Source organism: Zea mays, chromosome 6 (assembly GCF_902167145.1).
Source record: "Zea mays cultivar B73 chromosome 6, Zm-B73-REFERENCE-NAM-5.0, whole genome shotgun sequence".
NCBI lineage: Eukaryota > Viridiplantae > Streptophyta > Magnoliopsida > Poales > Poaceae > Zea > Zea mays.
Window position 1 is genome coordinate 36,059,994 of NC_050101.1, and position 72,089 is coordinate 36,132,082.

At 46.7% G+C, this 72,089-nt stretch overlaps 1 protein-coding gene and 2 long non-coding RNA genes across 3 annotated transcripts; all 3 read right to left on the reverse strand.

Annotated features, from left to right (window-relative positions):
• Nucleotides 1-2,471: 2,471 nt before the first annotated feature.
• Nucleotides 2,472-2,981, reverse strand: LOC109940648 (uncharacterized). The gene is made up of 3 exons (XR_002263287.3): nucleotides 2,795-2,981; nucleotides 2,632-2,704; nucleotides 2,472-2,534 (listed from the first exon to the last, which is right to left on the reverse strand). It is a non-coding gene; the product is annotated as an uncharacterized lncRNA (long non-coding RNA).
• Nucleotides 2,982-4,725: 1,744 nt separating this feature from the next.
• LOC109940642 (uncharacterized) lies at nucleotides 4,726-5,334 on the reverse strand. The gene is made up of 3 exons (XR_002263275.2): nucleotides 5,247-5,334; nucleotides 4,988-5,142; nucleotides 4,726-4,885 (listed from the first exon to the last, which is right to left on the reverse strand). It is a non-coding gene; the product is annotated as an uncharacterized lncRNA (long non-coding RNA).
• Nucleotides 5,335-6,423: 1,089 nt separating this feature from the next.
• LOC103630956 (PAN domain-containing protein At5g03700) lies at nucleotides 6,424-38,047 on the reverse strand. The gene is made up of 3 exons (XM_020539897.1): nucleotides 37,700-38,047; nucleotides 15,797-15,996; nucleotides 6,424-7,355 (listed from the first exon to the last, which is right to left on the reverse strand). Exons 1-3 carry the CDS (start codon nucleotides 38,045-38,047, stop codon nucleotides 6,479-6,481), a joined length of 1,425 nt encoding a protein of 474 aa, XP_020395486.1. The 3' UTR covers nucleotides 6,424-6,478.
• Between the last annotated feature and the right edge of the window lie 34,042 nt (nucleotides 38,048-72,089).

The following is a 72,089-nucleotide window of genomic DNA, read 5'->3' on the forward strand; positions in this document are numbered from 1 at the left end:
GATTAAAACGCAATCTAATCTGGACCGTCTGAGATTGATCGGGCGGCCTTGAGATCACGATACCCCTTCGCCGTTTGATTTTGTAAAAGAGCCCTTCGGCTTTCACGGAATAAACCCGCCGTCCCTCGGGCACTGTTCCCCGTGTCTCGGGTTTCTTGCGCTGAACCCCCTGCGGTTTTCTGTTATTGAGGCCCAGTCCAGAACTCGTTTAAATTGAATAAATAAAATAGAAAATGGATTTTTAATATGAAAATAATTGCTAGAACTTAGATAATTCATAGAAAATTCATTTTAGCTCCAAATTGAACCATTCCAGTTTCTAAAATTTTGTAATAATATTCTTCATCATTTTGTGCCTCTGTTTTGGCATGAAAGGCTCATTTAAATTTATCTAATACTTAATCTTGTATTAAACACATAAAACATTAGAAAATCCATAACTTAAAATCTATAACTCCAAAATTAATGATTCCAGTTCCTATGATCTCATTTTAGTGTCTAGTTTATTACTGTGTATTTTATTTACATGTTTGGTGTAATGTTAATTCTTGCTATACAATGTTTGTTTGAATTGCTACGACTAGCAGTGAGGATACGTATCACCTGAGGATCATCCTGGTACCTGGATTCTCAAGGCCCAGGCAAGTTGTGCCCTTGATCACTTCTTTTTACCTACTCATGTTCTAATTAATCATAATGATCTGCATAGGTTAATTTTGATGGGACCCAATAGGTTACCCTAGTTTGTCTATCTTTATACCTTGTTTACCACTGAACTTTCTGGGTAGTACTTGCTAGTGCTATATGTGGTTTTGGGTATGGAGATACACTATCCATGGTTACATTTTTGTTATCAGTTGTTATTTATTGTTCATGTTGAGATCATTATGTTAATTGGAACATGGAGAACCACCCGGGAAAACAGTGCTACCACAGGGGTTTAATGGGACGCCCTTGGCTGATTAATTAGGAAAGCTAGTGGAAGACTACCTTACCCGAAAGGGGCAAGGGCAGTAGGGGAGAGGTCAGTGCGGGGAGGCCCTCGGGAGGATTTTGCTGCGATGGCGGTCCTGCAAGGGATTCCTGTACTGGATCTTCCTATAAACTGTAGCGGGTTTTCGGAAGCTAGTGGAACTTTGTAAAGGCCTCGTAGTGGATCCCTAGCCATTCACCTCGGAAGTGTCTAAGGGCCTTGCAAACCCTGGCGACATGGGATACACGACTTGTGGGTAAAGATGCGCAACCTCTGCAGAGTGTAAAACTGGTATACTAGCCGTGCTCACGGTCATGAGCGGCTCGGACACTCACATGATTAAGTTATGGAACTAAACTCAATTTGTCATATGCATTGCATTGCAGGTGATGTGGTTACTTTTGTTCTACTATTTAATTGGGTTGGTATTTACTTATACTTAGTAACTGCTAATAAAATTTTGACCAACTTTAAAAGCAATGCTCAGCTCTAACCATCTTCTTTGGTAAGCCTTACACTTCACGTGAGCTCCCACCTTTGGCGGGTTCATACACATTATTCCCCACAACTTGTTGAGCGATGAACGTATGTGAGCTCACTCTTGCTGTCTCACATACACCACAGGTCAAGACCAGGTACTGCAGGATGATGCTCATGGAGGATGCTGTGATGAGTTCGTGAGAGGTCTAGGTCATCGTCTCCCAGTCAACTTTGGGGTTGCTGGACCGTTGTCTCCTTATAATGTAATTATTTATTTTGTATAGAACTCCTGTTGTATATAAAGATGTGACATTCGATCCTGTGCCACTATACATCATATGTATGAGACTTGGTCCCAGCATACCTGGTGTTTATGTTAACCCCGGGTTTTGGACCCCTAAAATCCGGGTGTTACAGCGGGGAGCGCAGCGGCGCAGCCAGGCCAAATTTTTTTTTGGTTATGTGACTGTTTGGATTAATTATTAGAAGAGTTAAGGCCTTTGACCTTAAGATCTTTGATAATCCAATAACTTTTAAATTAAATATTATTCAAGACAAATGATGCAAACCGTTCGAATCAATAGGAGCTAAATTTTATTAGATCTCTACGTAACCAAAAACGGTTTAGATAATTCTGTGCAAAATCAGATTCCAAAAAAATTCAAGAAACCGAACGCAGACTAAATACTATTAACTTTTATGTTTAACTAGGTGAGTGCCCGTACGTTGCAACGGAACCGTATAATAACATGATAACAATATATATTATAGGTATACTCCCGTGCGTTGCGACGGAAGTAAAACATTTGTATGAAACATTGATACGGAACGACAAACATCACTATAATATGCAAAATCCGTGTGGAAAACATTATCAATGTCACACAAATTATTTCTAAAAAGTTAATTTAGAATTTTTAATTATAGACAAATGTGTCGACAACCGTACACTAATCAGCTAATCCTTTTTAGCGACATCGATAAGTCTCTGTTGTATATTTGCAGGGATAGCATATCAGCACGAATTATCCTCATAACTTAACAGATCAATCACAAAGTTCTTTCGAAGAGTCTTTGCATCCTACAGACAAAGACATAAGAGAACAAAACATATTATCTTGTAGAACGAGATAGCTGGAATGTAAGTTTTAAACATAAAACGAACGTACTACACTCACCCCAACAAATTTCAGTCGTCTGTCATTCCCCCACATGGCCATAGCTTGTAGAACGAGGTAGCTGGTATTAAACCTATAGAATAATATTTGGGCAACTATGTTTTATACAATGATTATCAGAAAAAAAATTTAAACTGCTGAAAAGGTGGTACGAAGAAAATACCCTCTTAAGTCAATTGGAACACCAGTCTGAATTGTATGTTCCCACTTAAAGATATCCTCCGCCCATCAAGAACGTTTCTTGCTGTAAGCAATCTTATATTTTTTTGAGGCCATGATAATCGCTTCCGCGAACCTCTTGTATGGCATGTGTTTACACCAATCTTGAGTCGGTGTAAAGTCGATAAAAGTCACATGCTTTTTAACATGATCTATTACAAAAAGGGCGTGACATCCATTGAATTTCCATGGCATAAGAACCTGCAAAATATCAGTCATTAGGATCCTACAACAGAAGTGTCCTTTATAAATACATTCGAAATGAACACATACTTACATATCTACAACCCGTGATACAATAATTCATTGATGGCCAACAACCGAGTGTTTTGGCTAACTCTTCTGTTGTAGGATCCTGATGGTACTTTGGAAGTTTACCATAACCAATCATTCTCTGGACAGTATATATACATGTCCACATGAGGATTAGATGTAAATACTATATATTAATACATTAATAATTAGAAACAAACTTACCCAAAAACGCATGTCCATATAATGCTTTTTATTATTTATGATTTCTTCTTTCGGCCTACGTGACTCTTTATTGGCAAGCAGCCGAACAGCCATATCAAAACATCTTAGAATCATATCTTGATTTATCGTTAATATATTTTGCAAGTCTTTGACAGATATTTCTATCTTAAAAGGATTGAAACTTCGCACCCATGTTCTCCTGTAATGTAGCATGACGAAAGTCTATATCAAGTATCTAAGTAGTTGATATACATAAAATAAATAAATCAATGAGCACTTACTCTAGTGTCGTATCGTCTTCTATTGCCATGATATAATCACATAAAACATCTATTGAATCGGCTTTGGTCACTGGCATGTCCTTTGTGGAAAGACCAACCATTAAAAAGTCATTTGTGCACCCATCGGTAGAGACTTTTATAGGAGCTCTTTTATCCCAATCATCAACAAACCACCTTTGCAAGTCTGCTTGAGTAATAGGGCCTTCCTCATCTTCATGCACTACTTCGCTATCATCAAGCATGTGGAGTAGTTTCCTCTTATTAGAATATGTTGGGTTTTCTAATATCTCAACATCTAATGGGCTTCCAGAGTCAACTTCTTTTTCATTTTTGTATAACAGACACCCCCTTCTCTTATTCAGGTCTGAAAATAGTAATATAGCAGCCATTTTTTTTCCTAAAGTGTGACATGTCATCCTACAAATAAGAAACAATTATTTATCATTATATATGTAACACTGACTGTAGATGTCCATATATGTCGTAGTAGTAATAATATACCTGGGTAAAACTGTCAGACAGTTCATCCCCTGTCCAGTATTCGATATAGTTCAAAAGAAAGAGTCCACATGAAGAGCTACAATATACATTAATATCAACATAAAGTTTAGTATGAATGAAGAAATTGGTAAAGAAGATTTTAGGAAGTACCTATCTGTCTGCTTTGCATATCCCATGTCTATTTCTCTGAGCAGCCAAGAAGTAACTTGGAGGTCTGGCCACTTGTGGTCTTTTAACTCCTTACGTTGAGATATCATATCTATTTGTCTTTGCAGTCCTTTAATCTTTATATATTGTAAAACAAAATTAAATATTGGGATAAGTTAATATTGAATTCATAATTGTTTAGTTTGTGCATACTCACAGAGTCAGTGAGGTCTTTGTGGTCTTGTGAAGTACCAAGTGAATCGAGCACTTGTATCTCCATATTTCTTGCATGGATCACAACAAGATAGCAGTGCGTCTCTCGGATGTTTATCGGAATAAACACCTACAAAACAGTTATAAATACTTGCATAAGAATAAAATACATATATACACTAATTGTTCAGATTGCAAACTCATATGTACCATGTCATGGTCTAAGTAAAGTAAAACCCTTCGTTCAACGCTACATATTTGTGTCATGTCTTTATTTGGATATAGCTCTTCTGTTTTAATTTCAACATCACCATCTCGCTTCAGGAAATTGAACTGGAAAGCATTTTCTATGTGAACGCGACCTCTAGATCGGCACTTTAGATGCTTTTGAGCTTTTATCAAATTTATGTAACAGTCTATAACCTGCAAGTGTGTAAGTTGTGGTTAAAAATATCAGGATGAGTAAAAAAACTTATACATAACAACGTTGCCAAATATAAAAACTAAGCATGGATTACCTCGTCACCTAAATATGCGTTCGGCTGAAATAAACACTCCATCCACTTCCTTTCAACAAAGGCATCATCAATAAGCACGACTTCTACCCTTGGTTCACAAGGGATTTCCTTAATAAAATCGATGAGAGCAAGATCACCTTGCGTGCAAATATAGTCTAGGAGCAACCAGTCATGAGATAAAACTAAAATTAGTTATAGTTTAGGAGCAACCAGTCATTAAAAACAAATTGATCCATACAGACTATGAAAGTTATAATACCTTCTCGAACTATTGCGGTTGCCACCGAATTTTTTGGCTTGTTATGAGACAAGCCTACAAATAGAGATTCCATTCTCGCGGGACAAAACCTACATTCATAAGGTATAATAATATAGGTCAGTGCCCGTGCTTCGCCATGCATTACAAATTGTTAGATGCATAAAAATTAATATTGCTAATTTCGCAAATGATCCAAAACTCAACAATACTTTAAGACAGTTACAATCTGTTATTTCATAGTGTAGAACTGAAACGAGTGCAGAATCACTTGTTTTTTGTCATACGGAGTTACGGACCATTTTCACGTATAGTGGAAAATAACAGCACGGCGGGACGCCACACGCCTGCCAGTGCGCGGACGAGGAGTCCATTCCTTGCTCGCGATGATGTGGGCTGAAATTTGTGGTGCTGGGCCGCGTGCTGCGTGCTTCACTGCTTCACATCCCATGCCATCCACAACAACGTATAGAACAAAAAAATAGAATAAAATTGAAGAAAGAAAAGGCAAAATAAAATTTAAAAGTAATTCTCGTTATGGGCCTAGAATATGCAGTTAAAATGGTCTAGAATAAAATTGAAGAAAGTAATTCTCGTTATGGAACCGTTGCCTGGAATGAATCATGGAACGATTCACGACAGATTGTTTACAAAATTTACATAACACTCCGTTTGGATGTTGAAATTGGAGGATATGGAATTGAATTGGGTTTGATTCCAAATCAGCTATGAGATTGAAATGAGATACAATTACAATTCTAATATTTTGATCAGATTTTGGATTCTTGGATAGAAGATCATCTAAATCAAATCTATTTTGCATTTATCTAGAACTCTCAGAATTGCGCCAGCGTAAGAAGCTATTTTTCATCCAATAGATCAATATGCAACGGAAGTTTAGTCTGTCATCGATTCTTTCGGTGCCTTACTTTTACGCTAGTTTGAGAGCCACAAAATTGGAGAAAATTAGATAGACTAAAATAATCTCTTCATTCAATTTTCAATAAGGATGAGATTTTGGCCTCTCCAATTCTCCAGATTTTTGGACTCCCGAACTAAGGATCTGAGATACCTGGATGGCTGGATTCATTTTCTTCTCCAGACTCTGCAATTCATCAAGGAGAGGAGGCCTGGGCCTCTGATCAATCTCACGTTGTGCGATTAGCGAATGACTCATCCAACTCCACTCCAGTGCACTTGACCTTCAACTTCAACCAACACTCTCATGGTTGGGTTCATGCTTTGAACGAATTGTTAGAGCTGGCCATGGACTTGAGGTCCCTGTATGGCCCCGGAACCAGCTCCTGCTCCATCCCCGCTCGTTTCCTCTTCCTCCTCTCCCACATCCTGTAGCCCCAGTACGCTCCGGCCGCAGCCAGGCCTGCCAGGACCAGCAACAGCGCCACCGTCTCGGCATTAACGCCCGGCGACATGCCTCGCCGCGCCGAGTTCGCTATCGCCGCCTTCCTGATCTTGAAGTAGCCAAGCATCCGGTCGTTGGCCTGGTACACCAGCGTCTCCATGGGGAAGTCGATGAGGTAGTAGTAGCCGCTCGCGCCGTTGTATAGCGCCCCCCGGCAGGTGCAGTTGCCCGCGCACGCCAGCTCGCACCCGTCCGCCGTCGTGTTCGTCCGGAACGGCAGCTCCTCCTTGTACGCCACGGACACCCGCGTCCGCCGCACCACGTTGAAACCCAGCTGCCGCGACCCGTTGCTGCTGCCGGTACTGCAGAGCTCAGCGGTGTCCTCGCCGTGGCACGGCAGGACGGGGCTCGTGCTATTACTATCGAGGCACTGGCACTGGGCGTTCCTGGGGACGTATAGGCCGTACGCGCCGCACGACGTCGACAGCTCGCACCGCTCCGCGATGGCCTTGTAATCCGACGTCCACGCACTGGAGTCGCCGGTGGTCCAGTAGTACGCGCGGAGGTTGCCGTCGTCGTCCAGCGTCATCTGCCAGAAGACGCCGGTGAGGTTCAGGGCGAACGTGTCGAACGAGAGCACGTCCACCCTCTGGTCGCCGCCGTCGTCGAGGTAGAGGCCGAAGAACCCGAGGGCGTCGAGGCGGCCGTAGACCGGCGGCGCCGTGGCGTTCTCTAGGTGCGCCTCGGACCTTCCATGATGGCGGGGCGTCGGGGGCGCAAAGAGTGTGTCACACCCGGATTTCAGGGGCACCAAGACCCGGGCGTAAACATAATCACCAGGTGTGCTGGGACCAAGTCTCACACATATGATGAATCATGGCACAGGATCGAATGTCACATCTTTACTATATAATAGGAGTTCTATACAAAATAAATAATTACATTATAAGGAGACAACGGTCCAGCAACCCAAAGTTGACTGGGAGACGACGGCCTAGATCTCTCTCACGAACTCATCGCAGCATCCTCCATGCGCCTCATCCTGCGGTACCTGTTCTTGACCTGTGGGGGGTGTGAGACAGCAAGAGTGAGCTCACATACGTTCATCGCTCAACAAGTTGTGGGGAAAAATGTGCATGAACTCGCCAAAGGTGGGAGCTCACGTGAAGTGTAAGGCTTACCAAAGAGAATGGTTAGAGCTGAGCATTGCTTTTAAAGTTGGTCAAAATTTTATTAGCAATTACTAATTATAAGTAAATATCAAACCCAATTAAGTAGCAGAACAAAAGTAACAACATCACCTGCGATGCAATGCATATGACAAATTGAATTTAGTTCCATAATTTAATCATGTGAGTGTCCGAGCTGCTCATGACCGTGAGCACGGCTAGTATACCAGTTTTACACTTTGCAGAGGTTGCACATCTTTACCCACAAGTCATGTTACCCATCTGCCAAGGGATCGCGACTTCCCATACACCTCTACCGAGGAGGCGAGGCAGGGTAACACTACGAGGCCTTTACAAAGTTCCACTAGCTTCAGAAAACCCGCTACAGTTTATAGGAAGCTCCAATGCAGGAATCCCTTGCAGGACCGCCATCGCAGCAAAATCCTCCCGAGGGCCTCCCTACACTGACCACTCCCCTACTGCCCTTGCCCCTTTCGGGTAAGATAGTCTTCCACTAGCTTTCCTAATTAATCGGCCAAGGGCGTCCCATTAAACCCTTGTGGTAGCACTGTTTTCCCGGGTGGTTCTCCATGTTCCAATTAACATAATGATCTTATCATGAACGATAAATAACAACGGATAACAAAAGTATAATCATGAGTAATGTATCTTCATACCCAAAACCACATAAAGCACTAGCAAGTACTACCCAAAAAGTTCAGTGGTAACAAGGTATTAAGATAATCAAACTAGGGTAACCTATTGGGTCCCATCAAAATTAACCTATGCAGATCATTATGATTAATCAGAACATGGCTGGGTAAAAAGAAGTGATCAAGGGCACAACTTGCCTTCAATGAGCTCCTGCTCAGCTATCTCTACTTGCTCAACCTCAGATTCCACAGTGGCTTGCTCGTCTACTCGCATCAACACAATACATACATGGTATAGCAAAAATTAACATTACACCAAGCATGTAAATAAAATACACAGTAATAATCTAGACATTAAAATGAGATCACAGGAACTGGAATCATTAAATTTGGAGGTATGGATTTTAAGTTATGGATTTTCTAAGGTTTTATGCATTTAATATAGGATTAAGTGGAAAATAAATTTAAATGTGTATTTCATGTAAAAACAGTGGTACTATTTAATAGAGAATACTATTACAAAATTATAGGAACTGGAATGGTCCAATTTGGATCGAGTATGAATTTCCTACAATTAAAACAAGTTTCTGTAATTAAATTTGTACTAAAAATCTATTTTTAAATTAGTTTCTCTATTTTATCTGATCTCGGGACTGGGCCTCAAATCCTAGGAAGTGCAGGGGTTAGCTGGGAAAATATCCTAGACTCAGTGCGCAGCACAGGATGGACGGCGGGTTATTTTCTTGAAAACGCAGGGGCTCTTTAAGAAAAGTGCACGACGAAGGGGTATCCTGGATTGCCAGCCATCCGATCAATAATCGAGGGCTCGGATTAAATCGTGGGTGGTCATGAAGTCGTCATCCCCCGACCCAATCCTAGCCGCCCGATCCTAAATCCACGGATGAGATTTTAAGTGGGCGAGATTGACTAGGGACCGCTCGATCCAAACCCACGGCCCGGATCCATTCCTCGAAGCGGTACGTAGTCGTCTAATCCTGGCCGTTAGTTACGCGATCGACGAACAGGGGTCATCTTCTTTCTCACGCACTGAAACCCAGCGGTGCAACCCACCGTGCGGCGGCAAGACCGCCGGAGCTGAGAATCCAATCACCCAGCCAGCCATCTTCTAATTCGTTCGCTCCTTGCCTAATTAGTGACATTACGAGCCCATTTCCCCCACCAATTCCTGCTCACAACAAGCCCAGAGTACCGCCCACGGCGCACCGCGGCAACACCATGGCCGGACAGTGGACTCAGGGGCTCAGCTGCACCATCCTACGATTCGCTATTGCATAGCCTATAGGAAGGGAGGACGAATACGGTGGGGACTTACCAATGGCCGGCCGAGGTCAGACGACGCTCGTCCACGGAGAAGGCGGAAGCGAGGAACAGGCTGTGCTCCGACGAGTAATTCCGATGGAGCAGGCGACAATTTCCAAGCGAAGAGGCCACGACTACTTTTCCTAGGGTCTAGAGGAGTTCTTGGGTACGATTCCGAGGCCTTGGACAATGGTTAGCCAAGTTTTCCCCGGCGGCGGCAACGGCGGGTTTCTTTTCCCTCTCTCTGCTATGGCGGTGGCGCGGTATGGTGGGGGGTTTGCGGGTGGACGAGAGAGGCAAGGAGGTGCAGCTCAAATACCCACAAACGCGGCCCCGAAGCAGTTTCCTCCCCGGTCCATCCGCGCGAGGATCTCGGCGGCGCCTTCTTCGCGGTTCGGTTGAGCTCGCCCGCGAGCCTCGCGTTTTGTTGAGGATGAAGCCAGCTGACAAAACAGACCCACCTGTCGGTGTCCGCTGCTGAGACGCGCGCGCGAGGAGACTGGGTAACTGGCCAGTGGGACCCGGTTGTCAGCAGGTGGGACAGCAGGAATGGTACTGGGCCGCGCGCGCGTTCGTGGAAAGAGGGGAGTGGGCCGAAATAAGATAAACCGGCCCAGGCGCAGCAGTACCTCTTTCTCTTTTTTTTCTTTTATGTTTTATTTTCTGTTTTTCTTATTCATACACATTTTGAATTCCAATTTGAATTTGAATCAAATTATGGGCTCCACCCATGAGTCAGGTGTTACATTAAAATAATGGCATAGGAATAATATTTTATTTATTTATTTTATATTATTTTTACTCACATAAAATTTTCCTCCTTTCCTTTTCTAGGGTTTCTTTTAGATTGTTCATTCTACTTTGGACTTTTTACTATATTTCTTATCACAAAATGCACACACAAAAACAATATCCAGCATGATGCATCATTTTAATGGCATATATTCTTTTATTAATTATTTGCTTTTGAATATGGTATTCACATGAGATGATGCATAACGGTTAAACCCACATAAGGAGAAATTATTTCTCTATTGGTATTATTTCTAGCAATTTACAAGGTGGGTGTTACAAATCCTACCCCCCTTAAAAATAATCTCGTCCTCGAGATTTGTAAGGAAAGGGTGTATACTCATATTGTCTCAACACATATGCACAAACAAAATCTCAGCATGATGCATACTTTATTAGCAACACATGGGGTCAAATGGACCTTCTTATTCTTCCTAAAATGGTTTCATACCATTTACTAACTAAAGTAACATTTAGATCTTACAAATAGTAGTTATTTATATATGTTTATGTAGCTTGGTGGAGCTGGTGGTGGAGGTTGTGGCAAGGGTATAATAAGGAAAGACTTCATCCTAAACTATGGATCTTGATTCCGCTGGCGATTCAACTTGATCTTTGAAGTCTTGAGTTGATGCTTATCCTTCTTTGACATGGTTGGTCTTCTTTGGCCTTTATTTCTTGGAGTTGTCATCCGAGTTAAGGACATATGGCTAGGACATATGTGAGTAGGATGGATTGTATGGTGTAGGTAGGTTAGAATCTCTTGCTAGGTTAAAATTGTAGGGTTATGCAACTATTGGATGGTTAAGGTAGTTGCATATGGCCAAGTCGATCTGTCATTCTTAATTTAGTGCAGGGTGAACTAAGTTAAGACCCGTTCTATAGGAGTAAAGTCTAATCTATTTCATCAGTATTATCTAACATGTTTGATAAGTCACTTTAGATTAGATCAGATCTAGGTTAGATTGGTGTGACTAGTTTGACTAGATAAGATCTTATTTATTTTAGGCTAGATCATGGTTGTTACACTAGCGTGGGATAAATATGCTTATTGGGGTAAGATGAATCCATAAGGATAAGGTAGAATCTTTTGAGGTCAGATAGATCTATTAGGATAAGATAAATCTTTTCAAGATAAGATGAGAATCTATTTTTTTTAGGATAAGATGGATCTATGAGTGTAGGATAGACTTTTTCAAGATAAGATGGATTTTGCTAGGCTAGATTCTTTGATGAGGGATAACCTAGTTCATTTAGATATTTTTATAACCGTTTTTTTCTATATGTATATGCAGATGTGATTGTGGACATTACTCCACAACTAATCACACTCAATCAAAGATCCAAATCAAACAAGTATCATAAGAACAAACATTCAAGCATACAAATACCTATAAAAATAGTTTTGTTTTTGTTCCTAAGAGTAGGTCTCCTATTCCTAAAGTCACTCTAGGCACAGGATTTCAAAGTGTGAAATCCACATTTGTCTTTAGAATGAAAAGGTAAGAATAATCAGAGTAAAGCGGAAATAGATGAGAAAAGATTAAGAAAAGTTTAGAAAAGAATCAGAGTAGCAAGGGTAAGTAAAGAATGGTTGTCCAGTTCTATCTAGGTTTCGTCCTACAGTCAACATTTCCTCTGATACCACTTCTGTCACACCCGGATTTCAGGGGCACCAAGACCCAGGCGTAAACATAATCACCAGGTGTGCTGGGACCAAGTCTCACACATATGATGAATCATGGCACAGGATCGAATGTCACATCTTTACTATATAATAGGAGTTCTATACAAAATAAATAATTACATTATAAGGAGACAACGGTCCAGCAACCCAAAGTTGACTGGGAGACGACGGCCTAGATCTCTCTCACGAACTCATCGCAGCATCCTCCATGCGCCTCATCCTGCGGTACCTGTTCTTGACCTGTGGGGGGTGTGAGACAGCAAGAGTGAGCTCACATACGTTCATCGCTCAACAAGTTGTGGGGAAAAATGTGCATGAACTCGCCAAAGATGGGAGCTCACGTGAAGTGTAAGGCTTACCAAAGAGAATGGTTAGAGCTGAGCATTGCTTTTAAAGTTGGTCAAAATTTTATTAGCAATTACTAATTATAAGTAAATACCAAACCCAATTAAGTAGCAGAACAAAAGTAACAACATCACCTGCGATGCAATGCATATGACAAATTGAATTTAGTTCCATAATTTAATCATGTGAGTGTCCGAGCTGCTCATGACCGTGAGCACGGCTAGTATACCAGTTTTACACTCTGCAGAGGTTGCGCATCTTTACCCACAAGTCATGTTACCCATCTGCCAAGGGATCGCGACTTCCCATACACCTCTACCGAGGAGGCGAGGCAGGGTAACACTACGAGGCCTTTACAAAGTTCCACTAGCTTCAGAAAACCCGCTACAGTTTATAGGAAGCTCCAATGCAGGAATCCCTTGCAGGACCGCCATCGCAGCAAAATCCTCCCGAGGGCCTCCCTACACTGACCACTTCCCTACTGCCCTTGCCCCTTTCGGGTAAGATAGTCTTCCACTAGCTTTCCTAATTAATCGGCCAAGGGCGTCCCATTAAACCCTTGTGGTAGCACTGTTTTCCCGGGTGGTTCTCCATGTTCCAATTAACATAATGATCTTATCATGAACGATAAATAACAACGGATAACAAAAGTATAATCATGAGTAATGTATCTTCATACCCAAAACCACATAAAGCACTAGCAAGTACTACCCAAAAAGTTCAGTGGTAACAAGGTATTAAGATAATCAAACTAGGGTAACCTATTGGGTCCCATCAAAATTAACCTATGCAGATCATTATGATTAATCAGAACATGGCTGGGTAAAAAGAAGTGATCAAGGGCACAACTTGCCTTCAATGAGCTCCTGCTCAGCTATCTCTACTTGCTCAACCTCAGATTCCACAGTGGCTTGCTCGTCTACTCGCATCAACACAATACATACATGGTATAGCAAAAATTAACATTACACCAAGCATGTAAATAAAATACACAGTAATAATCTAGACATTAAAATGAGATCACAGGAACTGGAATCATTAAATTTGGAGGTATGGATTTTAAGTTATGGATTTTCTAAGGTTTTATGCATTTAATATAGGATTAAGTGGAAAATAAATTTAAATGTGTATTTCATGTAAAAACAGTGGTACTATTTAATAGAGAATACTATTACAAAATTATAGGAACTGGAATGGTCCAATTTGGATCAAGTATGAATTTCCTACAATTAAAACAAGTTTCTGTAATTAAATTTGTACTAAAAATCTATTTTTAAATTAGTTTCTCTATTTTATCTGATCTCGGGACTGGGCCTCAAATCCTAGGAAGTGCATGGGTTAGCTGGGAAAATATCCTAGACTCAGTGCGCAGCACAGGATGGACGGCGGGTTATTTTCTTGAAAACGCAGGGGCTCTTTAAGAAAAGTGCACGACGAAGGGGTATCCTGGATTGCCAGCCATCCGATCAACAATCGAGGGCTCGGATTAAATCGTGGGTGGTCATGAAGTCGTCATCCCCCGACCCAATCCTAGACGCCCGATCCTAAATCCACGGGTGAGATTTTAAGTGGGCGAGATTGACTAGGGACCGCTCGATCCAAACCCACGGCCCGGATCCATTCCTCGAAGCAGTACGTAGTCGTCTAATCCTGGCCGTTAGTTACGCGATCGACGAACAGGGGTCATCTTCTTTCTCACGCACTGAAACCCGGCGGCGCAACCCACCGTGCGGCGGCAAGACCGCCGGAGCTGAGAATCCAATCACCCAGCCAGCCATCTTCTAATTCGTTCGCTCCTTGCCTAATTAGTGACATTACGAGCCCGTTTCCCCCACCAATTCCTGCTCACAACAAGCCCAGAGTACCGCCCACGGCGCACCGCGGCAACACCATGGCCGGACAGTGGACTCAGGGGCTCAGCTGCACCATCCTACGATTCGCTAGTGCATAGCCTATAGGAAGGGAGGACGAATACGGTGGGGACTTACCAATGGCCGGCCGAGGTCAGACGACGCTCGTCCACGGAGAAGGCGGAAGCGAGGAACCGGCTATGCTCCGACGAGTAATTCCGATGGAGCAGGCGACAATTTCCAAGCGAAGAGGCCACGACTACTTTTCCTAGGGTCTAGAGGAGTTCTTGGGTACGATTCCGAGGCCTTGGACAATGGTTAGCCAAGTTTTCCCCGGCGGCGGCAACGGCGGGTTTCTTTTCCCTCTCTCTGCTACGGCGGTGGCGCGGTATGGTGGGGGGTTTGCGGGTGGACGAGAGAGGCAAGGAGGTGCAGTTCAAATACCCACAAACGCGGCCCCGAAGCAGTTTCCTCCCCGGTCCATCCGCGCGAGGATCTCGGCGGCGCCTTCTTTGCGGTTCGGTTGAGCTCGCCCGCGAGCCTCGCGTTCTGTTGAGGATGAAGCCAGCTGACAAAACAGGCCCACCTGTCGGTGTCCGCTGCTGAGACGCGCGCGCGAGGAGACTGGGTAACTGGCCAGTGGGACCCGGTTGTCAGCAGGTGGGACAGCGGGAATGGTACTGAGCCGCGCGCGCGTTCGCGGAAAGAGGGGAGTGGGCCGAAATAAGATAAACCGGCCCAGGCGCAGCAGTACCTCTTTCTCTTTTTTCTTTTATGTTTTATTTTCTGTTTTTCTGATTCATACACATTTTGAATTCCAATTTGAATTTGAATCAAATTATGGGCTCCACCCATGAGTTAGGTGTTACATTAAAATAATGGCATAGGAATAATATTTTATTTATTTATTTTATATTATTTTTACTCACATAAAATTTTCCTCCTTTCCTTTTCTAGGGTTTCTTTTAGATTGTTCATTCTACTTTGGACTTTTTACTATATTTCTTATCACAAAATGCACACACAAAAACAATATCCAGCATGATGCATCATTTTAATGGCATATATTCTTTTATTAATTATTTGCTTTTGAATATGGTATTCACATGAGATGATGCATAACGGTTAAACCCACATAAGGAGAAATTATTTCTCTATTGGTATTATTTCTAGCAATTTACAAGGTGGGTGTTACAGAGTGGGGGCGGGTCTGGCGAGGTCGGACCTTCCATCTCCACATGCGGACCTTTCCTTGGAGCAGCCGTGCGAGGATGGCGATGCGCGGGGTCGGACCTTCCATGATGGCGGCCGAGAGAGGAGAGCAGGGTCGGGGATGTGCTTGCGGGGTCGGACCTTCCATCTCCACACGCGGACCTTCCTTCATTGGAGCAGCCACGCGGGGATGGTGATGGCGGGGCGTCGGGGGCGCAGAGAGCGAGGACGGGGATGCTCTGGAGGGGTCGGACCTTCCATGTCGACATGCGGACCTTCCTTCCTTGGAGTAGCCGCGCGGGGATGGCGATGCGCGGGGCGTCGGGGGCGCAGAGAGCGGGGGCGCGAGAGAGAGCGGGCGACTACAGGCAGAACCGTGCACCAAAATATGTGTACGTCTACACTATCGTCTTATAGAGTAGTAGAGATTTTGTTGGATAGCGTGCACGGTACAGATTTTGGAAATTTCTCGGTTCCCAAATGCTGCTGTTGAGCATAGCGGAGGGTCCGACCTTATTATAGGTCGGTCCGTGGCAACACGAACGATCCGCGTGTGCGTAGAATCAGTTAGAATTCAAATTTCTAGTGGGATTTGTTAGCAAAAACTGTGGGATTAACTTGGAAACTGACTTGAAACGGGTATAGACCTCCACCCTTTATATAAATGAAGGGTTACAACCGATTAAAACCCCCTACAATCAATTCAATAAAATTTACTTATCATTTTTACCTTACATATTTAGTCCTAGTTTAGCCTTCTTCTACCTCTAATATTCACCTCTCTTCGGCTCTACGTCAACTAGAGGTGTCTTTAGTGGTCTGCCGACGCCAAGACACACCTTAGGATCTCTTCTCCTCGAGAGGCGAGATCTATGTCTGCTACAAAGAAGACGACCCTCTGCGCCATTGCGAACTGTCCGAGCCCTGGCACGGACCGCCCAGACGTATCCAGAGAAGGAGCCACTGTTGCATCTAGGTCGCGGATCGTCCGGCCCTGTGCTGCGGACCGTCCGCACCTCCGCAAAGAACATCGTCAGCGGTCCATCTCCGGTTTTTGGCGCCCAGATCGACGTCAACACACTTTTTGGCGACTCCGCTGGGGACCAGGTGTCTAGATCTACTAAAATCAGGCCCTCAAATGGTCGGTTCTAAAGATCACATCGACATCTACCCATACAATATGCTTAGGCCCGGCTGTCAAAAACCTGTCGGCCGATGAGCAACAGTTATATGAAGACTTGATGAGTCAAGTGTGGGAGGACGCACGTTGCCAAATCGCTAAGAGACAAAGAAATTCTTATCATACTTAATGGTGGATCGCCACTAGAAGATTGCCAAACATCGAGAGATCGAGATTGCATCCCTCCTACCTTCACTTCAAATCCCAAATGTAAGTAAATCTGACGACGTCCAATCTATTAAGAAAAAACAAGATGAAATGAAACAATAGATTAAGGGTTAGAAGAAACAGTTAGAAAATTAATATGCATATTTAAGAAATCTGTTGATCCTAGATTTCCGTCATACGAAACTAGCAATAGGATATTTGTGTCTAATACATCGATAGAAATGGGGATTCGTAGCCCCAATCATTGTATGATATGCCAATGAATTCATATCCAGGGCAAATTCCACCACAGTTGTCCTTGCTTGACAGATCGACGACTCTATATATGACTGGATCGTCCGCATCTAATCGCAAACCATCCGGACCCACGTGAGTGTAGGATTACGGGGAGGCTACGCTAGCGCAAAACAAAAATTTTCATCCCCATAATACCAAGAACTACTGCGGTTATAGGTCATGGAATTACCACTAGACGCGCAGAGCAGCGGAAGACGTCTCGATGTAGACGAACGCGTCGAGCAGTGCCGTGCAGTCGCCGGCGTCCTTCACGTCCTCGCACGGTTCGTCCAAGTGCTCCAGATGCAGCACCTTCGAGGTATCCACACGTACAGGGAGGAAGCGCCGCGTACCGAACTGCTAGGTTCACGACGGCGGCTTGGCGAGGGCGAGAGGTGGGCGGCGGCTGTTAGTTCGCAGGTGGCGAATTAGGTTATATGTTAACCGCGCCCTCGCCCCTCAATATATAGGCGTTATGGTGGGCTTCTGACGCCGAGGCCCATCATTAACCCTAAAGCCCAGTCTAATTTCGGATCTAATCTGAATTAGGCTTCCTTCCCCTTAAGTGTGTGACCCTATAGGTTCACGTACAAATAGACATAGGCCGAGTACTCTTACTTGGCCCAATAATTGACAGCAACCTCTAGCAAGACATGTCAACTCCTATGTGTACGTAAAGATCATATCAGACGAACCATTGCGACATTACGTACATGCTGTTCCCTTTGTCTCACGATATTTGGTCTGGCTCTAAGCTGACCTCTCTTTCTCGATACTGTGAATTGGAATCCTTTCAATGGTTAACTCTTAACCCTAGCACGGCCATGCATTTCTTGATCCAATCACTCGAGGGGCCCAGAGATATCTCTCTCACAAAGAGAGGGACAAATTCCATCTTGACTGACCATGCCTCATAGCATGCTTCCTGACAAACCCAAAACTACCTTTATAACTACCCAGTTACAGGATAGCGTTTGATAGTCCCTAAGTAAGTCAATTCACATCTTGAGAACATGCGACAATCTCAGGTCTAAGGATACAGTATTCATGTTGCAAGAAGAGAACTATATTACAATATCTCACGTTGGGTCGGTCCAGCCTCATGTCATACATGCGCCCACATTATTAGTTTAACATCTCCATGTTCATGACTTGTGAAATGTAGTCATCAACTAATACATGTGCTAGTCATCGACTCTGACTAGGGACATCATTTAGAATAACCATATAAGTAAAGAATCTCACAAACAATTCACATAATTGCTAATCAATACAAGGTGCCTTCCATGGATATTCAATTAAGCAATATATATATCATGGATACAAAGAAATATGCTCATCTCTATGATTATCTCTAGGGCATATTTCTAACAGTCTCCCACTTGCACTAGAGTTAATCTAGAAGATATCTAATACCCATAGATCTCACGTGTGCCTCATGCTTAGGTTGTGGAAGAGGTTTTGTCAAAGGATCAGCAACATTCAAATCCGTATGTATTTTGCATATCTTTATCTCACCCCGCCTAATGAATTCCCGTATGAGGTGAAACTTCCACAGTACGTGTTTGTTTTTCTGGTGGTTCCTTGGCTCCTTAGCTTGCGCAATAGCCCCATTGTTGTCACAGTAGAGGTTCAATGGGCTAGATGCATTAGGAAACACACCAAGCTCGATGAGGAACTTCCTTATCCAAACACCTTCCTTCGCAGATTCAGAAGCTGCAATGTACTCGGCTTCTGTTGTAGAATCAGTCACAGTCTCCTGTTTGGAACTCTTCCAACTAACAGCACCACCATTTATTGTGAACACAAAACCTGATTGCGATTTTAACTCGTCTAGGTCAGTTTGGAAGCTAGCATCGGTGTAACCAGTTACAACGAGCTCCTCCTTACCCCCATATACCAGGAACATATCTTTAGTCCTTCTTAAGTACTTAAGAATGCCTTTTACCGCTGTCCAGTGATCCTCACCTGGATCAGCCTGGTATCTACTCGTAGCACTTATAGCGTATGAAACATCTGGGCGTGTACTTATCATGGCATACATGATTGATCCAATCGCTGAGGCGTATGGTACCTTACTCATGCGCTCTCGCTCATTAGCCGTCGCAGGACATTGCATCTGGCTAAGGTGTTTACCATGTGACATAGGTATGAAACCTTTCTTGGACTGTTCCATGTTGAACCGTTTCAAAACCTTATCAATGTACGTATCTTGACTTAATCCTATAAGCCTCTTCGACCTATCTCTATAGATCCTTATGCCCAAAATATATGCTGCTTCCCCTAAGTCCTTCATAGAAAAACTCTTTTTCAGTGAAGCCTTGACGGACTCCAGCATAGGAATGTCATTCCCAATCAATAATATGTCATCCACATACAAGATCAGAAATACAACAGCGCTCCCACTTTCCTTCTTGTAAACACAAGCTTCTTCTTCATTCTGATGAAAACCAAGCCCTTTGATCACTTCATCAAAACGAATGTTCCAACTCCGAGATGCTTGCTTCAACCCATAAATGGATTTCTAAAGTTTGCATATCTTTCCAGCATTGATCGGATCGACAAAACCCTCGGGCTGTATCATATACACGTCCTCATCTAGGTTTCCATTAAGGAAAGCTGTTTTGACATCCATCTGCCAAATCTCATAATCGAAATATGCGGCAATAGCTAGAATGATCCGAATAGATTTAAGCATCGCTACTGGCGAGAATGTCTCGTCATAGTCAACTCCTTGAACTTGTCGAAAACCCTTTGCAACAAGTCGAGCCTTATAGATGTGAACATTTCCATCCATGTCTTTCTTCTTCTTATAGATCCATTTGCATTCTATAGGTCTAACACCATCAGGCGGGTCAACCAAGTTCCAAACTTGATTTTCTCCCATGGAATCTATCTCGGATCTCATGGCGACATGCCATTTCTCGGAATCTGGGTCCATCATCGCTTCTGAATATGTTGCAGGTTCGTCGTTGTCTAACAACAACACTTCCCCATTGCCCAACAATAGCACTTCTCCTCGTGCCTCGCGAAGCCTTGCTGACCTTCGTGGTTGTGGTGGTGATTCTCTTGTCATAGACGTCTCAACTTGTTCTGCTACATTAGCATCACTTGTTGAATCTTGTCCCACTGGCTCATCCTGAACTTCTTCAAGATACACCTTTTGTTTACTTTTCTCTCTTTTGAGAAACTCTTTCTCTAAGAACACACCGTTCCGGGCGACAAACACTTTGCCCTCTGACCGGTGGTAAAAGTAATATCCTAAAGTTTCCTTTGGATATCCCACGAACATGCACTTGTCCGATTTTGGAGTGAGTTTATCCGACTGTAGTCGCTTGACGTAAACCTCACAACCCCAAATCTTCAGAAAAGACAAGCTGGGAGTCTTCCCAGTCCACATTTCATATGGTGTCTTAACTACGGACTTAGACGGTACCCTATTTAGTGTGAAAGCTGCTGTTTCTAGAGCGTATCCCCAAAACGACAAAGGTAGGTCCGACTGGCTCATCATTGATCGAACCATATCCAATAAAGTCCGATTACGTCGCTCAGACACGCCATTCCTCTGAGGCGTTCCAGGCGGCGTAAGCTGTGGAACAATTCCACAACTCTTTAGATGATTGCTAAACTCATGACTCAAATATTCACCACCACGATCTGATCGCAGTGCTTTAATTTTCTTGCCACGCTGATTTTCTACTTCATTCTGAAACTCTTTGAACTTTTCTAAGGATTCAGACTTGTGTTTCATTAAGTAGACATACCCATATCTACTAAAATCATCAGTGAAGGTTATGAAGTATTGGAATCCTCCCCTAGCTGTCGTACTCATTGGTCCGCACACATCAGTATGTATGAGTTCCAATAAATCTAACGTCCTCTCCGGTAAACCCGTGAAGGGCGCCTTGGTCATCTTACCAAGTAAGCAAGCTTCACATGTCTCGTATGATTCAAAATCAAACGAAGTTAAAAGCCCATCAGAATGAAGCTTCTTCATGCGATTCTCACTTATATGACCCAAACGACAGTGCCACATGTAGGTAGGACTTAAATCATTAGGCCGAGGCCTTTTAGCACTAATATTACAGATAGGTGCATCATCAAGATTTAAAATGAATAACCCATTCATAATGGATGCAAAAGCCACAAACATGCCATTCTTAGAGATCACACAACCATTGTTTTCACTCGCAAATGAATAACCATCCTTCATCAAACATGAAGGAGACATAATGTTTCGACTCATACTAGGAACTAGATAACAATTATTTAACTCCAAAATAAATCCTGATGGGAGGTGGAGTTGCATCGTCCCGACGGTCAACGCAGCAACTCTTGCATTATTGCCTACCCGGAAATCAACTTCTCCTCTTTTCACGCTTCTACTTCTTATCATTCCCTGCATCGAATTGCAAATATGGGCAACCGATCCGGTATCAAATACCCAAGAATTAATATAAGAATCAGCAAGAAAAATTTCTGTAATGTGAATAGCAAGTGTACCTGCTGCGGCTGTACCCTTACCGCCGCGATCCTTAATAGAGGCCAAGTACTGCTTGCAATTCCTTTTCCAGTGACCAAGTTCTTTGCAATAAAAGCACTCTGCATCTGCAGCTGGTCCAGCCTTGGGCTTTTGATTGGGCTTGGATACTGTATCCTTTCCCTTGCCCTTCTTCTTTTGAGACTTACCCTTCTTCTTAAAGTTGGGTTTGTTTTGGACCGCCATCACATGGCCGCTGCTGCCAGCACTTTTCTTTATGTCCCCCTCTGCAGTTTTCAGCATGCCACATAGTTCATTGAGGCCCCTCTCCGCCCCATGCATATGGTAGTTCGTGATGAAGTTTCCATAGCTGGGCGGAAGAGATGCCAAAATGAAGTCAGTGGCCAACTCTTGGCTTATTGGGAAGCCTAGCTTCTCCAACCTCTGACTGTAACCAACCATTTTGATTACGTGTGGCCCAACTGCTGCGCCTTCTGCTAGCTTGCATTCCAGAAAGGCTTTGGACACATTGAACCTTTCAGTCCTAGCCTGAGTCTGGAACATATCCTTGAGCGCCACGATCATATCGTACACCTCATGGTTTGTCTCAAACTGCATCTGGAGCTCAGGCTCCATGCAAGCAAGCATTAGGCAACTTACTTCAAGATTAGCATCCATTGCTTTCTTGTAAGCGGTTTTAGCTGCGGCAGTTGCATTTTCACCAGGATCCTCTGGAGTGGGGTGTCTAGAACGTCTTCCTTTTTTTCAGCCCTGAGAACAATTCTCAGGTTACGGATCCAATCCGTATAGTTTGTTCCATTTAACTTATCCTTTTCAAGAATCGATCGCAAAGTAAATGTTGGTGTGCTAGGTGCCATTTATCTACAACAAAATAATGCAAAATACTAAGACAAAAATATCCATGACAGAGTAAATCATATTAAACATTTAATAGTCTACTCCCACTAAAATCAATATCCCTCTATTGATACTTAGTGATTCAGAATCCACAACTAACAAGTCTACTAGTGAGCTTTAGCATCACCGCTAGAAGACAAGGTAGATCGGTAAGCAACTCCTTGCTAATCATATCATATATATGACTCCTGTTGTTGGGTGACATCTCTATGTCTCGGCTCCCAACCTTATGCCTCAAAGTCCTTAACCATTAAGCTGACTTTGTTTAAGTTAACCAACCCTTTCTGCAGTTCGTATCCGATACAAACCTATCTAGTCAAGGAAAACTGGTGGCACCCTAATTTCATAGACCCACCACCAATTGTACAAGACTTATGATAGTGCAAGGTTTGGAGAGGCATTAAAGCTTAAACATTTATGAGGGATCGTCCTACTTATAACATCGCACGCAAGGACATATATGCAATATAAACAAGTAGAACAATAAGAATGGCATTCACACAACAGTTGTGATTCGGTATGGCTTGTTTTCTCATGGTGATCTCCATCTCCAATAATCTGTCCATCACGATGATCTCCATCTCCATGATATAGGTATGCCATCCTCCAGGTGATGAGTCCTTCAAGACCTATCTAACGTATGCTGGTAAACAAATTACATATACGCTTTGGATCATCACATGTTGACACGCAGGTCATTACATTAAATTTGGACAATACATGTGGCTCCAGCCGTATTGCCCTGGTCACGACACGCAGGTCATGAATAATTTGTTAACATGCATCACATACACATAATAGCCATACCGATCACATGTCCTGCAAAAACAGGTTAGACAAACACGTTTCTATACGTTCGCCACTACAGCAGATAGCCACGGCGGTCCCATGCATCGTATGTATGGAAATTCCACTAGAAATCTCATGCGGTTGATCAAATCAACCCAAATCCGAGACTTTCGACCCGAAGAAGATTACACTCATGACGTCGATCTGTTGCGTCAATCTGCTGGTTGTGTACGCAGTTAGCCCCGATGGTGATTCCAGCCGGTAGGGGCAAGTCGTGCATACAACAGAGAAGGACGAACTGATCTCTCCAGTCATATCCGATGTAATCTACTTCAACCCTTTATTACCGATTGATCTAATCAAACCGTGCATCAAGTAGATCCATCACATGAACCTAGATCCAGACCTAAAACTTACGCAGAACCTGCCTCTGATACCACTGTAGGATTACGGGGAGGCTACGCTAGCGCAAAACAAAAATTTTCATCCCCATAATACCAAGAACTACTGCGGTTATAGGTCATGGAATTACCACTAGACGCGCAGAGCAGCGGAAGACGTCTCGATGTAGACGAACGCGTCGAGCAGTGCCGTGCAGTCGCCGGCGTCCTTCACGTCCTCGCACGGTTCGTCCAAGTGCTCCAGATGCAGCACCTCCGAGGTATCCACACGTACAGGGAGGAAGCGCCGCGTACCGAACTGCTAGGTTCGCGACGGCGGCTTGGCGAGGGCGAGAGGTGGGCGGCGGCTGTTAGTTCGCAGGTGGCGAATTAGGTTATATGTTAACCGCGCCCTCGCCCCTCAATATATAGGCGTTATGGTGGGCTTCTGACGCCGAGGCCCATCATTAACCCTAAAGCCCAGTCTAATTTCGGATCTAATCCGAATTAGGCTTCCTTCCCCTTAAGTGTGTGACCCTATAGGTTCACGTACAAATAGACATAGGCCGAGTACTCTTACTTGGCCCAATAATTGACAGCAGCCTCTAGCAAGACATGTCAACTCCTATGTGTACGTAAAGATCATATCAGACGAACCATTGCGACATTACGTACATGCTGTTCCCTTTGTCTCACGATATTTGGTCTGGCTCTAAGCTGACCTCTCTTTCTCGATACTGTGAATTGGAATCCTTTCAATGGTTAACTCTTAACCCTAGCACGGCCATGCATTTCTTGATCCAATCACTCGAGGGGCCCAGAGATATCTCTCTCACAAAGAGAGGGACAAATTCCATCTTGACTGACCATGCCTCATAGCATGCTTCCTGACAAACCCAAAACTACCTTTATAACTACCCAGTTACAGGATAGCGTTTGATAGTCCCTAAGTAAGTCAATTCACATCTTGAGAACATGCGACAATCTCAGGTCTAAGGATACAGTATTCATGTTGCAAGAAGAGAACTATATTACAATATCTCACGTTGGGTCGGTCCAGCCTCATGTCATACATGCGCCCACATTATTAGTTTAACATCTCCATGTTCATGACTTGTGAAATGTAGTCATCAACTAATACATGTGCTAGTCATCGACTCTGACTAGGGACATCATTTAGAATAACCATATAAGTAAAGAATCTCACAAACAATTCACATAATTGCTAATCAATACAAGGTGCCTTCCATGGATATTCAATTAAGCAATATATATATCATGGATACAAAGAAATATGCTCATCTCTATGATTATCTCTAGGGCATATTTCTAACAGTGAGGGCCACCATGTGACCCCTCGGTGGTAGAAAACCATGACTATCCGATACGACCAAAGAGTCCGGGTATATCCACGGACCATCCGTTAGTGCGCCGGCTCGTCCGATCACCTTGACCGGACCATCTGGATACACGTATGCAGAACCTGTTGCGGCACAAAAACACACCCAATTATTACATACCACAACAACAATATGTTCCTCACCCTACATATCAGAGCCACGGCGCAACATGCGATCACAGGTCGAGTGTCATTCTCGATTGGTCATGGCAGGAAGGCTGGCATAGCAATGCTCGGCCAAATGAGCCCTACCTCCCAAGGATTGGTGGCTTGCCACCAGACGCTATGGAAAAAATTAGGAAAGCAATGGTTGAACTACTCCAAGAAAGGCTCAGCTTAAGTGTAGCCATATCGGGACAGTCGTATTGGAAACCTTATAATCACCGATTCGACACCATGCCATATCCACAAGGGGCCAGGATACCGAATTTCTCTAAATTTTCCAGTGAAAGCAGGAAAAGCACGTAAGCCGTTTTTAGCACACCTACGGAAATTGGCTGATAGGGAAGCCTATAGTGTCTGTTTATTTTCATCGTCCCTTACTGGTACCGCATTCGCATGGTACGTAGCTCTGCCGTCTAACTCTATCAATTCTTGGGAAGAATTAGAGCAGAAATTCCATGACCACTTTTCTTAGGAGAGCATGGGTTAGAATTAGTTGATCTGGCTTCAGTCCGACAGGGGAACGGGGAATCGATTAATGACTATATCAAGAGGTTCTGGGACACTAGAAACAGATGCTTCCAAATCCATGTTGCAGACAAACAACTAGAAGGGCTGGCTTTTAATGGGTTGCGATCCTACTTAAGAGAAAAATTAGATGGCACCTAGTTCTTCTTGATAGCGTAGCTACATCAATGGGTTTTGGCTTGTGAGAGACGATGTAAAGAGACATCAAAATCGACCAGCCATACTATACGTCTAGTGGACTGTCACTCTCACACCCGGGCTTTAAGGAACAAAGCCGGGTGCATCTCATATGTGCGCCAAGGAAGAACAACACACATAATAACAAAGTGCATAGAGATAAATGTCATAAATATCATAAATGTACTTATTACATAGTGGAAGTCTTACAAAAATAAATGATAAAATAAAGCGAACTAATTATTATTCCCTGGCGCCACAAAGCTGACTGGGAGACGCCACCTAGATCAAGTCGAAAGCCTCAGAGTTAGGCAGCTCCTCTTCGACCACCTGTTATTCTCCTGTGGGGGTGTGAGATAGCAAGAGTGAGCTCAGATACGTTCATAGCTCAACAAGTCGTGGGGAATAATGTGCATGAACTCACCAAAGGTGGGAGTTCAGGTGAAGTGTAAGGCTGATCAATAAAATAAAGGCTGAAGCTGAGCATTGCTTTTATAAGTTGGTCAAAGTTTTATTAGCAATTACTAAGTATAAGTAAATACCAAACCTTAATAATAATAAAGAAAAGTAATAAATAAATAATCCCAATGCGATGCAAATGACAAATTGAGTTTTAATTGCATAGATTAATCATGTGAGGGTCCGAGCTGCTCATGACCGTGAGCACGACTAGTATACCAGTTTTACACTCTGCGGAGGTTACACATCTTTACCAACAAGTCATGTTACCCATCTGCCAAGAGACGGCCAATCCCATACACCTCTACCGAGGAGGCGAGGCAGGGTAACACTACGGGGCCTTTACAAAGTTTCAATAGTTTCAGAAATCCCGCTACAGTTTATAGGAAGCTCCAGTGCAGGAATCCCTCGCCTGACCGCCATCGCAGCAAAATCAACCCAAGGACCTCCCTACACTGACCACTCCCTTGCTGCCCTTGCCCCTTTCGGGTAAGGAAGTCATCCACTAGCTTTCCTAGTTAATCAGCCAAGGGCGTCCCATTAAACCCTTGTGGTAGCACTGTTTTCCCGGGTGGTCACTCCATGTTCCCATTAACATAATGATCTTAACATGAACAGTGATAATAAAAAGAGAATAAAGGTGTAATCATGAATAATGTATAACCATACCCAAATCCACATAAAGCAATAGCAGGTACTACCAAAAAATATTTCAGTGGTAAGCAAGGTATAAAGATAACCAAAACTGGGGTAACCTATTGGATCCCATCAAAATTATCCTATGCCGACCATTATAATTAATAAGAACATGGCTGGGAAAAAGTAAGTGATCAAGGGCACAACTTGCCTTCAATGAGCTCCTGCTCAGCAACTTCTACTTGCTGAACCTCAGAATCCACAGTAGCTTGCTCGTCTACTCGCATCAACACAATACATACATAGTATAGCAAAAATTAACATCACACCAAACATGTAAACAAAATACATAATAAAAATATACATATTAAAATAAGAACCTAGGAACAGAAATCATTAATTTTGGAGTTATAGATTTTAAGTTATGAATTTCCAAAGGTTTTATGTGCTTGAAATAGGATTAAGTGAAAAATAAAATTTCTTACTATTTTCATGCCAAAACAGAGACTCTAGATGATAAACAATAATGTTATAAAATTGTAGAAACTGGAATGGATGAATTTGGAGCTAAAATGAATTTAATATGAATTTCCCAAGTTTCTAGAATTGTTTTTGTATTAAAAACTAATTTCTATAATTATTTCTATATTTTTAATCCCTTCTGGACTGGGCCTCAATTTCGTAAAAGTGCAAGGGGTTCTGGCATAAGATTCCCGAGACACAGAGAATAGTACTCTCTGGATGGCGGGTTCTAAATCAACTAAATACAGGGGCTCCTATGCAATTTACACACGGCGAAGGGGTATCTAGGGTTTCTGACCGTTGGATTAGAATCACGCGCACCAGATTACACCACCCATTTAATCGAAGCGGTACGAAATCTCCAACGTCGGATCAACGACCAAGCGTCTAGATTTAAAATCCTAAGATCGCTTCCCACGCGCCCGATCCGCATCGGACGACCGAAATGAATTTAGCCCGAACCGATATCACGATCTAATCGGGACCGTTCCATGGGAGATCAATGGTCCACAACCTATCATCTCCAATCCGCACCCATACGCGGCGGCGCTGGCAAACCGCACGGCGGCGCTCGCCGACGAGCAGCGCGCGAGGCGCCCTGGAGGTCTAACCCTATCGGTAACTAGCTCTACACATCTAGGAGAACGAGGCAGGCAAGATGGCCGAGGTCTCACCGACGCAATTGGCAAGTCGAGGTTGGTCCACGGTAGAGCGCGAGCTCGGCGGAGAACACCACTCCGACGAGGAATTCCTGAGACCCTAGGGGTTCTTAGCTCGAATTGAGGGCTCCCTCAGCTTCACAGGTTTCCAGCGCACGCCCTTGGCCACTTGCACAGACTAGAACGCATGCACAAACGACAATCACCGGCGGCGACCCACGCCTTTCTCTCTCTCAATGACACAACTCGGTATGCGGTGGTTGTAGGGGGTCGTAGGTGTGGGTATGCGGTAGAGGGAGAGAGGGCGAGGCGAACCCGGGGTCGTGGCTCCTATATGGACGCGACACGGCCAGGCGCTTCAACGGATCGCGCGAAGTCCGCGGCTCCGCGCGCGTACCGCCATGCGCGACGAAGTCGTTGGGGATAAGTCTGACGTGTGTGGGCCATGGTCAGTGACACGGGGAAACACGGCGCGGTCAAGTGGTGGAGCTAGCATGCGGGCCCCGCGGAGCAGTGAAAGAGGAACCGCGCAGTTGACGCGAGGGTGTGGCCAACCAAGGCCCGCCCGTCAGTGTCCCAAACAGATTCAGGCAGTGAGCGACTGACTAGTGGGACCCAGTGGTCGGCGCGAGCATCCGCCTAGGGTCGCGTGGAGGGATTTGATGGGCCGCACGCGCGTTGAATGGGCCGAATTGGTTGATTTCAGCCCAATTCGTGGGTCTTTTTCTTTTCTTTAATTCTCCATTTCCTTTTCTTCTTATTTTTTATTCTCAATTTAAAATTCAAATTGGTGGTGAACTTGTTTTCAGTTAAAGGTACAATTTGAAAATATCAGTGTGAAGGGTATTTACTCTGATTTTTATTTTATTTTATGTAGTATTTTTTTTCATTTCTTCCCTTCTCTTATTTCAAACCCTAATTCTTAATTTAGGGCTCAAGCTCCTAGTAATTATTCTCTTATTATTTTTATTCTTATTTTTTTATTTAATGCACAAACATATAAAACTCCAACAAGATGCACTTTCTTTTATTTTAGTATCATTTGTTTTAATTAATCACTCTTAATTATATGTATGATCTTTTTTTATGATGCAAATATGGCACATAAAATAAGGAGATCAACTATATATTTCTTGAATACAATTTTGAGTGCTACAATCACACCCAATTTTGAAGGTAAACCAAATGCGAACCATGTACATGCCAGGATCAGAAATTCACGTACACAACGATTACATAAATGACTCATCATAGCACAATGCTTCGAATAACAATAAAGAGTAAGTAATAATATTAAATACTAGAGTCATTTATATAATATAAATCAAAGTACACATAGTCGAAACGTAGCCAACGTAAACAAACCCACCACAGGCAGCTGACTAAGGGAGGTCGCTAGCCTAATCCTCGAACTCGTCGAAGTCCTGGAACTCCTTGAGATCCGCCTCGACACCTTTTCTTCTTTACCTGAGCATAGGTTGCGCTAATGGCAACCTGGTGTTTTATGAAAGCAAGGGTGAGTACACATCAACATACTCAGCAAATGTCTCGTTTGGCTGAGGTGGACTAGCTTTATGTGGAGTTAAGTTCAAGTAGTTGCTTTTAGTTGGTCATGTATTTATCATTAATAGAAGCCAGGTTTTAGCAATAACCAACCCGCAAACCATTTCCTCATCGAGGAAACATCATTATCATCATCGAACCAAAAACCATTAATAGAATCATTGCATCTCGAACCAGTTGTATCTCTAATCAAAGAGGATACCAAGGTCGCTCATAACCGTGAGCACGGCTGATATATTAGGTTCATTCCTCTGCAGAGGTCACACACTTTACCCATGAGTCGCGATCCCTTTCTAGCCTGGGTTTGCAAGACCCGATCTTCACTACTGAGGTGAATGGCCAGGGATACACTACAGAGCCTTTACAAAGATTCCCCTGGTGTGTAGCTGCCCGTTAGGTTTTTGCCAGTCGTACAAACACAATACTCCTCCCTAAGGTGGGTGACTAACAAAACCAAATCAAAGAAACCTCGGCACCCACCCTTAGCAGAGCAAACACTATGCCCCGCCCCCATTGACGCCCTACGACGAAGCCAACTACACCCCAAGTTCCTCCAATTAATTAGCTAAGGGCGTCCCATACCACCCTCATGGTTGCACTGTTTTCCCGGGTGGTCTCTCAACGAACAGGTCCTTACGGAGAGGTACTCGAAAAACAACCCGAGTCCCCTAAAATAACACAAGTTCATCATCATAATCAAGATATCATCAACGTATCATAAATATTCTCACCATGTTCATTGATTAAAGTAGAGCGCTAGCATAAAGCTAATCAAAATACCCCAAAAAGTAATCAAGGACAAGGTAAATAGAAAGCTAGTCAATCCTGAGGTTTCAATTATGTAATGCGGGGGAATGAATTATCATGTGAATAGGATATAAATAAGTCAGAGGACACTTGCCTTCACCAAACAGATGCCCAGGTCTTCAACCTTGTAGAACTCGAAGAGGTTGATCACTTGGTCGCCAATGCTTGATCTTCGATTCCTCGAAGCTCGGAAACGGACCGCAATATATTCGCGACATGCAGCGAATATGAACAGGCACAAACATATATATATATATATATATATATATGTGTGTGTGTGTGTGTGTGTCGGCGTTTCGACCCCGGGGGGTCCCTGGACCGACGAGTAAATTGTCGCTGCGTGCCCCAGCCCAGATGGGTTGGCGCGAGACGGAACATAGAGGGGGGAAACCCGCGGCTTCGTGTTGTCCTGCGCCAGAGTGGATGCACTTGCAGTAGGGGGTTACAAGCGTTCGCGAGGGAGAAGAGAGAGAGAGCCTGTTCGTCAGCCCATCCTCCCGCGCGACCACCCTCTCTCCGTACGAGGGCCTTGGACCTTCCTTTTATAGATGTAAGGAGAGGGTCCAGGTGTACAATGGAGGTGTAGCAATATGCTAACGTGTCCAGCAGAGAGGAGCCAGAGCCCTATGTACATGCCAACGTGGCTGTCGGAGAGGTGCTAGAGCCCTGTGCATGCGATGTCGTGGCCGTCGGAGGAGCGCTTGAGCCCTGTAGAAGCACAGCTGTCGGGGTTGTCGGGACCTTGCTGACGTCTCCTTGCTTCCGTAAGGGGCTGAGAACCGCCGTCGTCATGGGCGCACGCGGGGTGCCATCATTACTTGTTTACCGGGGCGAGCCAGATGGGACGCCGACCTTGTTCCCCATAGCTTGAGCTAGCTAGGGGTAGGGTAATGATGATCCCCCTGTGGCGTGGTCGGTCCGAGCCCAAGGTCGGGCGAGGCGGAGACTCCTCCTGAGGCCGAGGCTAGGGTCGGGCGAGGCGGAGACCACCTTCCGAGGTTGAGGCTGAGCCTTGGGGTCGGGCGAGGCGGAGACCACCTTCCGAGGCCGAGGCGGGGGCCGAGCCCTGGGGTCGAGCGAGGCGGAGCTTCCTATGGCGCCTGAGGCTGGACTCGGTTGCTGTCAGCCTCACCCTAGCGGGTGGCACAACAGTCGGAGCAGGGCATGCGGCGTTGTTTTCCTGTCAGGTCAGTCAGTGGAGGGCAAAATGACTGCGGTCACTTCGGCCCTGCCGACTGAGGAACGTGCGTCAGGATAAGGTGTCAGGCGATCCTTGCATTGAATGCTCCTGCGATACGGTCGGTTGGCGAGGCAATCTGGCCAAGGTTGCTTCACTGCGAAGCCTGCCCGAGCTGGGCCTCGGGAGAGTCGAGGGTGCGCCCGTTGCTTGAGGAGGCCCTCGGGCGAGGCGTGAATCTGCCTAGGTCTACTGTTCCTGCCCGAGGCTGGGCTCGGGCGAGGCGAGATTGTGTCCCTTGAGTGGATGGAGCCTTGACCTGAATTGCGCCCATCAGGCTTCTGCAGCTTGTGCTGATGGTGATTACCAGCCGAGTTTAGGAGTGTTGGGGGTACCCCTAATTATGGTCCCCGACAGTAGCCCCTGAGCCTCAAAGGGAGTGTTGGTACTCGCTTGGAGGATTTGTCGCACTTTTTTGCAAGGGGACCGTCCTTTCTCGGTTACATTTTGTTCCGGTGGGTGCGCGCGAGCGCACCCACCGGGTGTAGCCCCCGAGGCCTCGGAGGAGTGGTTTGACTCCTCTGAGGTCTTAATGCCTTTCGTGATGCCTCGGCCGGTCTGGTTGTTCCCTCATGCGATCTGATCGTAGCCCGGGTGCATGGTCAGGTTCCATGTTCTGGGGCTGGTTTGTTGACGCTGTCAACGGTTTGGCCGGAGTCGGGTTTGCGAGAGTAGCCCCCGAGCCTCTGCACAGAGCGAGAGGACGATCGAGGACTGACTCGGCTTTTATCATACGCCCCTTCATCGCCTTTCCGCAAGGAGGAGGGGGGGGAAGCGCCATGTTGCCCTCGGAGGGCGTCGAACATGGTGTCTCCAGTGAGTTGCTAACGGGTGATCCGAGTGGACGCCCATGCCCCATTCAATAAGGGTCGGCTAGTGGCCCAGAGGCACGCTCCAAAAGTACATGCATGTGATTTGCCGGACCCGGTCCCGTTCGATAGGGTCCGAGGGCTCGATGCCTCCCTCTGATGGGATTCCGTTACAGAATCGCTCCTGCTGGTCTCGGAAATGTCCTAGGGTACCTCGGGAGCGTAGCCCGAGCCTCGGCCATGTATCGGACGTACCCAGAGTCATCCCTCGCTCTGCGTGTTCTGGGGCGGCTGTCGAACCCTTCGAGGGGCCAGCCTTCGAACCCCTGATCAGTAGTGGGCGCGGAGCCCGAGTGGTCTGAGGCGGCTGTCGAAACCTTCCGAGGGGCCAACCTTCGAACCTCTTATCAGTAATGAGCATAAAGCCCGAGTGCTCTAGGGCAGCGTCGAACCCTTCTAAGGGGCCAGCCTTCGAACCGCTGATCAGTAGGAGGGCTCGGGGCCCGCTTCCTTCGCGGAGAAGGATCCCTTTCTAAATATCCCCTTTCTGGTCCCTATAGCAAGAGAGAGAAAGGGAAAAGGAAAAGGATACAAAATTAAACGATGTGGCGCACCTTTTTTGACGCGGTCATCATGGCGGAGGTGAAACGTCGCCCGCTTCGCCTGCCAAAGGTGTCGCCTGCCCTACCGCGAAGTTAATGCGACGGGGCAGGTGGTTCGCGGGGCAGCCGTTGTGCGTGCGCGAGCCGTTCGAGGGACGGAACACGGGCGCGTCGTCTTCACGCCGTGGGGGAGGGCTCCCCTGCTGCTCCAGGAGGGGACGTGAGCCTGTAGACGATTTGACTACTGCTTCCGCTCGCCTGCTGTCGCCATTACTGCCGGCCCACTTTTGGCCATATCGACCATCGCGCCTTCTCCCGTGGCTGACTGACCCGTGACCGATGTGCTTGGTTGGCACTGTTGGGCCATGCGCAGGGTTGCCTCGAGTTGCGGCACCGGTTCCGCAGTCGAGAAGGCGCAGTATTGGCGCAAGTGGTGGTGCAGTTTTTCGCACGTAGTAACCGGTGTGCCGGTTACATGACGTGTGGGCCTGGGCCTCCGTGCTGGATGCGTCGAAGTTGAAAAGGGGCGTCCCTGTGGTGCAGTTGCATGGCACCTGCATGGCGGTCCGCCCTTTCACCCGCTGGTTTAGGCGAAGGTGGAGGAGTGCTTGTAACCGCGGGGCGGTTACACGCTCCGCGCGCGGCGGTTTGGCTTCTTCTGTCCCGGACCAGCTTGCATGACGCGTGGGACCCAGCCCCCGTGTCGTAGAGGGAGGACCCTAGAGCACGTCGGTGAAGACTTAGTCCGTGACGCCTGAGGACGCGAGTGGGGGGAGTCACCTTTAAAAAGGGATCAACCCCCTGGGTGGTAGCCATGCCTTCGCACTCCCCTCATGCATTGCGCCCTTCCTCCTTCCGAGCCCCCGGATGGGGAGCACCCGCGTTGCCTTCGTCTTGTTGTTGGAGGAGCGCAACCTCGCGGAGGTTGGCACCTTTCAGCCATCACTCGGCTTCAAGGATTTTCATCAGGCAGCCCGACTGCATTCCCTTGCCAATGGTCACCCATGACGGTGACCACCAGTTCGATGGTGGGGAGAAGCAAGCCGGGCTGCGGCCTCTGCCCCGCCCTCAGCTTCAAGGATCTTCATCATCCTTGCTGGGGCAGGGAGCGAGACGAGGCGGGGCCTGCCTTCGCGTGGACTAGCGTCCTGCTTCTTCCTCCGGCATCTGGGGGTGGAAACCATCCTCCAGCTCTGCGGAGGAGGCGTCCTCCAGCCATGCGGGGGAAGGCCAACTGCTGCTGCCCGGTCAGGGTGCAGCATTCCGTCCTCTGCCCGGGCGGCTATGGCCGACCGCACCGGAGGGTCTCACAACACGTCGTACGCCGCGAGGGCGGTACTCGTGTTCTGGGACGGTCCTGTTCTCATTTTCGTGGCGAGGACGGAGGTGAGGACCTACCGGTGCGCTTTGGGGTGGCTAGCACTCGCTGGTGCGGTGTTGGTGGGCAGGTGGACGCCACCGTTGGTGCTGAGGTGGTGGCAGCCGGAGAAGGTTTCTCCACCGACGAGATCGTTGGCGTCACCTGTGCTCCGGGCCTCCGGCTCTTTGGCTTTAATAGCTGGTTCTCATCCCCCGCGAGGGGACACGAACGAGAGCCTTGTCGCAGCAGTGTCTGCCCTAAGGTCATCACTTCTGTTGTTTAGCCGCCCGGAGCGAAGGTCGTTGTCGCTGCTGATGGAGCGGCCGGCGGCGAGCCAACTGGAGTTTGTCGTCCGACAGGCCCTCCGATGTGGAGGTTGTTCATACTCGCGGGAGTGGAACCGGAGTTCCGTTTGTAATGGCACCTTGAGTGCCGGTGTTTGTTCATTGTGGCTGTCGAGGCCTGAACATCTAGGTATTTGAGTGCAATACCATGTTTCTTCCTCATTTCGAGCACCAGGACTCGCCTGTCGGCTAGCTGAACCGCTTAACCAAGTGTGAGTTGCCCTGTGCGGAAGGTGACGAGTGAGGTATCCGTATCCCGAAGCCGTAGGAGTCCCTCGGCTCGGTCGGCCTTACCACCCAAGGCTTCTCTTACTCAGTTAAAGAAACCCTCGGTTGCTCTGCGATGAGCCAGAGCCGGATGTCACACCCGGATTTTAGGGGACAAAAACCCGGGCGCGAACATAAACACCAGGTGTGCTGGGACCAAGTCTCACACATATGATGCATAGTGGCACAGGATCGAATGTCACATCTTTACTATATAACAGGAGTTCTGTACAAAAATAATTAAATAATTACATCATATGAGGAAACGATCCAGCAACCCAAAGTTGACTGGGAGACGACGGCCTAGACCTCTCACGAACACATCACAGCATCCTCCAAGCGCCTCATCCTGTGGTACCTGTTCTTGACCTGTGGCGGGGTGTGAGACAGCAAGAGTGAGCTCACATACGTTCATCGCTCAACAAGTTGTGGGGAATAATGTGCATGAACTCGCCAAAGGTGGGAGCTCACGAAGTGTAAGGCTTACCAAAGAGGATGGTTGAAGCTGAGCATTGCTTTTAAAGTTGGTCAAAATTTTATTAGCAATTACTAAGTATAAGTAAATACCAACCCAATTAAATAGTAGAACAAAAGTAACAACATCACCTACGATGCAATGCATATGACAAATTGAATTTAAGTTCCATAAATTAATCATGTGAGGGTCCGAGCTGCTCATGACCGTGAGCACGACTAGTATACCAGTTTTACACTCTGCAGAGGTTGCACATCTTTACCCACAAGTCATGTTACCCATCTGCCAAGGGATCGCGACTTCCCATACACCTCTACCGAGGAGGCGAGGCAGGGTAACACTACGAGGCCTTTACAAAGTTCCACTAGCTTCAGAAAACCCGCTACAGTTTATAGGAAGCTCCAATGCAGGAATCCCTTGCAGGACCGCCATCGCAGCAAAATCCTCCCGAGGGCCTCCCTACACTGACCACTCCCCTACTGCCCTTGCCCCTTTCGGGTAAGGTAGTCCTCCACTAGCTTTCCTAATTAATCAGCCAAGGGCGTCCCATTAAACCCTTGTGGTAGCACTGTTTTCCCGGGTGGTCGCTCCATGTTCCAATTAACATAATGATCTTATCATGAACGATAAATAACAACGGATAACAAAAGTATAATCATGAGTAATGTATCTTCATACCCAAAACCACATAAAGCACTAGCAAGTACTACCCAAAAAGTTCAGTGGTAACAAGGCATAAAGATAATCAAACTAGGGTAACCTATTGGGTCCCATCAAAATTAACCTATGCAGATCATTATGATTAATCAGAACATGGCTGGGTAAAAAGAAGTGATCAAGGGCACAACTTGCCTGGGACTTGAGATTCAGGTACCAGGATGATCTTCAGGTGACTCGTAACCTCGCGCTAGTCGTAGCAATACAAACAAGCATGGTATAGGAAAAATTAACATTACATAAAACATAATAACAACTGCATAATAATATTCTACGCGTCGTAACGAGATCGTAGGAACAAGAATCACTAAATTCGGAGTTACGGTTATAAAGTTATGATTTTATAAAGGTTAAAGTGTTGGACACAAAAGAAATTGAGCGCATAAATTATACCTTTGTTTCATAATAAAATAAAGTTACCAGATGATAAACAATATTATTATGAATTTATAGCAACTGAAATAAATTAATTCGGACCTAAGATGAATTAAATATGAATTATACAAGTTTCTGGAAATATTTTTATACTAAAAATCAATTTCCCTAATTATTTCTCTATTTTTATCTCTCTCTGGACTGCGCGTCAAATACCAAAAAGCACAGGGGCTATTCCATAAAACATTCCTTAGACTCAGAAGTATCCCACGGGGGACGGTGGGTTATTTTGAAGAAAACCGAGGGGTTCTTTTGAAAGAAGTGCACGACGAAGGGGTACAGGCAAACCACAACCGCCCGATTAGATTTCGGTGGCTAGGATTAGATCAACATTAAATTGAACCGGTATGCAGCCCTGGCCGTTGGATCAAGATCCAACACTCAAGATTTAACGCAAACGAGATCCCATATCGACCCACGGATTTGAGATCCACGGCACAGAATACACCGGCGACGGGGAATATGTGGTTCTAATCACAGCCATCCAACTGGGATCGACGGTCCGAGTAGTTTCTTCCCCGCTTTTAATCTAGGCCGTCCAACAACCGTTCAACGGCCACAACGCCACCCCCAACCATAGACCCCAACGATGCGGCGGCGCTAAGCTCGCGGTGGTGCTCGCCGACGAGCACACACACCCTGATGCCTAGCGCCATTTGTTTTCTTTTTAAATGCCGAAACCGAGGGGATGCGATAGCAAAACAAGAGGGGCGTACCACATCGACGATGAAGGTGGCAGTAGGGCCACCCACCGCGGCACGCGGGTCTGCGACGATGCTGGCCCGCCGGTGAGAAATCCTGCCCATCGCACGCTCCCACCGACTGGAATTCTGTTGGATCTGGTGGCTTTCACCGTCTGAAGGCGCCACGAAGAGAATCGACCCGATCATGCGATTTCCCCCCGACCAGCAGCTGGACTCTGAACGCCGAAGGTACCATCCGCCCACGGCGTGCAGCGGAACCACGGCAGGGCTGCACGACTTCAAGCTATTCCTCTCCATCACGTCGGTATTTGCCGCAATGAACAGGTCCCAAAGCACCCAGTAAGTACATAGATCAGTCATTCGTGGCCCGAACGACCATCTGCACTTGAATCAATGGCGGCGACGGTGGTTCACCCCATGGTTGGGGAACGGTGTCGAGTGCCGAGGGGAAAAGGGGTGCCCGACTTTTATAAACGCATGCGGAATCCGAACTGCGGACGATCCCTTCCGCATGAGGCCCACTAAATCTCAACTAACGCCAACTAATTTGGCCGAGCCCGCGATTTCTGTTTGGGATGGCTAGGAACACGGCGCTGGTCTCACGAGGGGAAAGAGATGACAGACCGGGCCCGCCTGCAAGTGACTCAACACGATAGTGCCTGGAGCCAAGCACATTGCCGCGGGTGGACTTGGGCTACGCAAGGGAAAAAGCTGAGGTGGGCCGAGGCGCAGGGGGAAAGTTGGCCCAAGCAGTGAGTTTCTCATTTTTTTTATCTATTGCTTTCCTTTCTATTTTTTTTTGTTTTATTTTCATTTATAATTTGAGTTCGAATTTAAGTTACGGTTTTTTTATTCAAATAAAATGCGTCACAAAAAGAATAACACCGGCATGAGATATACATTTCTTTATTTATTTATTGGTTTCTTGGCCAATTTGATATTATTAATTGAATATGAAAAAGGAAAGGAACAAATAAATTTCCAATGGTTCTAAAAATTTCCAAAACACTAACATAATTATATTTATTTATTTATCTCATTATATTTTTTTTTGACACAAAATTTGGGCTTTACAAATCCTACCCCCCTTAACAGAAATCTCGTCCTCGAGATTTGTAAGAAAAAGGTTTATACCAAGATTGGTTTGTAATTGAGATTGTAGTTTCTAATTGAAAAAAAAATTAAGAGTCTCTCTCTCTTTTTAATACTATTTAGCAAGTAATTAGAAATGCATGGGTATCTTCTATGTTTAGACACACAGTTAGGTAAGAGGAGAGATGGTCAGAGTGAGGTTAGCTAATGGTAAGAAGAACTTGGTAAGGGAAGACTCCATCCAAGGTGGTAAATCTTGAATCATCTCGAGATTTGCTTTGACTCCTATTCTTCCATGTCGAGGTTGATCTCCTCCTTCTTGCTCTTTGGTGTCTCCATATGGGTTTGGGACAAGAGGCTAAGATAGATCTGTTATGTAGGTCAAGTTGTTGGGTATGGCCGAGTCGATCTAGGTCACCAATTTAGGCTTAAGTGAATTTGGAATATGGCCTTATCCTTTATACCAGCATTAAGTAACTCACACTAGATTATCATATTAGATTAGATAGAATCTAGATTAGATTGGAATAACTAGATAAGATCTATTTATTTAGGCTAGATCAAGGTTGTTACTATAGAGTGGGATAGGTATGCCTATTAGAACAAGATAAATCCATAAGGATAAGGTAGAAGTTGAATCCTTTGAGGTCAGTTAGATCTATTAGGATGACATAAGGTCTTTTCAAGATGAGTATCTTTTAAGATAAGATGGATCTATGAGTGTAGGATAGAATCTTTCAAGATGAGATGGATCTATTAAGCTAGATACATTTTTTTAATGAGGGATAATCTAATTTGTCTAGTTAGTTTTATAAGCATTTTTTTCCTATATGTATATGCAGATGTAATTATGGACATTACTCCACAACTCATCACACTCAATCAAAGATCCAAATCAGACAAGTATCATAAGAACAAACATTCAAGTGTATAGATACCTATAAAAATAGTTTTGTTTTTGTTCCTCAGAGTAGGTCTCCTATTCCTAAAAGTCACTTTAGGCACAAGATTTCAAAGTGTGAAATCCACATTTGTCTTTAGAAAAGAAAAGGTAAGAATAATCAGAGTAAAGCGGAATTAGATGAGATTAGATTTAAGTAAGTTTAGAAAGAATCAGAGTGGCAAAGGTAAGTATATAATGGTTGTCCAGTTCTATCTAGGTTTCGTCCTACAGTCAACATTCCTCTGATACCACTTCTGTCACACCCGGATTTTAGGGGACAAAAACCCGGGCGCGAACATAAACACCAGGTGTGCTGGGACCAAGTCTCACACATATGATGCATAGTGGCACAGGATCGAATGTCACATCTTTACTATATAACATGAGTTCTGTACAAAAATAATTAAATAATTACATCATATGAGGAAACGATCCAGCAACCCAAAGTTGACTGGGAGACGACGGCCTAGACCTCTCACGAACACATCACAGCATCCTCCAAGCGCCTCATCCTGTGGTACCTGTTCTTGACCTGTGGGGGGGTGTGAGACAGCAAGAGTGAGCTCACATACGTTCATCGCTCAACAAGTTGTGGGGAATAATGTGCATGAACTCACCAAAGGTGGGAGCTCACGAAGTGTAAGGCTTACCAAAGAGGATGGTTGAAGCTGAGCATTGCTTTTAAAGTTGGTCAAAATTTTATTAGCAATTACTAAGTATAAGTAAATACCAACCCAATTAAATAGTAGAACAAAAGTAACAACATCACCTACGATGCAATGCATATGACAAATTGAATTTAAGTTCCATAAATTAATCATGTGAGGGTCCGAGCTGCTCATGACCGTGAGCACGGCTAGTATACCAGTTTTACACTCTGCAGAGGTTGCGCATCTTTACCCACAAGTCATGTTACCCATCTGCCAAGGGATCGCGACTTCCCATACACCTCTACCGAGGAGGCGAGGCAGGGTAACACTACGAGGCCTTTACAAAGTTCCACTAGCTTCAGAAAACCCGCTACAGTTTATAGGAAGCTCCAATGCAGGAATCCCTTGCAGGACCGCCATCGCAGCAAAATCCTCCCGAGGGCCTCCCTACACTGACCACTCCCCTACTGCCCTTGCCCCTTTCAGGTAAGGTAGTCCTCCACTAGCTTTCCTAATTAATCAGCCAAGGGCGTCCCATTAAACCCTTGTGGTAGCACTGTTTTCCCGGGTGGTCGCTCCATGTTCCAATTAACATAATGATCTTATCATGAACGATAAATAACAACGGATAACAAAAGTATAATCATGAGTAATGTATCTTCATACCCAAAACCACATAAAGCACTAGCAAGTACTACCCAAAAAGTTCAGTGGTAACAAGGCATAAAGATAATCAAACTAGGGTAACCTATTGGGTCCCATCAAAATTAACCTATGCAGATCATTATGATTAATCAGAACATGGCTGGGTAAAAAGAAGTGATCAAGGGCACAACTTGCCTGGGACTTGAGATTCAGGTACCAGGATGATCTTCAGGTGACTCGTAACCTCGCGCTAGTCGTAGCAATACAAACAAGCATGGTATAGGAAAAATTAACATTACATAAAACATAATAACAACTGCATAATAATATTCTACGCGTCGTAACGAGATCGTAGGAACAAGAATCACTAAATTCGGAGTTACGGTTATAAAGTTATGATTTTATAAAGGTTAAAGTGTTGGACACAAAAGAAATTGAGCGCATAAATTATACCTTTGTTTCATAATAAAATAAAGTTACCAGATGATAAACAATATTATTATGAATTTATAGCAACTGAAATAAATTAATTCGGACGTAAGATGAATTAAATATGAATTATACAAGTTTCTGGAAATATTTTTATACTAAAAATCAATTTCCCTAATTATTTCTCTATTTTTATCTCTCTCTGGACTGCGCGTCAAATACCAAAAAGCACAGGGGCTATTCCATAAAACATTCCTTAGACTCAGAAGTATCCCACGGGGGACGGTGGGTTATTTTGAAGAAAACCGAGGGGTTCTTTTGAAAGAAGTGCACGACGAAGGGGTACAGGCAAACCACAACCGCCCGATTAGATTTCGGTGGCTAGGATTAGATCAACATTAAATTGAACCGGTATGCAGCCCTGGCCGTTGGATCAAGATCCAACGCTCAAGATTTAACGCAAACGAGATCCCATATCGACCCACGGATTTGAGATCCACGGCACAGAATACACCGGCGACGGGGAATATGTGGTTCTAATCACAGCCATCCAACTGGGATCGACGGTCCGAGTAGTTTCTTCCCCGCTTTTAATCTAGGCCGTCCAACAACCGTTCAACGGCCACAACGCCACCCCCAACCATAGACCCCAACGATGCGGCGGCGCTAAGCTCGCGGTGGTGCTCGCCGACGAGCACACACACCCTGATGCCTAGCGCCATTTGTTTTCTTTTTAAATGCCGAAACCGAGGGGATGCGATAGCAAAACAAGAGGGGCGTACCACATCGACGATGAAGGTGGCAGTAGGGCCACCCACCGCGGCACGCGGGTCTGCGACGATGCTGGCCCGCCGGTGAGAAATCCTGCCCATCGCACGCTCCCACCGACTGGAATTCTATTGGATCTGGTGGCTTTCACCATCCGAAGGCGCCACGAAGAGAATCGACCCGATCATGCGATTTCCCCCCGACCAGCAGCTGGACTCTGAACGCCGAAGGTACCATCCGCCCACGGCGTGCAGCGGAACCACGGCAGGGCTGCACGACTTCAAGCTATTCCTCTCCATCACGTCGGTATTTGCCGCAATGAACAGGTCCCAAAGCACCCAGTAAGTACATAGATCAGTCATTCGTGGCCCGAACGACCATCTGCACTTGAATCAATGGCGGCGACGGTGGTTCACCCCATGGTTGGGGAACGGTGTCGAGTGCCGAGGGGAAAAGGGGTGCCCGGCTTTTATAAACGCATGCGGAATCCGAACTGCGGACGATCCCTTCCGCATGAGGCCCACTAAATCTCAACTAACGCCAACTAATTTGGCCGAGCCCGCGATTTCTGTTTGGGATGGCTAGGAACACGGCGCTGGTCTCACGAGGGGAAAGAGATGACAGACCGGGCCCGCCTGCAAGTGACTCAACACGATAGTGCCTGGAGCCAAGCACATTGCCGCGGGTGGACTTGGGCTACGCAAGGGAAAAAGCTGAGGTGGGCCGAGGCGCAGGGGGAAAGTTGGCCCAAGCAGTGAGTTTCTCATTTTTTTATCTATTGCTTTCCTTTCTATTTTTTGTTTTATTTTCATTTATAATTTGAGTTCGAATTTAAGTTACGGTTTTTTTATTCAAATAAAATGCGTCACAAAAAGAATAACACCGGCATGAGATATACATTTCTTTATTTATTTATTGGTTTCTTGGCCAATTTGATATTATTAATTGAATATGAAAAAGGAAAGGAACAAATAAATTTCCAATGGTTCTAAAAATTTCCAAAACACTAACATAATTATATTTATTTATTTATCTCATTATATTTTTTTTGACACAAAATTTGGGCTTTACACCGGAGGCAGCGGTGTCAGCGTGGATAGAGGCGGAGTCGGCTCGAGAAGAAGCTTCGTCGGCCCAGGAGCAGGTGACTTCCCAGGCCGAGGAGGCGTAGCAACGGCGGCTGGAACCTGGCCAGGTCGCCCACTAGCGGGACCAACCCCGGAGTCGGGCTGCCGAGACCATGAGCCGGGCTGATGTCCTCGGGGGACAGCTGGCTGAGGCTACGGAGCGGCTAGCCGAGCCGTCTGCTCGGGCCGGGTTCCTGGAGGAGACCCTGGCAGCGATGGCCCAGGCGCGGTGCTGTCATCTTCCTTCGTGGTGGAGATCCTCCGCCCGTGTCGCCGTCCGAGGTCGGGCCAGATTCCGCCGAAGGTGGAGACGACGCCGAGGGTGCTGCTGCTCCCTCTGTTGATGTCTGAACCTGCAGGGACAGTTTGTCTGTAGTGCGCGTATGTTTTTTGTGGCCGCCGAGGCCCAAACATATCATTGTCGTGTTATAAAGCTGCGTTTCTTTTCCTCTTGTTTCGGGTATCAGGACTTGTTTGTCGGTAGTAGAATCACTTATCCGAGCGAGAGTTACTTATCGCGGAAGGTGATGAGTGAGGTATCCGTATCCTGGAGGCGTAGGAGTCCCTCGGCTCGGTCGGCCTCGCCGTTTACGTGTACTCTTACTCGTTCGCAGGATTCTGTTATTGATATAGTCGAGAAGGCACGAAAAATCGTTCTACCAGAAAGTTTTTGAGCGTTAAGACTTGTTCGACAGCAGAATCGCTTATCCGAGCGAGAGTTACTTATCGCAGAAGGTGATGAGTGAGGTATCCGTATCCCGGAGGCGTAGGAGTTCCTCGGCTCGGTCGGCCTTGCCGCTTACGTGTACTCCATCGTTTTCAGGACCCCGCTATCGAAGCAATCGAAAAGCGCAAAAGACGTTTTGGCAGAAAGACTTTTTTCGAGGAAATTTTTTTGACACAGAGGGGGTTCCCCCCTTCTAGCCCCCGAGGGAGGGTCGGGCTTTGCCGAGGCAAGGCTAACCCTTCCTTGACGGTTAGACTTTATTTATGTATGTAAAGAGAACGAGGTATATGAACGACTTGAAAACATCTTAAGGGTAAAAGTGACATAGCTGTCGAATGTTCCAAGCGTTGTTGTAGACCTCGCCTTGACTGTTGGCCAGCTTGTATGTTTCGGGCTTCAAAATCTTGGCGATGATGAACGGCCCTTCCCAGGGGGGAGTGAGCTTGTGGCGCCCTCGGGCGTCTTGTCGCTGCCGAAGTACCAAGTCCCCCACCTGAAGGTCTCGGGACCGAACCCCTCGGGCGTGATAGCGTCGCAGAGACTGCTGATACCGTGCCAAGTGTAGTAAGGCTATGTCCCGAGCCTCTTCCAGTTGGTCCAGTGAGTCTTCTCGGCTAGTCTAGTTGCTTCGGTCGTCGTACGCCTTCGTCCTTGGGGAACCGTATTCTAAGTCTGTGGGCAAGATAGCCTCGGCCCCATAGACTAGAAAGAACGGCGAGAAGCCCGTGGCTCGGCTTGGCGTCGCCCTCAGACTCCAGACCACCGAGGGTAGTTCCTTCATCCACCGCTTGCCGAACTTGTTGAGGTCGTTGTAGATCCTTGGTTTTAGTCCTTGTAGGAGCATACCGTTGGCACGCTCTACCTGCCCATTCGTCATGGGGTGAGCTACGGCGGCCCAGTCCACACGGATGTGGTGGTCCTCGCAGAAGTCCAGGAACTTCCTGCCAGTGAACTGGGTGCCGTTGTCGGTGATGATGGAGTTCGGGACCCCAAAGCGATGGATGATGTTGGTGAAGAATGCCACCGCCTGCTCGGACCTGATGCTGTTTAGGGGTCGGACCTCGATCCACTTGGAGAATTTGTCGATAGCAACCAGCAGGTGCGTGAAGCCCCCGGGTGCCTTCTGCAAGGGACCGACGAGGTCCAGACCCCACACAGCAAACGACCAGGTAATGGGTATTGTTTGTAGGGCCTGAGCGGGCAGGTGTGTCTGTCTTGCGTAGAATTGACACCCCTGGCAGGAGCGTGCAATCCTAGTGGCGTCGGCCACCGCGGTTGGCCAGTAGAAACCTTGTCGGAAGGCGTTTCCAATGAGGGCTCGAGGTGCTGCGTGGTGACCGCAAGCCCCCGAGTGTATTTCTTGCAATAGCTCCTGACCTTCGGCGATGGATATGCATCGTTGGAGGATGCCTGAGGGGCTGCGGTGGTAGAGCTCCTTCTCGTCACCCAGTAAGACGAACGACTTGGCGCGCCGCGCCAGTCGTCGAGCTTTGGCTCCGTCGAGGGGTAGCTCTCCTCGGTGGAGATATTGCAGGTACGGGGTCTGCCAGTTTCGATTAGGCGTGACCCCATTCCGCTCTTCCTCGATGCGCAGTGCCTCACCTTCGGTGGTCGAGGGTGCCTCGGGCTGAGCCGAGGCCTCCTCAGGCTGGGCCGAGGCCTCCTCGGGCTCGGGCGTGTCGTTGGTCTTGGCGGAGGGTTGATGTAGGTCTCAGGAGAAGACGTCCGGGGGAACCGTTGTTCGCCCCGAGGCTATTTAGCCAGCTCATCCACAGTCTCGTTGTACCGTCGAGCGACGTGGTTGAGCTCGAGCCCGTAGAACTTGTCTTCCAGGCACCGAAACTCATCGCAGTAGGCCTCCATCTTCGGGTCGCGTCAGTGGGAGTTCTTCATGACTTGGTCGATGACAAACTGTGAGTCGCCACGAGCGTCGAGGCGCCGAACCCTTAGCTCGATGGCGATGCGCAACCCGTTAACTAGAGCCTCGTACTCGGCCACGTTGTTTGACGCCGGGAAATGGAGGCGCAGCACGTAGCGGAGGTGCTTCCCGAGGGGTGAGATGAAGAGCAGGCCCGCACCTGCTCCTATTTTCATCAGCGACCCATCGAAATACATGGTCCAGAGTTCCGGCTGGATCGGAGCTGTTGGAAGCTGAGTGTCGACCCATTCAGCCACAAAGTCCGCCAAGACTTGGGACTTGATGGCTTTTCGAGGAGCGAACAAGATTGTCTCACCCATGATCTCCACCACCCACTTTGCTATCCTACCCGAGGCCTCTCGGCACTGGATGATCTCCCCCAGGGGGAAGGATGACACCACAGTCACCGGATGAGACTCGAAGTAGTATCGCAATTTTCGCCGCGTCAGAATTACCGCGTACAGTAGCTTTTGAATTTGCGGGTAGCGGATCTTGGTCTCGGATAGTACTTCACTGATGAAGTAGACCGGCCTCTGGACAAGCAATGCATGCCCTTCTTCTCGTCTCTCGACCACAATCGCAGCGCTGACCACCTGAGTGGTTGCGGCTACGTAGATCAAGAGGGCTTCTTCGGCAGCGGGGGGCACCAAGATGGGCGCGCTTGTAAGGAGCGCCTTTAAGTTCCCGAGGGCTTCCTCGGCCTCGGGGGTCCAAGTGAAGCGCTCGGTCTTCCTTAAGAGGCGGTACAGGGGTAGGCCTCTTTCGCTAAGGCGCGAGATGAAGAGGCTCAGAGCCGCAAGGCATCCCATGACCCTTTGTACTCCTTTCAAGTCCTTGATGGGCCCCATGTTGGTGATGGCCGCGATTTTCTCCGGGTTGGCCTCGATGCCCCGCTCGGAGACGATGAACCCCAGGATCATGCATCGGGGGACTCCGAAGACACACTTCTCAGGATTGAGTTTTACGCCTTTCGCCTTGAGATGCTTGAATGTCGTTTCAAGGTTAGAGAGGAGGTCGGAGGCTTTCCTCGTCTTGACTACGATGTCATCGACGTAAGCCTCGATCGTTCGGCCGATGTGCTCTCCGAACACGTGGTTCATGCACCTTTGGTATGTCGCGCCTGCATTCCTCAAACCAAATGGCATAGTAATATAGCAGTACATGCCAAAGGGTGTGATGAAAGAAGTCGCGAGCTGGTCGGACTCTTTCATCCTGATTTGGTGATACCCTGAGTAGGCATCGAGGAATGACAGAGTTTCGCACCCAGCAGTGGAATCCACGATCTGATCAATGCGAGGCAGAGGGTAGGGAACCTTCTGATATGCTTTGTTTAGACTAGTGTAGTCCACACACATCCTCCATTTCCCACCTTTCTTTTTCACAAGCACAGGGTTGGCTAACCATTCGGGATGGAATACCTCTTTGATGAACCCCGCAACCGTCAGCTTGTGGATCTCCTCGCCTATGGCTCTGCGCTTTTCTTCGTCGAATCGGCGTAGAGGCTGCTTCATGGGTCGGGCTCCAGCTCGGATATCCAGCGAGTGCTCGGTGACATCCCTCGGTATGCCGGGCATGTCCGAGGGACTCCATGCAAACACCTCGGCGTTTGTGCAGAGAAAGTCGACGAGCACTGCTTCCTATTTGGGGTCGAGCTCGGAGCCGCTCCGGACTTGCTTGCAGGCATCGTTGCTGGGGTCGAGGGGGACGGACTTAACCGCCTCCACTGGTTAGAAGTTGCCGGCGTGGCGCTTCGCATCTGGCGCCTCCTTGGAGAGGCACTCCAGGTCGGCGATGAGGGCCTCGGACTCGGCGAGGGCCTCAGCGTACTCCACACATTCCATGTCGCATTCGTACGCGTGTCGGTATGTGGATCCAACGGTGATGACCCCGTTGGGGCCCGGCATCTTGAGCTTGAGGTAGGTGTAGTTGGGGACGACCATGAACTTGGCGTAGCATGGTCTCCCCAGCACTGCGTGGTAGGTTCCTCAGAACCCGACCACCTCGAACGTGAGGGTTTGCTTTCGGAAGTTGGAGGGAGTCCCGAAGCAGACGGGCAGATCGAGTTGTCCAAGGGGCTGGAAGCGCTTCCCGGGGATGATCCCGTGAAAGGGTGCCGCACCGGACCGGATCATGGACAGATCGATCTGCAAGAGCCCGAGGGTCTCGACGTAGATGATGTTGAGGCTGCTGCCTCCATCTATGAGGACCTTGGTGAGCCTGACGTTGCAGATGACGGGGTCGACAATGAGCGGGTACTTTCCTGGGCTCGGCACGCGGTCAGGGTGGTCGCCCTGGTCGAAGGTGATGGGCTTGTCGGACCAGTCTAGGTAGACTGGCGCCGCCACCTTCATCGAGCAGACCTCCCGGCACTCCTGCTTGTGGTGCCGAGCCGAGGCGTTCACCACTTGCCCACCGTAGATCATGAAGTAGTCGTGGACCTCGGGGAACTCCTCTGCCTTGTTGCCCTCCTTCTTGCCGTTGTCGTGGCCTCTGCCACCTTCTGCCCAGGGCCTGGCCTTATGGAAGTATCGCCAAAGCATGACGCATTCCTCAAGGGTGTGCTTGACGGGACCCTGATGATAGGGGCACGACTCCTTGAGCATCTTGTCGAACAGGTTGGCCCCTCCGGAAGGCTTCCGAGGGTTCCTGTGCTCGGTGGCGGCGACAAGATCCGCGTCGGCAGCGTCACGTTTCGCTTGCGACTTCTTCTTGGCCTTCTTCTTTGTGCCACGCTGAGCGGACGCCTCGGGGATGTCCTCCTGTTGGTGTCCCTGAGGCGGCTTGTCCTTCCGGAAGATGGCCTCGACCGCCTCCTGACCAGAGGCGAACTTGGTGTCGATGTCCATCAGCTCGCTCGCCCTGGTGGGAGTCTTGCGACCCAGCTTGCTCACCAGGTCACGACAAGTGGTGCCGGCGAGGAACGCATCGATGACATCTGAGTCGGTGATCCGGCGAGGAACGCATCGATGACATCTGAGTCGGTGATGTTGGGCAGCTCGGTGCGCTGCTTCGAAAATCGCCGGATGTAGTCTCGCAGGGATTCTCCTGGCTACTGGCGGCAGCTTCGGAGTTCCCAGGAGTTCCCAGGGCACACGTATGTGCCTTGGAAGTTTCCAGCGAAGGCTTTGACCAGGTCGTCCCAGCTGGAGATCTGCGCAGGAGGCAGATGCTCCAGCCAGGCCCGGCGGCGTCGGAGAGGAACAGGGGGAGGTTACGGATGATGAGGTTGTCATCGCCCGTTCCACCCAGCTGGCAGGCCAGCCGGTAGTCCACAAGCCATAGTTCTGGCCTTGTTTCCCCTGAGTACTTGGTGATGGTAGTCGGGGCTCGAAACCGGGTCGAGAACGGCGTCGTCGTATGGCCCGGCTAAAGGCTTGCGGACCAGGCGGTTCGGGCGAGGGGCTCCGATCCTCCCCGCTGTCGTAGCGTCCCCCATGCCTGGGGTGGTATCCTCGGCGCACCTTCTCGTCGAGGTGGGCTCGACGGTCGCGGCGGTGGTGCTCATTGCCGAGGCAACCCGGGGCTGCAGGCGTTGCGTCCCGCGTGCGCCCGGTGTGGACCGAGGCTTCCTGCATGAATCGGGAAGTCGCGGTGCGATGCTCCCGGGGGTACCCTTGCCTTTGGGAGGTAGAGCTCTCGGCCCGTCGGACCGCGACATCCTCCAGGAGATTCTTGAGTTCTCCCTGGATACGCCGCCCCTCAGTGGTGGATGGCTCCGGCATCGCTCGAAGTAGTATTGCCGCTGCAGCCAGGTTCTGGCCGACCCCACTGGAAGCCGGGGGCAGCCTTGCCCTGGCATCGTCAGCGATGCGGTGCTGGACGTCCTAGGCCAGATGACGCGCTTCTCCGGCTAGTGCTCGGCCTGCCCACTCCTGCGCGATGTTCTGTCGGAGTTGCATAAGTTGTCCTGCTTCCTCGTCGAGCTTGGCCTGCATCTCGCAGATTTGCTCGAGCTATGTGTCCTAACCCCTCGTAGGGACTGGGACCATAGCTAGCTCCCGAAGGATGTCAACGCGAGGCGCAGGCCTAGGGGGATCATCGTCCTCCGGCATACCAAGGTGGTTCCTTTCATCGTGACCCCCCAGATCGACGTGGAAACATTCGCGACTTGGGCCACAACCTTCGTCGTCAAGGCTGTGGCCATCATCAGAGCAATCGGAGAGGCAGTAGTCACATGCGGTCATGAAGTCTCGCATGGTGCTAGGATTACCGAGCCCGGAGAAATCCCAACCAGAGTCGGGCTCGTCGTCTTCCTCGGAGCCCAGGGGCCCGTAGGTCGAGACGGCCGTCAGTCGGTCCCAGGTTGACCACATATGGTACCCCGGAAGGTTAGGATATGCCTTTATGAAAGCGCTCACCGAAGCGGGGTCGCTAGGTGGATCGAAGCTGAATCTAAAAGGCACGGGGTGGAAAACGGACGATACCTCTCGATCGATGGACGGTGACGAAGTCGTGTCGGGGACGGTCTGCACCGTTATCTCAGGTTCGAGGCTAACGCCCAGCAGGCCCTTCGCGAACGTGCTGGCATCATCCGTCTGCTTGGGGTTGGCGTGTTGCGGGGAAACGGTGTTCGTCATCGTCTCAGGCGCGAGGTCAACGCCCGATGTGTCCCCTGCTGGGGCGCCGGCGTCGTCGACTCGCTCGACAGCCAACGAGGTGCCACCTCCTTCTTGGCCGCGGTTGCCCCGCCTCCTCCTCCTACGGTGGGGAAGGTGACGGGACAAACCCGGATGCTGCTCTTCCGCCATGGGGGGAAGACGTCGCCGATTCCGCCGTCGTCGGGCGGGCTGGGGGCCGTCGTTGTCGCTGTCGCGCGGCGGAGGAAGGAGTACCATGTCGTAGCTGCCGTCGAGGGACATGAACTCGAGACTCCCGAAACGGAGCAGCGTCCCGGGTTGAAGAGGTTGCTGGAGACTACCCATCTGGAACTTGACGGGAAGTTGTTCGTCAACACGCAATAGTCCCCTACCTGGCGTGCCAACTGTCGACGTTTCGATCCCGGGGGGGGGGGGGGTCCCTGGACCGACGAGTAAATTGTCGCTGCGTGCCCCAGCCCAGATGGGTTGGCACGAGACAGAACACAGAGGGGGGAAACCCTCGGCTTTGTGTTGTCCTGCGCCAGAGTGGATGCGCTTGCAGTAGGGGGTTACAAGCGTTCGCGAGGGAGAGAGAGAGAGAGAGCCTATTCGTCAGCCTGTCCTCCCACGTGACCACCCTCTCTCCGTACGAGGGCCCTGGACCTTCCTTTTATAGATGTAAGGAGAGGGTCCAGGTGTACAATGGGGGGTGTAGCAATATGCTAACGTGTCCGGCAGAGAGGAGCCAGAGCCCTATGTACATGCCAACGTGGCTGTCGGAGAGGTGCTAGAGCCCTGTGCATGCGATGTCGTGGCCGTCGGAGGAGCGCTTGAGCCCTATAGAAGCACAGCTGTCGGGGCTGTCGGGACCTTGCTGATGTCTCCTTGCTTCCGTAAGGGGCTGAGAACCACCGTCGTCATGGGCGCACGCGGGGTGCCATCATTACTTGTTTACCGGGGCGAGCCAGATGGGACGCCGGCCTTGTTCCCCATAGCCTGAGCTAGCTAGGGGTAGGGTAATGATGATCCCCCCTATGACGTGGTCGGTCCGAGCCCAAGGTCGGGCGAGGCGAAGACTCCTCCTGAGGCTGAGGCCGGGGTCGGGCGAGGCGGAGACCACCTTCCGAGGTCGAGGTTGAGGCTGAGCCTTGGGGTCGGGCGAGGCGGAGACCACCTTCCGAGGCCGAGGCGGGGGCCGAGCCCTGGGGTCGGGCGAGGCGGAGCTTCCTGTGGCGCATGAGGCTGGACTCGGCTGCTGTCAGCCTCACCCTAGCGGGTGGCACAGCAGTCGGAGCAGTGCAGGCGGCGCTGTTTTCCTGTTAGGTCAGTCAGTGGAGGGGCGAAATGACTGCGGTCACTTCGGCCCTGCCGACTGAGGAACGTGCGTCAGGATAAGGTGTCAGGCGATCCTTGCATTTAATGCTCCTGCGATACGGTCGGTTGGCGAGGCGATCTGGCCAAGGTTGCTTCATTGCGAAGCCTGCCCGAGCTGGGCCTCGGGCGAGTCGAGGGTGCGCCCGTTGCTTGAGGAGGCCCTCGGGCGAGGCGTGAATCCGCTTGGGTCTACTGTTCCTGCCCGAGGCTGGGCTCGGGCGAGGCGAGATTGCGCCCCGTGAGTGGACGGAGCCTTGACATGAATTGCGCCCATCAGGCTTCTGCAGCTTGTGCTGATGGTGATTACCAACCGAGTTTAGGAGTGTTGGGGGTACCCCTAATTATGGTCCCCGACAATATGCATAAGAACATTAAACCATACAAAATAAAACAATATAAAACATGCAACACGGAATAAAGCTCGCTTCTACGGTCGCGCGAGGAAAATAAACACGATAGTCGGAGCTAGGGTCGAGAAGTTATTGCATTTATACTAAATAAGTATTAATTAGAATATTTAATTCGACATACTCATATTATTCGATATTTCTAGAACGCTAACAGCTGTCAAATAAATAAGTAATTTAATTAACTCGAGAGATTCTAAGCGATGCGAATTTACGACGCGCAAAATAACACGACAATGTGCGAACGACGTGCGGACACGCGCGACATAGCGTGCGGACGACGCACGAAACAGCGTGTGCCACATGCACAAACGACGAGCGACAATGCGTGCGAACAGCACGCGCGACACGAGCGAACGACGCGCGAACAACAAGACGATACGCGAGAATCGCTAACGGATATCATGTTTTTTATAAACGAGTATTAATTCAGAACATGCGAGTTGACATTAATCACATTACTCTGTATTTATAAAAACACAAATAAGACTATGAATTTAGTTTTATTTAAATTGCTATTTCAATAAATATCGGATGAACAAATAAATTAACGAATTAATTAAAACTTGTGTCGTGACAAAATAACGTTACTAACACATTGACGATGTTATTATAAAATTAACGTAACTAGAACAGGTCGAGATGGATTTTCAATGAAAAAGATATCAAATAATTAATAATTCATGGAATTATGACGACGTGGCACATTTCTATCGGATGAGGGCTGGCTGCGCGCACTGGGGAAACGAGTCGAGCATGGGCACATCGACGGGCTGTGTTGCATTGAGCGCGACGCATGGGGTAGGAGGCTGCATTGAGCGGCGCAGGCAGGCACAACAGGAGAAGCGGAGCAGCGACGCGCACGCCTGCTCGCTGGTAGGTGCAGCCATGGAGGCAACCAAGGCGCACGACGTGAAGAGGAAAACGACGACCAGCTGTAAACAACGAGAAAGGAGGGGAACTCGCCGGGGAAGAAGGGCCTCACCGAAGAAGACAACGTAGATCGCTGGAGTGGCGAGGCGGAGAAGGTGTGGTAGCTGCTGCTGCGGGCGACGCTTGAGAAGAACGACGGTGCTGCTCCACACAACGACGACCGCTATGGGGTGTGCTGCGTTTGCTACACAGCGAAATGGACATCGCTATATGGGATGGAGGGAGGGGAGAATATGTGCTAGAGACTTATAAACGAGCAATGGGGTGGGCAGTTGTCGGGCATGTTGCATCGTGGTCGGCTCAAGCGAAACTAGCAGTTCCCACATGAGGGATGACGAGTGGCCCCCTTGCCATGGTTAAACAGCTACGACGTGGTCGCTGGTGAGCCACTGGCAAGTGGCGCCCATGGTACAGTGAGACAGACGTGGTGCTGGCATCAAGCGTGAAAGGGAAATAAGGTTAACCTTTTCCTACAATTAATTTTGGTGGTTGAATGTCCAACACAAACATATGGACTAACTAGTTTGCTCTAGAACTCATGTATTACAGGTGCATAAGGTTCAACACAAACTAATAAAATATTCAAGTTAGGGACCCAATTCAACATGAGCAAAGAACTGAGTGTGCTGTGGTCTGGCGCACCGGACAGTGTCCGGTGCACCATGCCCGTACAAATCCGAAGCAGCCACTCTCGGCAATTTGAAGGCATCCTCCGCTATAATTCACCGGACTGTCCGGTGTGCCACTGGACTATCCGGTGTGCCAACGGAGCAACGACTAACTCGCACAATGGTCGACTCTGATAGGAGCTACAGTGAGCAACAGTGCCGTGCAGAAGTCAGAACAACAAAGTCAGAGGGACACCGGACTGTCCGGTGTGGCACCGGACTGTCCGGTGCCGCAAGAGGACAATGCCCCAACGGTCGACTCGGCTCCGAACCCTAACGGTTGGGTGACGTGGCGGCGCACCGGACAGTGCACAAGATTGTCCGGTGGCGCACAGGATTGTCCGGTGCGCCCATCGCCAGCAGCCTCCCCAACGGCTTCTTTGGTGGTTGAGGGCTATAAATACCCTCAACCACCACAACTCCAAGCATCCAAGAATTCTGAAGATCACATTCAATACAAGAGCTTTAGCATTCACTCCTAGACACAACTCAAAAGATCAAAACCTATCCAAGTCCCAAATTCATCTCAAACACTTAGTGACTTGTGAGAGAGAGATTTTGTGTTCTTTTGAGCTCTTGCTTCTTGGATTGCCTTTCTTCTTTTCCCATTCTTACTCTCAAGTGCTTTGTAAGCGAGGCAAGAGACACCAAGTGTGTGGTGGTCCTTGCAGGGTCTTAGTGACCCATGAGATTAAGGAAGAAGGCTCACTCGGTCTAAGTGACCGTTTGAGAGAGGGAAAGGGTTGGAATAGACCCGGTCTTTGTGACCTCCTCAACGGGGACTAGGTTCTTTGGAACCGAAACTCGGTAAAACAAATCACTGTGTTCATTCACTTGATTATCATTTGATTTGTTTTCGCCCTCTCTCCCGAACTTGATTTTAGTTCTAACGCTAACCCCGGCTTGTAGTGTGTGTTTAAAGTTGTAAATTTCAGATTATGCCTATTCACCCCCTCTAGGCAACTTTCAATTGGTATCAAAGCCCGATGCTTCATTAGAGTCTAACAACTCGAAGTGATGTCGGGAGAACACGCTAAGAGGGAGATCGTGACCGGCGACAAGCCCGCAAGCTCGGGGAGGACTCTCTCAAGAGACTCCGACAACAAGCATAAGGAGGAATCCTCTTCCTCCACCAAGTCGCATCGGAGAGGTGAGAAGAAGAAGAAGATGAAGAAGATCGTCTACTACGAGACTGACTCTTCGTCACCCTCCACATCAAGCTCCGAGTCGTCTGTCGCTTCTAAGCGCCATGAGCGCAAGAAGTATAGTAAGATGCCCCTACTCTAACCCCGTATTTCTAAGCGCACTCCATTACTTTCTGTTCCTCTAGGCAAACCACCATATTTTGATGGTGAGGATTATTGTATGTGGAGTGATAAAATGAGGCATCATCTAACCTCACTCCACGAAAGCATATGGGACATAGTTGAATTTGGAGCGCAGGTACCACAGGTGGGGGACAAGGACTATGACTCGGACGAGGCCGCCCAAATATGACACTTTAACTCCCAAGCAACTTCTATACTCCTCGCCTCTCTATGTCGAGAGGAGTATAATAAGGTGCAAGGGTTAAAGACCGCCAAGGAAATTTGGGACGTTCTCAAAACGGCACACGAAGGGGACGAGGTGACCAAGATCACCAAGCGAGAGACGATTGAGGGGGAGCTCAGTTATTTCGTCCTCAACAAAGGAGAAGAGCCGCAAGCAATGTACAACCGGCTAAAAACCATGGTGAACCAAGTGCGCAACCTCGGGAGCACCAAGTGGGATGACCATGAAATGTTCAAGGTTATTCTAAGATGTGATATCATGGCCCCTGGGATGGTGATGTCCTGTCCCAAGGCTTAATAGAATTAATAGAGTATTCATACCAACAAGGTGCATCTTATTTTTCGGAAGCCTATCTCGAAAGAACCTCCAAGTTAAGCGTGCTTGGCCTAGAGAAATTTGGGATGGGTGACCGACCGGGAAGTTTTCTCGGGTGCGCATGAGTGAGGACAAAGTGCGCACAAAAGACTCGTGTTGGTCTGTGGGGACAATATATGATCCTAGAGAGCTGCCAGGAGTAAGTACTACCGGTCCAGGGATTGGACGGGGTGTTACAAGTGGTATCAGAGCCAACCCTCGAGGTTTCACGAGCGTGTGTGGGCTAGGGGGTTTGGGTATATGGTGCATGGCGCATGTGGGCCCGGAGTGGTCTTATGGCATGGCATATGACGACACTAGACACACACACGTGGCTAAGAGGGGAGGTTCCTGGATTGGGGTTGACCGACGAGGACGTCGGTCTTCTAAGGGGGGTGGATTGTGATATCCTGGCCCCTGGGATGGTGATGTCCTGGCCCAAGGCTTAATAGAATTAATAGAGTATCCATACCAACAAGGTGCATCTTATTTTTTGGAAGCCTATCTTGAAAGAACCTCCAAGTTAAGCGTGCTTGGCCTGGAACAATTTGGGATGAGTGACTGACCGGGAAGTTTTCTCGGGTGCGCATGAGTGAGGAAAAAGTGCGCACAAAAGACCCGTGTTGGTCTGTGGGGACAATATATGATCCTAGAGAGCTGCCAGGAGTAAGTACCACCGGTCCAGGGATTGGACGGGGTGTTACATAAGATCCCTTGTTTTTTGCAATTCTACTCAAGTACAATTAATTCATGGGGATCCTAGATATAAGCTAATGTCTCCCGAGGAAGTGATAGGCAAGTTTGTGAGCTTTGAGCTAATGATCAAATACTCCAAACATATTGTCAACTTGGAGCAAGGCGCCACCTCCACACTCGAGGTGCAACCCATCGCATTCAAAGCGACGGAAGAAGAGAAGATGGAGTCTACATCAAGTAGGCTTCCAATCGACGCCTCCAAGCTCGACAACGAGGAGATGGCGCTCATCATCAAAAGCTTTCGCCAAATCTCAAGCAAAGGAGGGGGAAGGACTACAAACCCCACTCCAAAAGGGTGTGCTACAAATGTGGTAAGCCCGGTCATTTTATTGCAAAATGTCCAATGTCAAGTGAAAGTGACAGGGACGACGACAAGAAGGGGAAGAAGAAGGAGAAGAAGAGGTACTACAAGAAGAAGGGCGGATGCCCACGTGTGTCGGGAATGGGACTCCGACGAGAGCTCCACTGACTCCTCCTCCGACGAGGACGCCGCCAACATCGCCGTCAACATGGGCCTCCTCTTCCCTAACGTTGGCCACAAATGTTTCATGGCTAAGGACAACAAGAAAAAGAAGGTACACTCTAGAGCCACCCCCAAATATACAACATCTAGTGATGAGGGTAGCTCTAGTGAAAATGAAGATGATTTATTTACTCTTTTTGCCAACCTCAGCATGGAACAAAAGAAAAAAATTAAATGAATTAATAGAAGCTATTCATGAGAAGGATGAACTCTTGGATAGCCAAGAGGACTTCCTTATTAAAGAAAACAAAAAACATGTCAAATGGAAAAATGCTTATGCTAAGGAAGTAGAGAAATGTGAACATTTATCTAAGGAGCTTAGCATTTGTTATAATTCAATTTCTAGCCTTAGAGATGAAAATGCTAGCCTATTTTCTAAGGTTAAAGATTTAAATGTTTGCAATGATTTTATTTCCTATCTTAAAGATGAGAATGTTAAATTAAATGCTAAGATAGAAGAATTAAGTGCATGCAAACCCTCTACATCTACCGTTGGTCATGTTTCTATTTGTACTAGATGTAGAGATGTTAATGTAGAAGCTATGGATGATCACCTTGCCATAATTAAACAACAAAATGATCACATAGCTAAATTAACTGCTAAAATTAATGAGCATGAACTTGAAAATGAAAAATTTAAATTTGCTAGAGTCATGCTTTATAATAGGAGACACCATGGCATTAAGTATGGCATTGGTTTCCAACAGGGAAGCAATGTCAAGCTTAATGCCGCTAAAAGGTTGTCTAATTTTGTTAAGGGTAAGGCTCCCATGGTTCAGGATAATGAAGGCTACATTTTATATCCTGCTAATTATCTTGAGCATAAAATTAGGAAAATTCATGCTAGGAAACCTCACAATGTTTCTCATCATGCTTTTATGTATAAAAATGAGGTTTCTAGCTCTAGGCATACCACACATGTTAAAATGCCTAGAAAGAAAATTTCTACTACATCAAATGAGCATAACATTTCATTTAAGACCTTTGATGCATCTTATGTTCTAACTAGCAAATCAGGTAAAATAGTTGCCAAATATGTTGGGGGCAAACACAAGAGCTCCAAAACTTGTTGTGTTTGGGTACCCAAGGTGTTTGTTTCTAACGTCAAAGGACCCAAGACTGTTTGGGTACCTAAGAACAAGGCCTAAAATTGTTTTGTAGGTTTATGTATCCGGTGGTTCAAGTTGGATAATCGATAGCGGGTGCACAAACCACATGACAGGGGAGAAGAGAATGTTCTCCTCCTATGAGAAAAATGAAGATCCCCAACGAGCTATCACATTCGGGGGTGGAAATCAATGTTTGGTCAAAGGTTTGGGTAAAATTGCTATATCCCCGACCATTCCATTTCCAATGTTTTCTTGTAGATTCTTTAGATTACAATTTGCTTTCAGTTTCTCAATTATGCAAAATGTGCTACAACTGTCTATTTACAGATGTAGGTGTTACTGTCTTTAGAAGAAGTGATGATTCAATAGCATTTAAGGGAGCGTTAGAAGGTCAGCTATATTTAGTTGATTTTAATGAAAACAAAGCTAAACTTAACACTTGCTTAATTGCTAAGACTAATATGGGTTGGCTCTAGCATTGCCGACTTGCTCATGTTGGAATGAAGAATCTTCACAAACTTCTAAAGGGAGAACACATTTTGGGACTAACAAATGTTTATTTTGAGAAAGACAGGGTTTGTAGTGCATGCCAAGTAGGAAAGCAAGTTGGTGCTCATCATCCACACAAGAACATAATGACGACTGACAGGCCGCTCGAGCTACTCCACATGGATTTATTCGACCCGATAGCTTACATATGCATCGGCAGGAGTAAGTACTGTCTAGTTATTGTGGATGATTATTCTTGCTTCACTTGGGTGTTCTTTTTGCAGGAAAAATCTCAAACCCAAGAGACCTTAAAAGGATTGTTAAGACGGGCTCAAAACGAGTTCGGATTAAGGATAAAAAAGATAAGAAGCGATAATGGGACAGAGTTCAAGAATTCTCAAATTGAAGGCTTTCTTGAATATGAGGGCATCAAGCATGAGTTCTCTTCTCCCTACACACATCAACAAAATGGTGTAGTAGAGAGGAAGAATAGGACTCTACTGGACATGGCAAGAACCATGCTTGATGAGTACAGGACTCTAGACCGGTTTTGGGCTAAGGCGATTAACACCGCCTGCTACTCCATCAACCGGTTATATCTTCACTTAATCCTCAAGAAGACATCATATGAACTCCTCACTGGTAAAAGCCCAATGTTTCATATTTTAGAGTCTTTGGGAGTAAATGCTTTATTCTTATTAAGAGAGGTAGAAAATCTAAGTTTGCTCCTAAGACTGTAGAAGGCTTTTTACTTGGTTATGACTCAAACACAAGGGCATATAGAGTCTTCAACAAATCCACTGGGTTAGTTGAAGTTTCTTGTGACATTGTGTTTGATGAGACTAATGGCTCCCAAGTGGATAAAGTTGATCTTGATGAGCTAGATGATGAAGAGGCTACATGCATCGCGCTAAGGAACATGTCCATTGGGGATGTGTGTCCTAAGGAATCCGAAAAGCCTCCACAAGCACAAGATCAATCGTCATCTTACAATCAAGCATCTCCACCAACTCATGATGAGGATCAAGCTCAAGAGGATGAAAATGAAGATAAAGACAATGAGCCACCTCAAGAGGAGGACAATGATCAAGGGGGAGATAAAGAGAATGAAGACAAGGAAGATGATCAAGAAGTTTAGGGTCAAAGACCGCCACACCCAAGAGTCCACCAAGCAATTCAACGAGATCACCCCGTAAACTCCATCCTTGGTGATATTTATAAGGGGGTAACCACTAGATCTCGAGTTCCTCATTTCTGTGAACATTACTCTTTTGTGTCCTCTATTGAGCCATACAGGGTGGAGGATGCACTAAGAGATCTAGATTGGGTGTTGGCAATGCAAGAGGAGCTCAACAACTTCACGAGGAATGAGGTATGGCATTTAGTTCCATGTCCTAATCAAAATGTTGTAGGTACCAAGTGGGTATTCCGCAACAAGCAAGATGAGCATGGTGTGGTGACAAGAAACAAAGCCCGACTTGTGGCCAAAGGTTATTCACAAGTCGAAGGTTTGGACTTAGATGAAACTTATGCACCTGTAGCTAGGCATGAGTCAATTCGTATATTACTTGCCTATGCTACTTACCATGCCTTTAAGCTTTATCAAATGGACGTGAAAAGTGCCTTCCTCAATGGACCTATCAAGGAAGAGGTCTATGTTGAGCAACCTCCCAGCTTTGAAGATAGTGAGTACCCTAACCATGTTTATAAACTCTCAAAGGCGCTTTATGGGCTCAAGCAAGCCCCAAGACCATGGTATGAATGCCTGCGAGATTTTCTTATCACTAATGGCTTCAAAGTCGGTAAAGCCGATCCTACTCTCTTTACTAAAACTGTTGTAAAAGATTTATTTGTATGCCAAATTTATGTTGATGATATTATATTTGGATCTACTAACAAATCAACCTGTGAAAAGTTTAGTAGGATAATGATACAAAAATTCGAGATGTCGATGATGGGGGAGTTGAAGTATTTTCTAGGATTTCGAATCAAGCAACTCCAAGATGGCACCTTCATCAGCCAAACTAAGTATATTCAAGACATACTTAAGAAGTTTGGAATGAAGGATGGCAAAGCCATCAAGACACCCATGGGAACAAATGGGTATATCGACCTCAACACGGGAGGTAAATCCGTAGATCAAAAGGTATACCGGTCGATGATAGGATCTTTACTCTACTTATGTGTATCTCGACCGGATATTATGCTTTATGTATGCATGTGTGCAAGATTCCAAGCCGATCCTAAGGAAATTCATCTTAGGGCCATGAAGAGAATCATGAGATATTTAGTTTACACTCCTACGTTTGGGCTTTGGTACCCCAAGGGATCCACTTTTGATTTAATAGGATATTCCGATGCCGATTGGGCAGGGTGTAAAATTGATACAAAGAGCACATCAGGGACTTGCCAGTTTCTGGGGAGATCCCTAGTGTCATGGGATTCAAAGAAACAAAACTCCGTAGCTCTTTCCACTGCCGAAGCCGAGTATATTGCCATAGGACATTGTTGTGCGCAATTACTTTGGATGAGGCAAACCCTCAGGGACTATGGCTACAAATTGAGCAAAGTTCCTCTCCTATGTGATAATGAGAGTGCAATCCGCATGGCGGATAATCCTGTTGAACACAGTCGCACTAAGCACATAGACATTCGATATCACTTTCTGAGGGATCACCAACAAAGGGGGATACCGAAATAGCTTATGTAAACACCAATAATCAATTAGCCGATATCTTTACCAAGCCATTAGATGAGAAAACCTTTAGAAAACTTAAGAATGAGCTAAATATACTTGATTCTCAGAATTTTGATTGAAACATTGCACACATAGCTCTTTTATATACCTTTGATCATGTCTCTTTCATTTGGTGCAAATGGATATGTCTTATCATTCTTGTACCAAGGCTATGACTAATGTATTTTCAAGTGCATGTCTGTAAGGAAAATGGACCCCGGGCCATTTGGCTAATTGAGTTTTGGTGTTTGATGAACAACACAATCCGTGAACTAATAAGTTTTCTAGTGTTTGTGTTTGTAGTTCACAGGATGCGAAGAGAATTGGACCAAGGCAATGAGGATGCAACACCTCAAAAGAAGACATAAAAAGATACATAGGAGTCCAATACTCAAGAACAAAGAAGCCCAAAGAAATCAGCGAAGAAATCCAAGATGAGGGTTGTCAGCCAGCGCCTGGTGGCGCACCGGACATTGGTGTCCGGTGAGGCACCGGACAGTCTGCGCAGAGAGGCCGCAGACAGGCGCTCTCTGGCTGTAGCACCGGACTGTCCGGTGTGCATCGGACTGTCCGGTGTGCCAATGGGCAGACGGCAACGGTCGGATCCAACGGTCGACTGCTACAGGCGCCAACGGTCGGCTGACGTGGCATGCACCGGACACTGCACAGTGGATGTTCGGTGGTGCACCGGACTGTCCGGTGCACCCGACGACAGAAAGCTGCTGCTTTCTGTCCAACGGCTAGTTTGGGGTGTGGAGGCTATAAATACCACCCCAACCGGCCATTCTCAAGTGTGGGAGCCCAAGCAACATACCAAGACACATAGTGCATATTTCCAAGAGCTCAAACACCCAAGTGCTTAATAGAATCACTCGGTGATTAGCGTAGGTGCTTTGCGAAGTGCTTAGGTTAGTTAGACCGCTTTAGCGCTTGCTCTAGGTGAACCCTAGTTAGTTGAGTGAGTTTTGTAAAACCACACAACCCCTCGGCTCTTGTGTGAGTCGTTGTAATTGTACCGAGTGGGGCGAGAGTCTTGCGAGACCGTGACAACCGCGTTTGTGTCACGGCCGCCACCGTGTACCGGAGGGAACGAGGCCCGCGGCGTTTCGGCCGGAAGCTCGATAGTGGAGACGGCGGGGAGCGTCCGAGAGGAGCCAGAAGCGGAGCACCACTTGCGCGTGGAGAAGGCCCGCAGCTCTCTACGGAGTTACTCGACCGAGGTGCTTGGCCCTCGCGTGGGCTTCCCTTTGCGTAGGGGCACCAACGAGGATTAGTCGAAACCTTGCGTGGTTCCGGATACCTCGGTAAAAATACCGGCGTCATCCACGAGAGTTTGCTTATCTACTTAGCTCTTTACATTCCGCATTTATATTAAGCATTTAAGTTTCAATCTTATTGTCATACTTATTTAGTGTAGATTGAAACTTAGCCTTTGCGGTAGAGATAGCAACACTTAGACTAAACCGAGTTTGCACATTCTAGTTTTGATTATTTGCATAGGTTTTGCTCTAGGGATTTAATTGTGGCCTAGTTTAGTAAAAGTTTTAGAAGTCCTAATTCACCCCCCCTCTTAGGCGTCACCCGTTTCCTACAAGTGGTATCAGAGCCCGGTTTGGCTCATTTGAAACGCTTTAGCTTCACCGCTAAAAAGAGCCGACGCTTTTTAGAGGAAGGGATGGATACCCATAGGCCACCACACTTCGACGGCACTAGCTTCCCATATTATAGTGCTAGAATGGCTTGTTACCTAGAGGCCGTTGATCTAGGTGTTTGGAGAGTCACTCGTGACGGGATGAAACCTCTCAAGAATCCCGAGAAACCCACCACGAGTGAGGAAAAAGAAATTCATTTAAATGCTAGAGCCAAAAATTGCTTGTATGAATCTCTTAGCATGGATATTTTTAATCAAGTATTTACCTTGAGAACTGCTAATGAGATTTGGCTAAAATTGCATGAGCTCCATGATGGCACATCCAATGTCCGTTAGCAAAAACATTGCCTAGTCTTGAATGAGTATAATTCTTTTGCTATGAAAGATGATGAGCTTGTTAGAGACATGTATTCTCGTTTGAATCTAATTATCAATGAGCTCAATTCTATTGGCATCAATAAGCTAGGTGATGCGGACATTGTGAGGAAGATTATCTCCCTGCTACCACAACAAAGATATGGGAGCATCATCACCATCCTTCACAACATGGAGGATTTGAGCAACATGACCCCGACCATTGTGATTGGGAAAATCGCGGCCTTTGAGATGTCGCGAAAAATGAGTCGGGGAGAGGAGCCAACTTCCTCAAGGCCATATGCTTTTGCATGTAATGAAAGGAAGGGCAAAAAGAAGGCTCCCACTCCAAGTTCCTCAAGTGAAGAAGAGGAAGAAGAAGAAAGTGATGATGATGAAGATAATCAATCATGCACATCATCCTCCGAGGACGAAGAAACAATCCGACGCGTCGGAAAGGTAATGAGGATGATCCGCAAGATTAATCTAATGGGTGTGCCCCTGCAGGTCGAGGATCTTCTCTTTAACATTGACAGGAAAAAGCAAAGGAAGAGAGGATGCTTCGCATGTGGGGAGAAGGGTCACTTCAGGGACAACTGTCCAAATATGGCCAAACCCAAAACGGAGAGGAGCAAAGGCAAGGCGCTAACAAGTGTTAGAACTTGGGATGATTCTTTAAGTGAAGATGAACCTCCAAGGACACGCAGCCACCGGTCCTCATCACGCTCATCACGGTCATCACACAAATGCCTTATGGCAAGAGGTAACAAAAGCATTCCATCCTCTAGTGATGAAAGTAGTAGTGATGATGAAGGTGAGGGAAAGCCCTCTGTAGATGAGCTTGCGGAAGCCGTAGAATTTTTTCAGGATGTTTGCACTAAGCAAAAAGCTCAACTTAAAACTTTGAAAAATAAGTTGGTTAGCTCTCAAAATGATTACAAAGGTTTGCTAGAAAAATTTGAAACTTTTGCAAACTTAAATAGTGAGCTATCAACTAAAATCGAGCTATTAGAATCTAGTGCTCCATCCACTGCTACCGATGACAACCTTATTAAAAAGAATGAAAAACTTAAGGCTAAGTTAGCTAGCTCCCAAGAAGCTATTGAAAATTTGCTAGAGAAAATGGAAATTCTTAGCATACACAATAATGAGCTAACTACTAAGCTAGAAAACATTAGTAGCACCCCAGCAACATCTTTAGTTGAAATACCTGAAATAATTAAGAAAGATGCTTCTACTTCCTGCTTTGATTTAATTGATGATTCTAACCCCTGCAACCAAGTCGTTGTTGAGAATATTGTTGTAGAGACATGTTCGGATGAGGTTGCAAAGGAAAATGAACAATTAAAGCAAGAAGTGGCTCGCCTTGGCAAGGCCTTGTATAACAAGAAAGGCAAAGCCAAACAAATCCAACCTCCACAGGATAACACCACTGCGGGAGTGAACAAGCCTATGGAGGGAGAAACTGTGATTTGTAGGTTGTGCCACAAGGAAGGCCACAAGTCTTTCCAATGCAAGGCGATGACCGGGGATAAACAAAGGCAAAAGCTCAAGCAAAAGCCATCAAGCAAAATCTCCAACACCTACATCAAAAAGGTGGATAAAAAGACTGCTACACCATACTTAATCAAAAAGAAGAAGAATGGAAAGGTGATAGCAATAAAGGCCAACAAGCAAGTCAACAAAGGAAAGGAGGCCAAACGCATCTGGGTGCCAAAGGAAATAATTTCAACCATGAAAAGCACCAAGAAGGTTTGGATCCCGAAAGGGAAGTGAGTGGACCGAAGGTCGTCGGGAAATTTGGAGACTTGGCAAAATTGGGATGTATATCATGGGATACATCATAGTGGATCAAGTTTATTGCCAAGTGGGTTAGTGAAAATCTTGGACCCAAATTTCCCACCCATGACTAAGGTAACTAGTTTTATTGTATTTCTCGTTTTTAGATATGCGTATCTATTTATCTTTTATCTAGTTTACCTTTCTTGCCTAGTATTACATTTGTTATGTACTTTTGTTCAAAATCATGCATACTAGGTAAATCATATGGTAGGATTGCTAGTTTTTAAATTCATATACTTAAGCAAACCTGCATGGCTTAAAATGTTTAGTTAAAGCACGACACATAGCTTTTATATCACTCCATAGTAAATGATGCATCAATTGAAAATTTTGATTTCTACAAAGTGTATCATTTAACTTATATGTGCCAAAGTTTGGATTATGGATAATTTGCCCCTCTTGATATCAAATCAAAGTGCATGTCTCCTACAAGTATTCAAAACTTGTATGCACACCTTTAGGGGGAGGTTACTCTATAATCTAACACTTTGAGACTAACACCTTTTCAAGTCTATTTCATGTGATAGTCTCATTGTAAGGAAAATGAAGTCCCCGGAGAAAGACAACAATCTTCCACTGCAAAATCTCCAAGAACTCTCATGTCTCTCAAGCTCGCCATTGATCTTCAATTGGTATCTTTTGAGACTACATTCAGTATCATTTACATGTCTTCTCCAATATTTGATTAGACTATATTTCATACCATATGCTTCCATGTTGCTAAAAATGCATAAGTAGTTAACTCATATTCTGTTACCTATGCATAAGGGAAGTTAGTCTTTTCAAACCATGTCTTGCACCTCTAATTTTTCACATGCTTTTTCCTAAGTAGAGGATCTCTGTCAGGGGGAGTATTTCTTCACCCCAAAAAAAGGGGGAGAAACTTCTTTCTAAAGAGAACACTCATTTAGGGGGAGTTCCTTTCAATTGGTATCATTCATATGGTTTATTTTAATATCCTTCTAGTGATATCATTTGATACAATTCTTGTTGAGGGCAAGCTTTTATTTACTTCCTACATGCTTTTAATGTCTTCCTTTTTGGTGGTTGATGCCAAAGGGGGAGAAGTTTAGGGACCAAAGCAATGAAAACTTTATCAAACACCAAACACCACAACAAACACCAAACACCACAAATTTAAAATTTTATATCTACAAATGGTACTTCAAGTGGTTTTGGTTATTTGGTCCTAAAATAGGAAGTAAGTGAATTATGGAGTTAGGGGGAGGCTTAAGTCCATAATATCACATTGTGGGGACAATCATGCATCTTAGCAAGTAGATTGCATATTTTCATTCAAATACTTGTATTATTTGCTTGCTTTGGTTGTGTTGTCATCAATCACCAAAAAGGGGGAGATTGTAAGGAAAATGGACCCCGGGCCATTTGGCTAATTGAGTTTTGGTGTTTGATGAACAACACAATCCGTGAACTAATAAGTTTTCTAGTGTTTGTGTTTGTAGTTCACAGGATGCGAAGAGAATTGGACCAAGGCAATGAGGATGCAACACCTCAAAAGAAGACATAAAAAGATACATAGGAGTCCAATACTCAAGAACAAAGAAGCCCGAAGAAATCAGCGAAGAAATCCAAGATGAGGGCTGTCAGCCAGCGCCTGGTGGCGCACCGGACATTGGTGTCCGGTGTGCACCGGACTGTCCGGTGAGGCACCAGACAGTCTGCGCAGAGAGGCCGCAGACATGCGCTCTCTGGCTGTAGCATCGGACTGTCCGGTGTGCCAACGGGCAGACGGCAACGGTCGGATCCAACGGTCGACTGCTACAGGCGCCAACAGTCGGCTGACGTGGCATGCACCGGACACTGCACAGTGGATGTCCGGTGGTGCACCGGACTGTCCGGTGCACCCGACGACAGAAAGCTGCTGCTTTCTGTCCAACGGCTAGTTTGGGGTGTGGAGGCTATAAATACCACCCCAACCGACCATTCTCAAGTGTGGGAGCCCAAGCAACATACCAAGACACATAGTGCATATTTCCAAGAGCTCAAACACCCAAGTGCTTAATAGAATCACTCGGTGATTAGCGTAGGTGCTTTGCGAAGTGCTTAGGTTAGTTAGACCGCTTTAGCGCTTGCTCTAGGTGAACCCTAGTTAGTTGAGTGAGTTTTGTAAAACCACACAACCCCTCGGCTCTTGTGTGAGTCGTTGTAATTGTACCGAGTGGGGCGAAAGTCTTGCGAGACCATGACAACCGCGTTTGTGTCACGGCCGCCACCGTGTACTGGAGGGAACGAGGCCCGCGGCGTTTCGGCCGGAAGCTCGATAGTGGAGACGGCGGGGAGCGTCCGAGAGGAGCCGGAAGCGGAGCACCACTTGCGCGTGGAGAAGGCCCGCGGCTCTCTACGGAGTTACTCGACCGAGGTGCTTGGCCCTCGCGTGGGCTTCCCTTTGCGTAGGGGCACCAACGAGGATTAGTCGAAACCTTGCGTGGTTCCGGATACCTCGGTAAAAATACCGGCGTCATCCACGAGAGTTTGCTTCTCTACTTAGCTCTTTACATTCCGCATTTATATTAAGCATTTAAGTTTCAATCTTATTGTCATACTTATTTAGTGTAGATTGAAACTTAGCCTTTGCGGTAGAGATAGCAACACTTAGACTAAACCGAGTTTGCACATTCTAGTTTTGATTATTTGCATAGGTTTTGCTCTAGGGATTTAATTGTGGCCTAGTTTAGTAAAAGTTTTAGAAGTCCTAATTCACCCCCCCTCTTAGGCATCACCCGTTTCCTACAATGTCTATACTAAGTCGTAGATTGAAAGGGAAATGAAATCTTCGGCAAAGACAAGGCTTCCACTCCAACTCTGACGGTATCATTTACCCTTTGCCGTTGTTCCTCCACACTCTCAATTGGTATAATCCTTCATTCTTATATACTTGTACCAATGGGGAGAAAAGTAAAAAGGGCTCTCAAAAGTCTCCGTTTTTGGCGATTAATGCCAAAGGGGGAGAAAATATTAAGCCCAAAGCAAAAGGATCGCACCACCATAATTTCAAAATTTTTGAGATAAAGCTTTAATTGATATTTGGCAATTTTTCATTTGGTATTCATGCTTCACTTGTCTCGAGAAAGAAAAATTTCAATTGGTATCCAAATAATGGAAACCTCTTCAATTGGTATCTTTAAATATCAATTTTCAAATTAGTATCTATTTCAAAACCCTCTTGAAAGATAAGAGGAGAATTTCATTGAGGGGGAGTTTTACTTAGTCAAAGGAAAAGCATTTGAAACAGGGGGAGAAATTTCAAATCTTGAAAATGCCTCTTTGCAATCATATTCATATACCTTTGACTATTTGCAAAATACTTTGAAAATTTTTTCCAAAAGGATTTGCAAAAACAAAACAAGTGGTGCAAATGCGGTCCAAAATGTTAAAGAAAAGAAAAGCAATCCATTCATATCTAGTGAAATTATCAAATGGTTTAATTCCATGTAACCTATGCACTTACCATATGCAAACTAGTTTATTTCTGCAATTTATATATTTGCTTTGGTTTGTGTTGGCATCAATCACCAAAAAGGGGGAGATTGGAAGGAAAATAGGGTTAACCTTTTCCTACAATTAATTTTGGTGGTTGAATGTCCAACACAAACATATGGACTAACTAGTTTGCTCTAGAACTCATGTATTACAGGTGCATAAGGTTCAACACAAACCAATAAAATATTCAAGTTACGGACCCAATTCAACAGCAGCAAAGAACTGAGTGTGCTATGGTCTGGTGCACTGGACCGTCCGGTGTGCCACCAGACAGTGTCCGGTGCACCATGCCCGTACAAATCCGAAGCATCCACTCTCGGGAATTTGAAGGCGCCCTCCGCTATAATTCACCGGTCTGTCCGGTGTGCCAGCGGAGCAACAGCTAACTCGCGCAACGGTCGACTCTGACAGGAGCTACAGTGAGCAACAGTGCCGCGCAGAAGTCAAAACATTAGAGTCGGAGGGGCACCAGACTGTCCGGTGTGGCACCAGACTGTCCGGTGCCGCAAGAGGACAAAGTCCCAACGGTCGACTCAGCTCCGAACCCTAACGGTTGGGTGACGTGGCAGCGCACCGGACAGTGCACATTACCTGTCCGGTGGCGCACCGGACTATCCGGTGCGCCCATCGCCAGCAGCCTCCCCAATGGCTTCTTTGGTGGTTGAGGGCTATAAATACCCCCAACCACCACAACTCCAAGCATCCAAGAATTCTGAAGATCACATTCAATACAAGAGCTCTAGCATTCACTCCTAAACATAACTCAAAAGATCAAAACCTCCAAGTCCCAAATTCATCTCAAACACTTAGTGACTTGTGAGAGAGAGATTTTGTGTTCTTTTGAGCTCTTGCTTCTTGGATTGCCTTTCTTCTTTTCCCATTCTTACTCTCAAGTGCTTTGTAAGCGAGGCAAGATACACCAAGTGTGTGGTGGTCCTTGCAGGGTCTTAGTGAGACGTGAGATTAGGGAAGAAGGCTCACTCGGTCTAAGTGACCGTTTGAGAGAGGGAAAGGGTTGGAATAGACTCGGTCTTTGTGACCTCCTCAATGGGGACTAGGTTCTTTGGAACGGAACCTCGGTAAAACAAATAACCGTGTTCATCCGCTTGATTCTCATTTGATTTGTTTTCATCCTCTCTCCCAAACTTGATTTTAGTTCTAACGCTAACCCCGACTTGTATTGTGTGTTTAAAGTTGTAAATTTTAGATTACGCCTATTCACCCCCCTCTAGGCAACTTTCAAAGCGCGAAGGTAGCAAGGTCGTGCATGGTCACGACAACACAGAGCAACTAGCGAGGCGTGGTTGCAACAGGCGGCGCGACGACGACAGGGAGAAGGAGACTGAGCGTAGGGAATAAGAGAGGGTGAAGTTCACAGTGGCATCGACGATGATGGTAGCAGGTGCAGGGGTGTGAAAATATATAGCGGAGGGCGTGAGGAGACGGTTGCATCGACGGCTCACGACATGTTGCGCGATAAGGTGAGGCAAGGTAGTTGATGGGGTTAGATGGCTGTGGTAAACAGGGGTAGATGGGGGCAGGGGATAGACGTGGCAACACACCATTCGCGAAGATGAGAGACGGTTTGGCGATCTCACGAACATGACACGAGATCCAGAACTAGTTCGATGAGAGGAATATATATATATATATATATATATATATATATTGTTGGGCACTTGTTCTCAAATGCTATAAATTAAGAACAAGGCAACACAAAAAGAGGTTAATGGTTAATGCCCTTCATCCTTCGAAGCATTATTTCCCTTAGGATATAACGATCTTCGGACGAAGGTCGTGAAGGATGTACCTTCATCATCACAGTATATGTTAATGAAAGAAGAAGCATATGTAACATGAGGAATAACATGAATAATCATATGACATCATTAATATATCTTTATTATATCATCATGGATGAATAAGAACAATTTTGAATTACATTTGTACCTTCGGCTTGACAGAAGGCAAAAATCCAAGCGTGACGCGCGAATGAATACAAGTCAGCGTGAACAGTACAAGGGTACTATTCACCTATTTATAGGCGCGAGACGCAGCCCGGTCAAAATTACATTTATGTCCTCGACAACTAGTTACAATCATGACACAAATTATCATGGACTGATTGGTCTTTTCCTCTTTAAGTCGGTGCAGCCCTTCGTCTCAAGGCATGTTGCTATGCCGAAGCTCCCTAGATGGTAGCTTCGGCGTGTACCTTCGTGCTGTATATGCTTATGTGCTGATCTTCCGAAGGTGTTTTTTCTTAAAGGACCTTCGACAATGAAGCAGACCCCCAACAGTAGCCCTTTGCGGTGCTAGATCGTTTTTCGTAACGAGCTTGATCCGTGAAAAATCTCCAAGGCTTCGGAATGCCGATGGTCCGAAAAACACCTTCCCTGAGCTCGTTGCCGAGAAACGATTAAAATATTCTGAGAGCGAGGTGCGGGTACGCACAATCTGGCGATTCACCTCCCAAGCGTCGAGTGGTCCACCGTTCAGCGGGTGCGGGTAACTGTTCAGCGGGTGCGGGCAACTTGGCGATTCACCTTCCCACCTGCAGCACTATATAAACAGATGGGTAGGTGTGAAGTTACCACAACATTCATTGCCATTGCACTGTTGTGCTGTTGAAAAATTTAACCATAGCCGAAGCTTTTTCACTGCATTCTCGAGCAAACCATCATCTTGGATTAGCTTCGTCAAAAGAGGGAGCTTCGTCAAAAAACTGTAAAAAACATCAGCTTCGTAAAAACTGCAAAAAATTCATCATCAGATGGCCAGAGTACGCTCGACTACGAGGGTGACCCGTGAAGGAGAGGAGGCCGAAGCCACTGAAACAGCCCCGATCTCCGAAGTCATGAGACAATCGGGATTATTTGTGATGGAGGGAGCCGTTGATGAAGGCACTTCTGGTGCTGAGGCTGAGCAGGCTGATATTGAAGAAGAAGAAGAGAATGTTGATGAAGAGGGAGAGGATTTTAGCATTCTGATCCCATCAAAACCCAGCCACCTAGATTTTGAGAAATCTACCATGTCTGAAGCTGATATGCCCATGATGATGAAGCTGGGCTACTTCAGAGAAGCTGAGAAGAAGCTTATTCGTTTTGCCGAGGAAGAAACCACTCCGACACCGAAAGATGATGAAGTGGTAGTTTTCAAAAGCTTTTTCAGAGCAGGATTACAGTTTCCGCTGAACAAGATGATTGGAGAAGTTTTGGATAATTATGAAATCTTTCTTTATCAGCGGACCCCTAACGCCATCGTTAGGCTCAGCATT

Bases quoted from the DNA above. Each gene is read 5' to 3' on its own strand.
- LOC103630956 (XM_020539897.1), bottom strand. From the start codon at position 38,047: ATGACTGATCTATGTACTTACTGGGTGCTTTGGGACCTGTTCATTGCG. The intron at 15,997-37,699 runs GTACGCCCCTCT...TTCTGCCTGTAG, and splicing joins CCACCTTCATCGTCGATGTG to TCGCCCGCTCTCTCTCGCGC. The intron at 7,356-15,796 runs GTCCGCGTGTGG...CCATCATGGAAG, and splicing joins GGCTGCTCCAATGAAGGAAG to GTCCGAGGCGCACCTAGAGA.